The 51,035-nt window shown below is 41.2% G+C and overlaps 1 protein-coding gene across 2 annotated transcripts; it reads left to right on the top strand.

The window, feature by feature from the left end:
- The first annotated feature begins 732 nt into the window (after positions 1 to 732).
- On the top strand, positions 733 to 21,499 carry RPE65 (retinoid isomerohydrolase RPE65). 2 transcript variants are annotated; one of them, XM_020795284.3, is made up of 14 exons: positions 733 to 1,106; positions 2,042 to 2,124; positions 8,581 to 8,731; positions 11,468 to 11,575; positions 11,871 to 12,012; positions 14,217 to 14,364; positions 14,629 to 14,710; positions 16,023 to 16,155; positions 16,236 to 16,375; positions 17,153 to 17,282; positions 18,015 to 18,129; positions 18,226 to 18,320; positions 20,301 to 20,412; positions 21,172 to 21,499. In XM_020795284.3, exons 1-14 carry the CDS (start codon positions 1,096 to 1,098, stop codon positions 21,321 to 21,323), a joined length of 1,602 nt encoding a protein of 533 aa, XP_020650943.2. In that variant the 5' UTR covers positions 733 to 1,095; the 3' UTR covers positions 21,324 to 21,499. The 2 variants fall into 2 exon arrangements, with proteins under 2 accessions (XP_020650943.2, XP_078249099.1); XM_078392973.1 differs by having other exon boundaries at positions 1,052 to 1,106; positions 1,922 to 2,124.
- The last annotated feature ends 29,536 nt before the right edge of the window (positions 21,500 to 51,035 follow it).

Raw genomic sequence — 51,035 nt, 5'->3', positions numbered from 1 at the left:
TCTGACTCCTCCTCAGTGCCCAACTCCCTTTTATCCCTCCCCCAGGACGCTCCACCTTTCTTCTCCTGTCTCCTCCTCGGTCTTCCCTACACCCCCTCTTGTATCATCTCCAGAGGCCCCCAGTCCACAGCGGAGCTACTGGCGTCAAAGTCCAGAGGCCTAGGAGCTGAGGGTGGGGGCCTGCCGTCAATTGGACCAGCCTTAGGAGCGGGATCCTCTCTGGTCCTACAAACCTCTGCACGCATCTTTAATCCAAATGAAAAATACAGATTTATGTATCATACTCTAGATGAATTCCTACATACCAGTTGGGAAGCATGATGAGGAACCAGACCTTCTCATAGACTTTCAAAGATTATAACACCACAATAATTAGTCACAAAAAGCCATATTACTTGGAACAGAGTGTACACTATTGAAAGGAATTTGCAGTGTTTCCATTAAAACATTTTCTTTAGGGACCCTCTTTGTAAATATACATAATTTCGAGAGAGAGAGACTCCTGCAGCTGCCCTTCATACATGACTGAAATAGTGGAAGGAGATAAAAACTGTGATAAATTAGCGGTTAGTTTGGGTAGCTACTGGGATCTTCTGTTTGTTAGGTTTCTCAGAGTCTCTGTGTTGCTGAGAACAAGTTGTCTATTGAGTATATTTTGCACGGGGAGTAGGATATTATTCTCTTGACTCTTGGAGGCAGTAATATGGCTATGACCAATTCTTCTAAGCTGGGTGCTTGGATAACACAGCAAAAGGCTGGTGACAAGGCAAGAGCACGTTACAGACTGTGTGACCAGAGCCCCCACTTTCTTCCCTCTTGCTGTTTCTTTGTAATCTACTTCTGCATGGCGGATTTAGGTCTCTGGAAAACACTCAAAGACCTTTGAACAGTAGGACAAAATCTTATAAAGCTTCAGGAGGATTTGAGTGCTGAAAGATACTTCTGTTTCCTGGGGCTGCACTAATTGGCTCATATGTTTCCATAAAGCCATTGCTCCTGTCAGTAAAACCTAACATATAAATAGCCAGGGCACATTTCTGACTGCTGTACTCTGCATTTGACTCAGGAAAGTTCAAGTCCTTTCTGGGAGAGAAAATGTTCAGCCAGTAAGTATCCTCTAGGATTTTCTCTGCATGGAGATTAAATGTCAACCAAGGAAATGCAATCATGGCAATAGATTGTTACAGGTGGCAATTTTCTCAGAAGCATGGGCAGCATGCATCTTAGCATGCTGTCTTCTATGGAACTCATCAAATAATGTGAGAATGTTATGGGAAAAAGTGACCAACAGTTAACACTGAAGGTGGATGCTATTAGAAGTGATTAATCTTATGCTCTTGATTTGGGAAGCCTAAATCCATTACATTGAAGTATATTCGGTGGCACTTCCATTTAATAGGCAGAAAGATACTTCAGGCACTTTTAAAAGTGTAAGCGACTTCCGTGAGATTTGTTCTGCCCCAACTATAGCATGGCACAGTCCCATACTTGGAGGGCTGCTGTGTTGAACAAATATGCTGAACTGGACAAGCAGCGCTGGGAAACTGGCTCACTGGATTATTTATTATACTCGGAATCAAACTACGGTGGATATCTGTGTGAGGAAGGCTTAGGCTCGGATGAAAATCAACACTGCTACGTTTCTGGGATGTCATGACTGATAAGGAGAAATTTGTGCACATTTTGTCCACAGAAATAGGCTATACTGTACTAGAGAAAATTGTGTGAGGCCAATGGTTTTTGATATATATTCAGCTATCTTCCTTGAATGTAATCTGATGCTGTAGATGAAAAAGCAGGGCATGTCTCTTGAAACACAACTGATGGTATTTGTGCTCAAGGAAATTAGTAACGGTTTTCTTACAGTGGCTGCCAGATTTTATGTTCTCATTCTCTTCTACCGTGCCTTCTTTTCATTTAGGTCAAACATATCCAGATCCAGTTTAAAAGTCTTATTCTAACTTCTCTTTCTCATGTAAGTAAAGGAAACAGCCCAGGGCATACTGAGTTGCTCACCCTTAACTTTCCGAACATCTTTCAGAGTCGAGCACCCAGCTGGTGGGTACAAGAAGCTCTTTGAGACTGCAGAGGAACTGTCCTCACCCATAACTACTAATGTCACAGGTTAGTACCCTGCTAAAGTGCTTTCTTTTCTAACAGTGTTCGTGTTCTTTGCTTCATGCTGACCAAACAAGCCCTGTGTGCTTTTCACTGAAAGAAATGGCTGGAATTTGTCACAGAGATCCAGTGATGGTAGAAATTATCTGAGGGAAGGGAAGACAGAGGAACCTATGTCATTCTTTATTGTCATGCTAATTAATTCAGTTAGATGCAATCAGATTTCCACAGTGTAGCACTGAGGTTGTTTTTACCAAAATATTAAAATATCAAAGTCATATCTAGTTCTAATCAGAAATTTTCTGTTAACTCAAGTTGGGCAGAATTGGGCCAAGTAAACAAGATTAACATCAGCCAGTCCATTCTAAAGGCAGTACTGTTACAAAGCAAGAAATTATAAGAGAAACCATAGAGATTTTCTAAAAGACTACAGTGATGGAGCCTGGCACGAATGAGATGGCAAAATATTATATTTTGTCATTCATCAGACAGACAGACAGACAGACAGACAGACAGACAGACAGACAGACAGACAGACAGACATACTTCACTTGTGCTCATCAATATAATTCTCATTAATGGAGTCTGGTTGCTGATTTTAAAACGCTAAAGCACTGATGTGGAGAAAGACAGCCAAAGGACTTGGCATAAATTGATTCTCGAGTACTTAATGCTTTAAACATCAAAACCAGAACTTACATGCATTAGCATGTAGTGCAGTTGTATGGAGTGTCAAGTGTTATATGACTCAACTCTCTAGTCCTCATCAAGGCTGGCGTGTTCATATTCTTACACAAGCTGAGGTTTCCAAATATTTAAAGGAAGCCGCATGCACGGCATATGTCAGAAGAGGGTGGGGGCAGAATTCTTGCCTAAACTGTTCATCTCTAGAATGTTCCGTGCAGGTACAGAATCACATCTGTGTGAGTCAAAAAGATGACAAAGAAGAACTGAGGGAGTTATCAGGCCTCTTAGGATTACAGCGAGTGTACCATTCTAAGCTGATCAAAACATACAAAAGACACCATCCTCACCTGAACGTCCGGTGTGCCACAGGGCAGAACTCTCAAACCATGTGTTTCATTCCTTAAGGAGGAAAGCTGCATCCAAGTCCAGTTGTGCATTTTGCTCTATTCGCTATGCCAAAGAGACTAAAGACACACCTAATCTATGCTTATGGGAACCCCTCAAGCAGTACCCTCCTGTTCATGTTCCCTAGCAACTATTATGAAGACACATAATGTTTCTCATACTGGAAGTTATATATAGTCATCATCGGGACTATTAGCCTTTGACAGCCTTACCAACGCACAGCAGTTCTTTGCCTATATAATGGGCATGCATCATATGTTTTGAAAAATCTCTTACTCCATGCTCAATCTTCTCTCCCTAAATCCTTTTTCTTCCCAGTGCAGACATTGATTTGTTGGCTGTATAAATATTCTCTAGATGGAAAGTGAATACCCTCCCTTTCATTTATTTGACTTTTTGGGTTAATTTAGTGCAGTAACTAAGAAATAGAACCTAAAATTCCTATGGGAAGTTCTTTTCCACATCCATGGACAGACACATTTTGGTGGGAAAAGATTAGGGTGTTTTTTTCCCCCAAACTGTCCTCCACTCCATTGGGGAGGGGGGGAATTAACTAAATCATTTACTACACGTGCTGCCCTTGCACAGTATTAAAAGCAGCTGGTTGGAGTGAATAGAGTGCTCAGGTAGGCCTTATTCTTGCCTTATTTTTGCACAATATAAGAGACTGCATGGTGTGAGGCCAGCACAGGCTCACTTTCACCCTCCATCACTCATACAGATCAGAACAGCAGTATCTGGAGCAGAGGTTTTTAGGACAGAAGGATGAAAGGAAGAGGAACCACTTTCACATCTTTCACCTTTTCTGTTCTTTTTCTTATCTGCTGCTATTTCAGTGTGATTAACATGAGAGTATATCCAGCGACTCCAGATTCCCTATTAGCAGACCCCAGGTTTCTCTTGCCAAAGAGGGGTGTGGGGGACCAGAGGGATTTTTTAAAAAAAGATTTCCACTAGTCAGCCTATATTTCAGATACACATTGAGGAGTCTTCCTTAATCTGTTGCCTTCCAGATAGTATGTTAGATTACAATTTCTTGCATTCCAAACCAGCAAAACTAGGGAGGAGGGAGAGACGAGGGCACCAAACCTCATGCATAGACCAGAAATGAAATCAAAACTTCTGTCTAACTGACCTAATTATGCATTTTACCTGCCTGAGCAAAGTGCTGGGTTTCAGAGCTTGTGCAGAGTTCCTTACTGGAAAGATGATCACCTGGCTGGATGATTCCAAGAAGTAAAACACTGAGTTGATTGTGTTCTCAAAGGCTTTCACGGCTGAGATCTGATGGTTGTTGTGGTTTTTTCGGGCTCTTCGGCTGTGTTCTGAGTTGATTCTTTGCTTACTTATGAGAAAGGTAGCTCCTTGAGTTAGATAGCTAGCTGTAGAGCCAGAGGTTGGGAGTTTGATTCCTCATTGTGCCTCCGAGGAGACGAGCCAGCATGTGCAGAATCCTAGGGCACCCCAGAAGAAGGGAATGGAAAACCACTTCCGAGTACCCTCTTCCTAGAAAACCTTGAAAAGGATTGCCATCAGTCAGAATTTGCCTGATGGCACACAATTCTGATTTTTAAAAGCTCTCCATTTAATGAAGGTACCGTAAGCTGTTAGTCCACTGCTGAGGGAAAATACTTTTTGCCTTAGTGGGCTAGAGAGCCAATCAGGCATGTATTTAATTGATTCAGTCTCTTTAATGACTGTGGATTTATTTATTTTTTAAATACTGAGGAGTTCCATAAGGAATGTCTAAATGCAGGCACTCTAGGTGGCACTATTGGTCTACTTAGAAAATAAATAAGCATTTGTCACATCAAGCTAGATCCTGCCTTGCTTCTTACAAACATGGTAAGGGTAGTGGGGCTCTTAAGTAGATTGGAGTGGGTGGGAGATGGTGCCGCTTGCCCTAAGTGCCAAAAGGTCTAGTTACAACTCTGAGTGCTAGAGATAAAAAGCAGCAAGAGATATAAGCAAACATTCACCACTAATGCTTGGTGTGCCATCATGGTACACCTTGGTACACTTCCCACCTTAATAGATCATAAATAGATCATCTTTCAGATTCTGTAAGTGTTACTCTCAGGCAGTGGAAAGCATTACACCTCAGAGTCACAGTCAGTTTGCACTCTTGCTGCCTTCAGAAAGTGTTTGAAGATACACCTTTTCAAGCCAGCATTTTAAGCTGTTTTGCTTTTTTGAGGTCTGATTACTACAGTTGGTTTGATTACATTCATTGTAACTGAGGTATTTCTTGGGGTTTTTTTTAATCTCCTTTTAACCTTTTTTTAAAATTTGTGTATTTATGTTTGCTAGCTGAGCACTATTTTCTAGTTGTTGTTGTTTAGTCGTTAATTTGTGTCTGACTCTTCATGACCCCATGGACCAGAGCACGCCAGGCCCTCCTGTCTTCCTCTGCCTTCTGGAGTTGGGTAAAATTCATGTTGGTAGCTTTGGTGACTGTGACAGCCTTCCTCACTACTCACAAAGGGAGGTCATCACGTCACTTTAAAATCCTTCACTCTTCTTTACTGCCACCAACCATTCCTTAATGAATAAATCATGCAGCAGGCGAGTATAACTTTTAAAAATAAAAATTTGGTTTATTGAATACACAAAGAAAGGAATGGTAAATCACTGTTAAAGAAATAATCAATTACTGTTTCTCAGGCACTAGCTCTCACAGACTCTTTCACACTGACACTAAGATTACTTTAACTCGCAGCTCAGACACTCCTCTCTCATCTATCTGCTATCTCCTAACTCCTATCTCCTATCTGACCCACTCACACCTCACACACACCTTATATATCACAGCTCCTCCCGCCTCTGCACCACCCTCCGCACTCTCATTGGCTGAGATTTTCCCTCCCAGCTGTGACGGACAGGTTATGCTATGGCTGACCGTAACAGTGACACTGTCCAACCATCTTGTCCTCTTTCATCCCCTTCTCCTCTTGCCTTCACACTTTCCCAACATCAGAGTCTTTTCCAGGGAGTCTTCTCTTTTCATCAAATGGCCAAAGTATTGGAGCTTCAGCTTCAGGATCTGTCCTTCCAGTGAGCATTCAGGGTTGATTTCCTTCAGAATGGATAGGTTTGTTCTCCTTGCAGTCCAGGGGACTTTCAAGAGTTTCCTCCAGCATCACAATTCAAAAGCATCAATTTTTCGGCGGTCAGCCTTCTTTGTGGTCCAGCTCTCACTTCCATAAAACACTACTGGAAAAACCATAGCTTTGACTATGTGGACCTTTGTTGGCAAGGTAATGTCTCTGCCTTTAAAGATGCTGTCTAGGTTTGTCATCACTTTCCTCCCAAGAATCAGGCATATTTTAGTTTCATGGCTGCTGTCACCATCTGCAGTGATCATGGAGCCCAAGAAAGTAAAATCTGTCACTGCTTCCATTTCTTCCCCTTCTATTTGCCAGGAGGTGATGGGACTGGTCGCCATGATCTCAGTTTTTTTGCTGTTGAGCTTCAGACCATTTTTTGCTCTCTCCTCTTTCACCCTCATTAAGAGGTTCTTTAAGTTCTCCTCACTTTGTGCCATCAGAGTAGTATCATCTGCATATCGGAGGTTGTTGATTTTTATTCTGGCAAAGCTGTAAATGTAAGTAAATGTCTACAACAACTGAATATCCAAAATGCGGAAGCCAAATTGTTAACTGGGTTTGGTTACAAGGGTCACATATCCTCCCTGTTGCAACAGCTGCACTGGCTGCCAGTCTGTTTCCAGAGAAACAAAGTTCTGCTTTTTTACCTATAAAGCCCGAAATGGCTTGGGTCCAAGCTGTCTTAAAGGCCATATCTCCATTTATGAGCCTGTCTGAGGTTTAAGACCAGTAGATTAGGCCTTTTGCTTGGTATCACCACTCACACAGGTACATTCTTTAATATTGCAAGCTGGCTTCAATCCTTTTTAGAGAAAAGATGACATATAAATATTTTAAATAAATAAATAAAACCATCATAGGCATCCTTCAGTCTCGGGAGACTATGGTACTGTGCTCTGTATGGAGGTCTTGGAACAGCGTCTAGTGTTTTGACGCTGTACGCGAAGCTGGAGTGTCCTCTCCAGGGCATGAAGCCTGGGTAAAATAATATGGAGGATAGGCTGTTACCCAAGCAGCAAATCCCCCCTCTCCACATCGCTGAAATAGTCCAATGGAAAGGCAAGAGCCAATACAACTGGTTTCAGCGACGTCGCAGGAGTTGACAGAATGACACGAACTGCCTCTGGGACTCCAGCTCCGGATTTTGCCTCGAGGTTAACTCCTGAAGCCTTTTCCATCGGTGGATATAGCCACAAGGCAGAGAGGTTTGAAATCGGAGTTTTCCTTCTCCTAGATGGGCTGCCTTCCCAGGCTAATGAGTCCCACCTACCTGGCCTGCTCGCTCATGGCATGGAGGCCAATGGCAGCGCCTCAGTGGGGGTATGAAGTCAGAGTTTTCCTTCTCCTAGATGGGCTGCCTTCCAGGGCTGAACAGTCCCACCTACCCGGCCTGTTCCCTCATGGCATGGAGGTCGATGGCAGCACCTCAGTGGGGGTTTGAAGTCGGAGTTTTCCTTTCCTAAGCACAAGTTGCTGACAAAGTGCTGGATGAAGCTGCCTTTCATCTTCCATTTCTGATGGAAGATTTCATATCTTCTTCAGAGTCGTCGTAACTTGTCACTGGTGATCCTTCCCCGCTGCCTATTTCAGTCCCAAACTGTTAGAATACTTCACCTGATGTTTTGTTGGAGGAAAGCTCTTTTTCTTTTTGTCCTTTTTGGTTTTCAGAAGTTACCACTTCATTGCAGAAGTTTTTGGTACTTTTGCAATGAAATCAGGCTGTTAAAGCAGCCCTTTAGGATCCAAAAAACAATGGTATATTTTAGGATGCCCAATAAGATGTTTCAGGAAACCCACAAGCAGATTTTTAAAACACCTGGATTAAAAGGAGTACCTGGAAGAAAACTTTCCTTAGCCACCGCTAGGTCGCAAGCATCCTGCTCAGTCCAGTGAAATAGATTTGACTTCCTCACCCCAGTTGTTTTGTTGGAGGAAAGGTCTTCTGTCTTTTCCACTTTTTGGTTTTCAGGAGTTGTTGCCAAGCTGCTTTCCTCTGTTGAGGACATGATGACTCTACCTAAAGTCTCTGCTGGAGACTTTATAAAGTTGACAAAAAGTGACATCACAAAGTGTGGTCAAAGTATTGTTACCCGGTGTGGGAGTGCCATTCCCAAGGCTGCTAAGCCCACATGGGTGTTGTAGAGTACCTGCACAAACATCAGTCCTGTTCATGGGAGGCAATAGGGCCACCACCATAAATAAAACCACCACCATTCTACTGGATTGTTTCGTTTCTTAAACTTGATTGCTGTCTTTGTAACAGGTAGGATTCCAGTCTGGCTCAGAGGCAGTCTACTTAGATGTGGGCCTGGCTTATTTGAAGTTGGTTCTGAACCATTCTATCATTTGTTTGATGGCCAAGCTCTTCTACACAAGTTTGAGATTAAAGAAGGGCATGTGACTTATTATAGGAGGTAAGTGACACTTCTATTCCCCACAACTCATGCATATTCCTTTCTGTTGCCAGTGAAGGCCAGGGCAAGATTTTACTACTCTTGCCTCTTTAAATCAAATTTATAATTAAATATAATTCTGTTCCAGAACTACTATGTGTTTTGGCTGCTCCTTCCTTATAAAGCAGGAGTAAATGATCCATATCATAGATTTTCCTGGACAAAGAGATAAGGATTCTAAAACATGTTAAAATGGGTGTGTATGTAATAAATAATCAATCAGATCTTGAACACCTGGGTTGCAGCTTGCATTCTTTACACATTATATGGTGTTGTCTCCTTTCTCTTCATTTCCCCCTTTCACTATGGCCTGCCTTTTCTAGACCTTCTTTGCCACTGTAAAGCCTCTTCCATTTTTGGGCTGCTCAGGAACAGCCTTTACAGTTAGATAGAGTGAAGCAGTCACTGGAGGTGGCAGATGCTGGATGGTATGGAGCGAACGGTTCCAGTAGCCTTCCATCTATTCTTGCCTGTGAGAGAACATAGTCTTTGTTCAAAGCACTGCGCCTTGCACCCCCTAAGTTAACTAGCCATTCATAGGTGGCCAAGTAGATGGGTTCCTTCACCCTCAGTCTGTAAGCCACCCTGGATTCTCTTCAGTCACCGACCTCAAAGTAAGGTTCAGCTACCAGGCTGGATAATTTCCATGTATAGAATTAGATGGGAGGAACCATCTTATCTTTAGTCCCAAGAAGCGAACTGTTGGGTGACAATCCACAGACCGCTCCATGTGTTGATGGCATAGCTACTGCTCTCTTTAACCAGATCTAGTACTGCTTCTGCTAATGTATATAATTTACATTATGTTAGGATAAGGTTAATTAGGTAATTAAGTGGTTCTGTGCACATGTGACGTACAACTGAGGATCCATTCAGCAGAGGAACTGACTCCGCATATCACTTTTCCATACTTCTTCAGTAATACCTGAAGTCAAAGATGTTACGGGAATAATTCTTTCCCATGCCAGTATTCTTCCTAAAGATATGGAGTAATGCCAGCATGGAAAAGAGTTTTTTCAACATACAAGAGTATCATCAACTGAAGGTGTGATGCTGTGTCTCCTACATCTCTGAGGTAATCCTAGGTGTTTTTATTTAGAATGTTTTCATACAACTTTTCAAGGCAAAATCCACAAAGCAGTTTGCAAGGTGAAATTTGAAAAAACAGCAGTCACAATCCCATTGAGATTTCCACTTGAATAAGGGAAACTGCATTAGTCTTCTTGACAAATTCCTGCTCATTAATAAGGTGCTGGTTGCATTAATGCACACAAGCAGAATCAGGCACACACCCCAGCTAAAACAAAGACCTAATTAATGAGCAGTAATGTGACTCCAAGACTTCAAGAGAACTATTTTTCTCTCTGCAAATGCAAACAATCTATAAAATTCTGGCCAATAAAATAGAGAATACAATTAACTGAAACAGCAGCATGAGACACTTCTTGAAATAATATCTTAACAGCTCAGCCAAGCTTTCCTCTAACTCTGGTGACCACATCTTCTTTTTCAAGGTCCCTATGTCTCTTACATAATCCCTGCTTCAAAGCCATCACCAGGGCTACTCAATAAAATAAAGGAGTTGTTTGGTGTTTCCCAGGTTTTGGTAGCAGCATGACAAGAATTCATAGATCCCAAACTGAAAATACTTAGACACTCATTAACATACCAGGAGAATATTTTATTTACAGACCTGGACCAAGATAATCAACTATACTGAGTTTGATATTGCTGGTACTGTAAATGCTGGTTACATCTGTATGTATTTGTTTTAAATCTGCTCTGAAATCTTTCACAGCTTCCTTCACCTTCATCATACACTCAAAATCCTTCAAATATTATTTTCTAACTACATCAGCAAACTCTCTCAAACATGTTTAGACCTCATTAGCATTAAGTTTTCACTTTGCCTCTCCACTCTTCAACACCACCACCCCCTTCCATAGCCTGTGATGGGCCAAATCAAAGATCCAGAAAGAGGGCAGGCCTTGGAGTTGTCCATCATAAATAGCAACTGTTAAAAAAAAGCTGATGATCCTTGTAGTAACTGATGCCACATGGGCCTGCATAGGTAGCACCTAATCCAGGAGAAGGTTATTGGGAGTGCAACCCAACCCCAGCCTTATACCTACATCCACATCAGCAGGCCTCCACCACGCCCACCTTTCCATATCCATACTGTCTATTTGGATTGAGTATGGTTGTTTGTCCCCACCCATTCTAAGACTACCCCCAGACACCTGTAGACAGTTTTCTCTACAACTCTCTGATCGCTCTGCCACTTTTTTCTAATGGAGCTATAGCACAGAGGCAGGGCACATGGCTTGGCTGCAGAAGGTCCTCGGTTCCGTCATCAGAATCTATAGATAAGGACAGGAAAGCTGTGTGGAATCCTGGAGAGCCACTACCAGTTGGCATTGACAGTACTGGGGTAGATGGACCTGTGGTCTGCCTAGTAAATGGCAACTTCCCATGTAAATTGGCAGATTTGATCAGCTAAGGATTATCTGCACATTAGCTGTGATATGTCACAAGCATCACTTTTAGCTTAACTTCATGGATGAATGTTTTATAGTTAATAGAAGTGGTGCAATCTTGACACAGAAAAACCCACACTGCTGCTGTATTATATAAGTTATATAAGTTATCTATTACTTTATCTATTATTATCTATTATTTTCCTTGACTTTTCCATAGATTTATCCGAACTGATGCCTATGTAAGAGCAATGACTGAGAAGAGAGTAGTCATAACAGAATTTGGCACATACGCTTACCCAGATCCATGCAAGAATATATTTTCCAGGTAAATATGAAAGTATATTATTGTAGGTTATATTAAAATATCTATCTATCTATCTATCTATCTATCTATCTATCTATCTATCTATCTATCTATCTATCTATCTATCTATCTATCTATCTATCTATCTATCTATCTATCTATCTATCTATCTATCTATCTATCTATCTATCTATCCTGTCTGTCTGTCTGTCTGTCTGTCTGTCTGTCTGTCTGTCTGTCTGTCTGTCTGTCTGTCTGTCTCATTACATAATTTGCTGGAAGAAGTAATCTAGTTTCTCTGTATTCTGTCTGGCAGATTTTTTTCCTACTTCCAAGGTGTGGAAGTCACAGACAATGCCCTGGTTAATGTGTACCCCGTGGGTGAAGATTTTTATGCCTGTACTGAGACAAACTTCATAACAAAAATCAATCCAGAAAATTTGGAAACACTTAAAAAGGTAACATTTTGACGAATAAGGACTTGGATTAATAACAGACTGAATATTCAGCTGGTAGGGTGATGTGACACAGTTTGAATGGCAAGTGTTGCTGCAGTTGAGGTTTATAGCAGAGTGGCTACACCCCAGATTTAGAATCTTGTACAGTACTTCCAGTGATGCACTGCTGCAACGAATACTCTCCAAACCCTGTCACCAGAATCTAAAAGTAGTAAATATGTAACAAATGGCACCTCTGAGGCTGAAGGTAAGAGTCAGATGTCAAAGAGCATGAACTGAACTAGCACAAAAGAGAGGTTGTTGCTAACTGCCTTTATGGAATTTCAAATTTGCTATGTTAGTTTTATAAGTGAGCTTCAGCAGTAGCTTCAGAGGAGAGATGGGTATTTTTTTTTAAATTTATATCCCGCCTATCTAGTCAACTCAGGACCACTCTAGGCGGTAGACCAGTTCCATTTTTGGGTCCTGCTACCTCCTGAAACTAAAAGTTGGCAGAAGTGACCTTTTCATTTCCTACATTTTTATGAAAACAAGACACAGAGGGCGGTTGTTTAAAGAGTTGTGTTGGGGGGAAACTAGGAACATGTAACCGTCGTTCCTTCAATGTATGAATTAGATGAGGTAACATCTGGATGAATTGCTCTTTATGACTGGAGGTTAATCAGGCTTAATGAGTACTGCCAGACTTAAAATCTGAAGGCAAATTACTCCACTGAACTCAATGGAAATATTATTTCTCCCTACAAATCTAAACAAATGCACCCATAGTGGTTAAAAATCAAGTTCCATCTGCTATTCCTTGGGTCCTGTTTCGGCAAATGTTTTAAATAACTTTTCCAGAAGAGTAGTTCTTCATGTGGCATCTTAAACACTATCATTTTTTTTCTGGCATAACCTTTTGTGGACTGCAATCTGCCTTGTTAGATGGATGGAAAATGTTAGTAGGCAGCGTAGTTAAAGTGCTTCTGGAACAACTAGTACTATTGAAATGTGAGAAGCAATACAATTGTATTTACTGCTCTAAGTTCTTTTAATATGTGTTTTAACAAGAGGTCTCCTTCAACTCAAAGCAGTTTGTGAAGCTGGCTTCCTAAAGACTCAAAGAAGGATCTTGAACAAATTAGTTTTCACTTGAGCTTCTACAAATGTAATCTGAAGTTCATGCATCTCATGAAGTGAGTTGTACTCCATGAAAGCTTCTGTCGAATGAAGACTGAGAATGTGTTAGTCCTTAAGGTTCCACAAGAGTCTTTGTTTTTTCTATACAGTATATGGTTTTATGCAGAACAAGAAGTTTAGGAACCCGCTGTGCCTTTTTTCAGGATACTCCATTCCATCCATTTTCTCCCTTCTGTTTTCTCCCACCCACCAACCCTGAATAGTTAGCATTCCATACCCACTACAGTGGGGTCTTGACTTAAGAACGGCTCGAGTTAAGAACATTTTGACTTAAGAACCACTCTCATAGGAAAATATTGACTTGACTTACATACTTAGATTTGAGTTAAGAACTGAAAAAAAAACACGTGGGAGGCAGGGAAAGTGCAAAATTTGAACTTTCAGTTAACTGTTGGTCAGTGAAAAGGGTGCCTGTCTGCTTCCTCACTCCTCCCAGCGTTTAGAGAGTGGGTTGGGAGACAGTCTTCAGACTGCCTGGTACTGTCCTGCCTGGACTGTATTTTCCCTGCCTTCCCTGAACCTTTCTTGACCTAAGAAAAAAAGAAACAAAATATCCCCCTCTAGTGGTCGAAGGCAAAATAGCAGTTTCCCATTAGTTTCTATGGACGGAAAAGAGCAGATACGGATCAAATGGTTTTCAATGCATCCCTATGGGAAATGCAGATTTGACCTGAGAACTTTTTGACTTGAGAACCACCTTCCAATACGGATTAAGTTCTCAAGTCAAGCCCCCACTGTATTCCTTCAGCCTTCCTTGAGCAGTCATCTGCCTGCTAGTTTATTTTTCTTTCTCTTCTTCCCCGCAAACCTTGGTGGCCCCCAACCTCGTTGATCCGGTGACGTATCTTTTCTGCCACATAAGAATAACATTTTAAAGGTGACTTCACTATTAGCATACAGGATATACAGTATGTCAAATTGGCAGATAAATCACCCAGGCATCTGTTACATGTACATTACACTGTTGCCCCAAATAAATCTATGGCTCTACCCCATTAAAGTTAACTCTCTGTTGTATCACCCAGGTGGATGTCAGCAAGTATGTTTCCGTCAATGGAGTAACAGCACACCCTCACATTGAAAATGATGGGACAGTTTACAATATTGGCAACTGCTTTGGAAAGAATTTTTCACTTGCCTACAATATTGTACGGATACCTCCCCTGCAATCAGGTCTGTTCTCTTCCAAGCAACCTTATGTTATTACAGCATGGTTACCCCTCTGTATAATGGTTATATTTCCCAAATTCACATTGTGCTATGTACACAAACACATACCAATATTTAGAGAAATCTTGAAGATAGTTTGTTTCATTATCTGTATAATTGATTTTATTTATTTATTTATTTATTGTTCTTGTATCTCATTCTCACTAATTGGCTTGTACACGTGAAAATAAAGAGAAAAATCCTGTTCTCAGATACTTTTTTTTCCAGACAAGAAAGATCCAATAACCAAATGTGAGGTAGTGGTTCAGTTTCCCTGCAGTGACAGATTTAAGCCATCCTATGTGCACAGGTAAATCCCAACCTCTTAATACTAATCAATCATATAAATATATGGTTTTATAATAGACAATTGATACACCCAATCCATATTACCCTGTTTCCCTGAAAATAAGACCTAACCTGAAAATAAGCCCTAGTATGACTTTTCAGGATGCTCGTAATATAAGACCTACCCCCAAAATAAGCCCAATTAAGTGAAACCCCGCCCTCCGCCATTGTGCAGCAACCAGAAGAAGATGACATGACTGTATTTGAATAAATGTAGATTGTTGTACATGGAAAAAAAATAAAACATGCCCTGAAAATAAACCTTAATGTGTTTTTAGAGCAAAAATTAAAATAAGATCCTGTCTTATTTTCGGGCAAACATGGTAGAGAACAATAAATTATACCAATGATCCTCTCAGGCAGAACTATGGGACAGATGTCCAGAACTACACACAGCAAAATGAGCAGAAGGGCCTCCAAATGCAGCATGGACAGATTTGGGTGAAAAGAAAGTAGTACATGTTGTTGTGTAACATATAAATCCTTGTAAGAGTATTAAATCCAGTGTCCTACCAAACAACACCATTAATTTCTGGCAGAATGTTCCTTTTCCCATATGTAAAATATAGGACAGGGGTGTTGTTTGATAGGTACAAGTAAGCACAAATTACTGTAAAATGGGGCCAAGGGGGATTTTTCAGTTTTGCTGGCCTGTCCTAGGACAGCAATCCCAAAGTAATATGCATATTTACAATGTGAATTATTTGTGATGTTTCAGTGCAGTAATTATACACTGTAAAACATTGCCACAGTGGGTCTTTGAAAGCTAAAAATTAGGTTGAACAATAAAAAGGCTTTTTAAAAAAAATTGAAAAAGCCTTCTAGTGGCCAAAATACCTTTGAGACCAGGGGATCCAGTAGTTCTTGGGATCCTGTGAAACATGGCAAAACTGCCTCCCCCATATCCCAGAGGGTAATAGGGGGGAAGGTTTATATAAAAGTTTAAAGCATTTTATAAGTGTAAGGTTACATGGCTTCAGAGGTGGGACAAAAATGTCCTTGGGGGACCACATACAGCCCACAGTCCACATGTTGCCCACTCCTGAATTTAAAAGGTAACTGAAACAGAACAAAAATGGTTAGTAACCCAAATACTTACAGCTTAACTTTGTATTTATTTATTTATTTATTTATTTATTTATTTATTTATTTGATTTTTACCCCGCCCCTCTAGACCATGTCTACTCGGGGCGGCTATATATATGCAAAATGCTGTATATATGCAAAATGCTGTGTCACGTGACATACAACACTTGACTGTTATTTCTGAACAGTTTTGGCATGACTGCAAATTACATTGTGTTTGTGGAAACTCCAGTGAAAATCAACTTGCTCAAGTTTCTTTCTTCCTGGAGTCTTTGGGGAGCTAACTACATGGATTGCTTTGAGTCAAATGAAAGCATGGGGGTAAGTAATACTGTTTTACAATAAACAATCGCAAGTGCCACCCCACACACAGATTTCCAACAGTGCTATTTGCCATTTAGGTTTGGATGCATGTAGGTGACAAGAAAAAAGGAAAGTATCTTAACATCAAATACAGGACTTCACCTTTTAATCTCTTTCATCATATTAATACCTATGAAGACAATGGATTTCTGGTTGTGGATCTGTGCACATGGAAAGGGTGAGTGCTAACACAAATCAGTTTGGGAGGCTCGGAAAAACGATCCTTTGTTCATGCTGTATCATCTCTTTCCTTCATTTTCATCTCCATATGGTTTATTAGCTTCCTAGTTTCAGCAATCCAGTTTGCTTTTCTATTCAAAGGCAGTACCCCATAATTTAAGCAAACCGGAGGCAGTTGAGTTAACTGCTCACAGGAAGGAAGAGGTGCACTGGGCACATAAGCATGTTGCTTCGTTTTAAGTCTCCATATCACGGTTTAGAGAAAATTAGTACTGCATACAAATGTATATGTTGAATACTCTGAAGAAGTATAAAGAACACCTGTCAAAGTTTGTGTCAGTTTTGTTTCTTTTTTTGAGAATGGAAAACAGTGGATTATGCCAGTAATCCTGCATAGAAAAACAAATCAGATGAGTAAACAATACATGTCCAGGCCAAGCCCACATCTTTGGGAAATCTTGCTGGATTTTTCTAAAATTCTGTAACTCTTTTCTAGATATTTAGAATTAGACTAAGAAATGCAGTCCAGTTTCACTATACCATTTCATGTCTAATCCCTAGACCATGTTTTGGAAGGCTTGTGTGGTTTGCTAGATTATTATATTATCAAACGCAGCAATGTCTGCATAATGTTGTTCATCCAAGTTTCAATTTGCCAAGAAAATCTGATCCATCTCTATTACTGCTTCCTAAAGTGCCAAACTAAGAACCAAGTTAGAGCCTATTAACTGCTTGTTTTCAACTTTTAAATGCACATTTACTTGCCATTGCACAGGTACGAGTTTGTTTACAATTACTTATATCTAGCCAATTTACGGGAGAATTGGGAAGAAGTAAAGAAAAATGCACAAAAGGCTCCTCAGCCTGAAGTTCGACGATATGTCCTTCCTCTAAACATAGAGAAGGTAACGCTTAGCCTACCCATCAATTTTCTATTTAAATGAAGCTATTTTTAAACTGGAGTCTGATTTCCACACACTGTAATTAACATCAGCTGACAAGACTAGTTGGAAAAAAATTATTCGGGTAGAATAATGCATAATGAACAGTAAGCTGTAACATCACTTCAGGGGGAAAAATATAAATACTAGTGACATTGTATAATCATTTTGACTGGTATTTTATGATTTTGTCATTCCGTGCTTTGAGAATCACGGAACTGAAAGACTGATTATAAATGTTCATAGCATTAATGCCCTTATTACCATACCTTGAATTGCAAGATGGATTTATTGCAAACACCTGGTGTGTCTGTGTACTTGGTGCAGTGTGCATGGTGCATGCCACACAAGGTTTCTTGTGGTGATGACTAGGACACTCAGGGTTTAAAAGAGCAATCATATTTTGCTGCAATGTTGTCCTCATTCTCATAGGAATCAGTGGCAGTGATTCATTTACACCAAAAAAAAGCAAAGGGATTATTGTGGACATTATTCAATTATTCATTTATGACTCTAATCAAGATTGCTGCTGTGTGCATAATTGACCCTGGATTCTCTTTCTTGGTTACGCCACTGGAAGACTAGATGAAATGCCTGGAAATGCCCCCCCCCCCACACGCACAGACATTTACATAAGAAAATACAAAGATGATCCATCCTCTTGCTTTTATATTAACTGCCCTTTCTATATCCTAGGCTGACACAGGCAAAAACCTAATCACGTTGCCCAATACAACAGCTACCGCCACTCTGAACAGTGATGAAACCATCTGGCTGGAGCCAGAAGTTCTTTTCTCAGGACCCCGGCAAGGTGAGACTAATCTCAGCCAAAATCAAGAGAACCAGTCTAATTAGTAGATGCGAATGATGTGCTAATATCTGTTAACATCTCTGTTTTGTGTTACAGCTTTTGAGTTTCCTCAAATAAACTACACAAAATATTCTGGGAAACCCTACACATTTGCATATGGCCTCGGACTAAATCATTTTGTCCCAGACAGGGTAAGTCTTAAGTGCAAATGGATTATATTAGACTGGACTAACACTTGCTAAAAAGCAAACATAGGTGTAAATCAAGTTTTGTTCACATGTCTAGGGCTGATACTGATCTGTGCATGTAAAATGGGATACTGTAGATACATTCAGTGTTAACCTATGCTTTGATTGTATTCCTGCATTGAGCAGGGGGTTCGACTTTATGATCTGTTTTTGCTATTCCAGTGTCAATGGATGAAATTAGTATCAATTAAAGAGTAATCAAAATTCATTCTGCATCTGGTTATCAGAAATAAGAAATACATTTTAATTTCCCTACCAAAGAAAATTGTAGCCTAAATCCAACTGCTAATCTCAAATAGATTTTTGCACACCAGGCAAAATCCTCTTGCATAAATATATGCTGTGGAAGCCAGATGATGGCATTACTCTGCACTGGTAGAATTTAATTTAATTTCATTGCAAATTTCTTAAACTCTGCCCTCTTTTGCAGGTTCCAAGACTCCTTAGGATTCTCTTTTGCCTTGGGGAAGACTTTGAGAGTTTGGGATGGTGTGTGTGTGGCCTTTTAATAATAAAAAATCAGAACCAGTTACAGTGGGACCGTGACCATTACAGTGATCCAGCAGTGATTTTTTGCTTTTAAAGACTCCCATAACAATGTTCCCAAAGTCTTCCCTGGGGCAAATAAGAACCTCTAGGGAGCCTTGGAACCTGAAGGGATGTGTGTGAGGGATGGGGGTGGGATAGGACACTTCCAATTTGTTTGAATTACATTTTACCAGCCCATATGATGGCATCAGCTGGCTTCCACACCACAAATTTATGCCAATAACATTTTTGGCCATTGAATCAACTTCTGAATAAGTCAACACACACATAAATATCAATGATTCAAGAGGTCTACTATAACTGGAACAAGCAACTGTAGTTCTCCAAACTAGCAAATGTGAATATTTCAGTCTTTTACAAAAGGAATGTCATAGGTCATGTATTATGAATGTATTTGTATGAACCACAGAATGATGGAGTTGGAAGGGCCTTATAAGGACATCATGTCCAACCCTCTGGTCAGCACAAAAATTCAAGTTAATGTGTATCTAATTTTCTCTTGAATGTCTCCAGTGTTCAAGAGCTCACCACCTCCTGAGATAACTGGTTCCACTGTTGTACCTCTCTAAACAGTGAGGAAGTTTTTTTCCTGATATTAAACAGAATTCTTTAACTTGAGCCCATTATTACATTTCCTGCTCCCTGGAATGACTGAGAACAGATCCTGCCCTTCCTGTGTATGATAACCTTTCAAATATTTGAAGAGTGCTATCGCATCTCCCCACAGTCTTCTTTTCTCAAGGCTAAACATACCAGATATTTCAGTTTTTCCTCATAAGGCTTGGTTTCCATTCCACAACCATCCTTGTTTCACTCCTCTGAGGTTGTTCAAATTGGTCTCCATCCTTCTTAGGATGTTCAAAACTGAATTCATTTTATAAGCATGCAATGCAGCAGGCACTGGTAAATTGTTTCTGAGCAATGTATTCTCGAAGCCTGAGCACTTTATGGATAGAAACCTCTGAGAAGGGCTACTGTAAGTCAGAATGAGCTTGAAGACATTCAAGTATCATCATCATTGTTGCAAAAAAGAGCAGATGTTATCACTAAATCCATCTGTTTCTGTGCACTGGGAAAGTTCATACTCTTCCCTACACACCAGGATGATACAAATTCCTTTAAGAGAAATCAGATGCGTTCTGAAGTCCAATTGTCACTTTCAATATAGTAACATTAAAAATCTAGTCCCATTACATTTTCGTACCCTTGTGTTAACACTCTAGAAGTGAACACACTGTGAATATAAATGTTCATTTTTGTATGAAGAGAAACAAATGTTAATTTTCACAATACCATTATGCAGTATTGACATTTTGTCTGGTCATATTTCCAAACAAAAACTTAACTAATGTTTTAACTTTAATCTGTTTCCAGCTTTGCAAGATCAATGTTAAAACTAGAGAAACCTGGGTATGGCAAGAGACAGATGCATACCCTTCTGAACCAATCTTTGTCTCTCACCCAGATGCTCTGGAAGAAGATGATGGTAACATTATGAGAGTATTATTCAAATCTGTGCGAACCTTCTCTCCAGGGGGATAGGAAGCTTTCTTTGATTGCCAGTCATAGTCTATAGCAGTAGTTCTTAACCTTTTTGAAAGAAACACCCCCTTGAGCCATTGAGGAAGTTATCATTACCCCCTCCCCGTGGCAGTGCAGTGGCGGCAGAGTGGTGCCGCCGCAGGGAGGGGGGCAATGATAACTTCCTCAGTGGCGGTGTCACCACATCCGCTGCCAGCACCAGCTGCTCTGGATCTGGCAGTGTGGCAGTGCCACACCACCAACGCAGGGAGGGGGCCGATGATAACTTCCTCAATGGCAGCGGTGGCAGCAGTGGCGGCATCACATCCACTGCCAGCACCAGCTGCTCTGGATCCGCCACCGTGGGAAGAAAGGTGATGATAAGTTCCTCAATGGCGAAGATGGCACAGCAGCTCCATGTCCCCCTATTGACCCCCTTCTGTTCCTTTGCCCCCGCATTGCCCCTTTTCGTTCCATTGCCCCCCTGAAAAATGAAGGTTAAGAACCACTGGTCTGTAGAACCACAGAACTGCAAAAACAACAACAGAAACAAAAAAACACAACCTATTTGTACTAGCTAAATATTTGCCAACTGAAAAATAGAAAACTAATTCTAAGTTGAGTTGACCAATTGTGTTTCCAAATTCCATAGATGAAGGGTTGACTTGTTCTAAGTACTTGTTGCAGTTTTATTTAGGTTAACACGAATTTATTTCTGGTTCAGGTGTCGTCCTAAGCATCGTCATTAGCCCCGGCAGTGGACCAAAGCCTGCCTACCTTTTGATCTTGAGTGCAAAGGACATGAGTGAAGTTGCCCGGGCAGAAGTGGACATCACCATCCCAGTTACTTTCCATGGCATTTTCAAAAGAGCATGATGTTTGCCTTCATTACACCTTGTATTAATATCTGAACTAAAGAACTATACTCCTAACCAGTTTCCAAGTGATTTCTAAAATTAGTTTACATTTTAATGTATATTTATAGAATTTAAGGATATTTTTTTCTGAACTCGGCGCATTATACAGAAAATAAACAGATTTGAAAATTGTCAGTATTTCTAATTCGCCAACTGGAGATTTAAGCAAAACAGAACATCACCACCACACTGTGAAATTGCTTTCAGATAATTACATTTTGACCAGAGATGCTGGCTCACTAATGAGATACAGGCCTGACTCAGTTTTTAAAGGCAAGAGAGCATGGCAGGGAATAGTGACAGCCTCTCATTTTAAACCGACTGACAGATCATTAAGCAGTTACAAATAATCATTAATCAAATAATTTGTCCAGGTGTGAACAGAGAATTCCACTTTTGCCTGCATGATGAGTTCTTACATTTTAAAACAATATAGGATACTGTTATTCATAAACTTCTAAATTATAACTTCTAAATTTTCTCCAACTCTGAAGAAAAATGACATTTTATATTCTTAAATGCAGTAAGAGTTAATCTCTTTCTGGAACAAAAAGTGAAGTTTCTCCTTTGGAGAGATAGAAAATGAACAGAAATTCCCAAAGTGTGTGGGAGTTATTTCATAATTGTGACTCCATGTGTTTTAGACTAAGGATACCTCCTTTCGTCCACAGCTTCAACTGTCCAATCTAGCCAGGCATTCTGTACCAACCTTGAGGCAAATAAAAGCTAGAAATATGGCTCTCGAGTCAGATGATCAAAGGTTGTGGGTTCCTCATAGTAAGTACAGAGCCTCCTCCTTTCTGGTCCTCTCAGAAAGGATGGCAAAATGCATCGTTCCCTCTTGTTTATAACTTTGCTGATTCATTGATTTTGGTTTTTTAAATCTGTCTTCTGTTCCTGTGTCTTAATATTTCTATGTTTTAAACTATTGGTGTAAGCTACTTGGGAATGCAGACATATTTTTTATTAACACTTTCCAGGTCATATTCAGTACAAAAGGCAAATCTTGCCAAAGTTGTCTGACAGGAACAGAAACATGATTATGGACTGACATATAAACATTTCTCAAAATCCAATATATATGTCATATTGGGACCTTAGAATATAAATTTATTAGCACTTTCATGATAAATGGCTGGCATCAGTATACTCAGATGTACAGAATGTGTTTGCCATAATCAGTTGTCCTTGGTTACTTCCCTGTGAGTGGTACAAGTGATTCTTCCAGGGAGATAAATTGATATTTCTTTTGTTTCATAATTCTTAAATATTGTTTTCTTCCAAAAGGAAAAAAAAAACATCATCATCATCAGTAAGGGGAGGATTTATATGGTATTTCTCCCCCCCCCCCCCCGCAACCTATGTTTGAGCTTATGGGTGGGTTTTAGCATTTTAATGAGTAATCTGGTGAGAAAGGCCAGATATTCATAAATATGTTTGAACTTGCTTATGAGTTCAAATGTAGGTTGCAGAGAAAATGTGAAATGTCACAGAAATCCTCCCCCTGATTCATCAGTAATCATAACCATAATAAGAGGCTTATACACACGTGATGTGAACACAATGCTTTCAACAAATTACTCAGATCTTATTCTTCAGATCCACTGTAATAACTTCTGATGGACATAAATGTCTGGCAGTCTCCTCAAGTTATCATGATCCCATGATAACTTAATTTGTAAGCTGAACAAATGGTGTATTTGTGGAAAGAGAGGTCCCTGAAGTACTGTCTGACATGATCTCTATTTATAATAAAAATACAATATCCAGTTTCATTAAGGCCTCTCTTTTTTTTAAAATCTTTTCTTATATTTTTAATTTTTTCTTATCTTAAGAACTACTGGATAGTTTAATGATTTTTGGGACTATTGTAGCTAGAACAGGACACACTGTATAAGAGGCTGAGCCTTCAGAATTCTCACAGTATAATATTCTGACAGGCATGACTAGTTCTATTCCATATGCTTAGCAAAAGCTGTACTGGTATATATTACTGTGCTGCACTTTTAGGCAGTCCTCCCTGCAGCTATTGAGAGTGACCATACAAAGGGCTACTTGTGGCCCACCCACCTCTTATTCTGTTAGTGTCACCAGGAAAAGGGGCAAGGGTCTGGACATAAGAGCAGAATCAACTCTTGATCTTCACTAATACCACTTGTCCCCAAGACTAAACACTAGTGGAGAACTGATCTTAAAAGATTAATCTTTACTCACTAGATTTATCCTAAATTAGTGATTTCACACAAGATGCCTTTAAAAATCGTTGTAATTCCTCACTTTTCTGACACAAATTCATAGCTTCAGTGCAAAGCTTACGTTACAAGTATCATCTAAGGAGGTTGCAAGTGCAAGTATGAGCATAATCAACAACAGTACGTGGGTTATGTCTGGATTCTGTGCTACTTACCAATGCAAAAAATGTAATGGGCAAAATCCTGTTGGAGTAACTTTTTAAGCATAACCTAGATCAGGCTCAGGCAGCATTTAATTTAAAGTAATTAAAACCTGCCTGTCCTGAGGAAGCCTTTGGGAGCCTCGGGAAGGGAGAGGAGTCTTTGATGGTTGAAAATCACTGCCACATCACTGCCAGGACTAGGACTGCCAGTAACAATCCGGCAGTGATTCTTGACTACTGAATGTTCTCCCCCTAAGCCTCAGGCTCTCCAAGGCTTTCCTAGGGCAAAGGGAAGCCTTGGGGAACCTTGGAATATAAGAGAAGGGGATAGGAAGCTTTTAATTGCTTTAAATTAAATGTTTCCGGTACTTGATCCAAGTTCGTCGTTGTTTAGTCGTTTAGTCGTGTCCGACTCTTCGTGACCCCATGGACCAGAGCACGCCAGGCCCTCCTGTCTTCCACTGCCTCCCGGAGTTGTGTCAAATTCATGTTGGTTGCTTCGATGACACTGTCCAACCATCTCGTCCTCTGTCATCCCCTTCTCCTCTTGCCTTCACACTTTCCCAACATCAGGGTCTTTTCCAGGGAGTCTTCTCTTCTCATGAGATGGCCAAAGTATTGAAACCTCAGCTTCAGGATCTGTCCTTCCAGTGATCTAGGTTACACTAGTGCAAAGTTATGAAACAGGATTTTGCTCAATGGTACATCTTGCTTATTACTTAAGAAAAGTATCAAAGGCTAGTGGGAGAGTTATATCTGCAAGTATGTATAAAGGAAGATATAGCAGATAAAAACTCATGAGATGACCTGCTGACCATCATGCTGGTCTTGCCATAGCATAAATTTCACTTCCATAATAGCCACCAGTCAAAAGGGTTATCTTGGGGACAACAGCACAGGCAACTGCAGCCATCATGGAAGCTTGTGATTTTAACCTATTGGTGTGCTTCTCTGCCTAAAATAAAGTGAAAAGGTACTGACATTTTTTTCTGACTATTCTTTCTTCTTTGGATAACAAAGTCCTGAGAATTTCAATGATGAGTTCATTTTCTTGCCAGCACAAGAAGAAAAAGGAAATATAAGTGATGCCATTTAAGTGTGAGATTTAGAGTGTCCTTGTAAGGATTCATTCTTCTTCAAATCAGAGAATAATGCTCCATCTGTTTGTGAATGGGGAAGGTGGAGTGGGAAGGCTATACAAACATGACTTTTTCAAAACTGCCAGATCACCCTCTCCAGAAATATCACCAAACCACGCTACTGAAAAATGCTGAACTTCTTCCATGAAGGATCGTTGACCAACCGGGGGGGGGGAGAAATCACTCGGGGACCACAGCCGAAAGTGGACAGTCTACTACCTATCAAGATGAGTGAAGAAATGGAACAAAGATTGTATGTGAATTAGCTCACACATAAAAAAGAGAAAAGCGTTCTGACTGTTCCTATTTAGGCTGGGAAGAACACAGGTTAAAGAGCCATTTTCCTGCTTTTGGGGGGGGGAAGGGTGATATGCACCTCCAAAATAAAAGGCTGCTATGATAGTTCAGCACAACTAGCAAGATCTCCTACATGTAAACCATTTTTGTTATGGAAAAAATAACAAAAGATTTTAAAAATTATGTGGGCCTCTCACTATGCAGACAACACCCACATACTACAGAGGATTTGGAAACAGGGGACTTCAGCAATGGAGCAAGCTACCTTTTGAGAGAGATTTCCCACTACTTATCTTTCAGTTGAAGGAATCTTGATCACCTTTTCCCATAACATACTTATAAGATGGTTGTCCTAAATTACCACTATGTTTATTCCTTGTACAGTAGGCACGACTCTTTATCGTTGAAATGGACCGTGGAAGTCCAGAATGCATTAGGAGGCTGCCTATATGTATTGAGCAAACCAGTTTTGAAAAAGTCTAGATCTGATTCACTAACTCGGGGCCCTTTGAAGGTACTCTGTACAAACTGTTTTACCTGTGCAATACTTTTCAGCTCTGCTGTACATCGGACTATATCCAGGACAACCAGGACTGGGATATTTTGTTGACTATAAAGCTATAGGAAGCAGCAACCGTTTAGAGAAGCATCATGAATCAACTCACCAATGTTGGCCAAAATTCTAAATAGTTGTCTAGCAAAAACATAAAGCATTTTCTGTAGTTCCAAAGTAGTAGAAACAGGTCATTTAGCATTGCAGTTTCACATGATTGTCTTAAATAGATGTTCACAGAAATGCTTCAGATTTCTTTCATTTCAAAGTGCTTTAGAGTACATATAATTGTTTAGTTTATATCAGCCTCTTGTGATTTTTTTAGTTTTTAAAATTAAAACTAAAATATAAATTCAATAGTGACTACACACAATACACATTGAACTTTTCCCATGAGTACCTTTGGGACTAGGTGACCAGTAATATCAATTTATATCCCTTTTCACCCCATACCTCCCCAAAAATACATTGATTCTTTTACTGGCATATAGCCTTTTCCCTTTGAAAAGACATACCATATTTCAAGTATAAATTCCATTTTGTTGTTGTTTAGTCTTTTAGTCATGTCCAACTCTTCGTGACCCCATGGACCAGAGCACGCCGGGCCCTCCTATCTTCCACTGCCTCCCTCACTGCGTTCCATACATCTTTGAAATCATTAGATTTTGCTATTCTTCTTATTTTCATTTCACATTTTAACTTATCATTAATTGCTAAGCTCCACATTTCTTTATACCAATCTTCAAGAGTAATTTGTCACTTTTCTAATTCTTTGCAAATATCTTTCTGACCTTTTTTCAGATGGTCATTCTTAATTATATTCAGGAGGGCAATAATTGGTGATGTCTGAATATCATATCTAATATATTTTTTTGTTTAAAAAAACAGTGCCCGTTCTTTTTTTCTTATTTCACAAGTTAATGCAAGGAATCCAAGGAGCCCTTTATGCAAGTGGAAGATACATTCATTTACTTTGCTAATTTTCTTCAGTTCTCCTAATTTGTCTCATGTTCCATCGTTTTCTCAAATTCCTCAGCCCACAGAAGCAGTTTTTCTGGAGATACAAGGGGAATCCATAGGCATGCAAGCCCTGTTGAATAGCGAGAATCCCACCTCTGCTTCTCTGGAACCAAGACAATGTATCCTGCTCAGTTATTAAGGTTTTTTTTCTCTTCAGAATATTTAATCTTGCTTTACAGAAAAAAGAAAAACTGGCACAGTGTCATACAAAACATGTTAAGACATCAGAGTGAAGACAAGCGGAAGTCATGTCCAATGTAAAAATAGTATTTCAGCAAGGATAAGGTAAAAGTCCCTCTGAAGTGATGCTGTCTTTCCTTTCTCACCCAGCAAGGGGCATCCTGGGCCTCTCATAAGATTAAGGAGAAGGACTTACCCTGCAGCTAACATTGTTCCTATCAAGTATCCATCCTCTACAGATCTTTTTCTGAAGAAACCAAACAAGATCGGTCTTCTTTTTCCCCTCTTCCTGCTGGCATATAAATGTAGAGAAATTAGCTGCAAACAGAGCTAGTATAGAAATACAGGGATGTAAAACAGGGATTTGAAATTGCTGTTTGACTTCTACTCACTCAGTTTAAAAAAAAAACTGCTCTTCAGAAATCTACCTGCAGTTAGAATGAGTAAGTTGTAAGGATGTGTAGTAGCACCAAAATTCAGATTTGGACTGCGGAATTACAGCCCTTTGGATTTGGAATTCAGAGTTTTAAACATTTAAAATTTCCAGATATCTGGAACTCCGTTACAGTCAATCTGAATACAGTATAGTCATTATTTCCCCCCTTTTAAAAAACACAAGCAGGCAAAACATTTTAAGGGATTTCCCTGTGTCCTCCGACACCTTCCTAGTGATTGTGCCAAACAAAAAGAGTGCACACCAACAGTCAGCAGTGCCTAGGTATGGTAGGTTGACCTTGTTACATACAGCACTGATGTTACCTGTCTGTCATGGGTTTGGAGGGAAAGTTCCATCCTATGGGGAGTGGAAGGCGGGACATCAGGAGGAGGGGCTGTACTGTATATATATGTGATGCGTGTGTGGAGACGCTGGGATGTGACGAAGCAGCAGCTGGGAAGAAGAAGCTGGTGTGGGAGTCTGTGTGTCAGACAGGGTACTACTGTGTGTCAGAGTACCAACCTGATAGGTTCAGGTGTCTGTATGGTTAGCCAGAACTGATAGGTTCAGGGTCTGTGCTTCAAGTTAAGGGTTCTGTGTGAACCAAACTGTATGCATGTATGAATGAGAATAAGCCACGTTACTTTATCTTATTCACCTGATCATTTTATTTTTCCCTGTGTGTGATTTAAATAAACCTTATTCTTTATTTGTTTAAAAATCCATCCCTGGTCTGTGTGACTTCTTATAGGGAATGGTTGGTGGCAGCTTAGTTAACGTGTGGCAGATCCCAGTAGGTCTGGGTTTGTCACATTGATTGGTGTCCAGCGTGTGGGATACGACTGGTCCAGTTGTCCAGCGGTCCAGCAAAGCCTTGGCAAGTGTGCCCAGAGCAAGGGGGGTCTAGTCAGGGACAATCTGAGAGCACGTAGGTAATCTTCTAGGTGTACCTCACGGGGGGGTGCACTAGTAGAAGAACGTGTAACCTCAGATTGGGGACTAGATTAGAGAGCTCTGAGGCAACTTGTTTTGGCGGGAAAAAAGCTGAGGCAAAACTGTATAGTAACAGTGATCTAGCCTGCCTGCTGAGAGGCCCAGCAGAGGGGGGTAGGCTCTGACTCGCTACTGTTGCAAGTTAGTGCTGAAGGAACAGCAGCAAGCTCTAGAAGGCTGGTTCTGAGGCAAGAAGAAAAAAAAGTGGTCGTTTTATTTTGAGGCTTGACTTTTTGAAGCAGCCTGTTCTGAGGGGGGATTATGCCCTTGACTCGAAGCCAGATGGCAGAAATGGGTGAAGTGAAAGACCCCCAGATTGACCAAGGTTCTGAGGATGAATTTGGCTCAGTGCAAGGTGACAGCACAGGAGAGCAGAACCCAGAACTCAGAAAATTGCTCCTAGCCCAACAGCATGAACTGAGGATGAGGCAATTTGAAGTGGAGGAAAAGGAAAGGGAAAGGCAATTTGAAAGGGAGGAAAGGGAGAGAGAGAAACAAAGGCAATTTGAATTAGAGAGTATTAGGAATACTTGGCCATCAGTATCGGGGGCTGCGGGACACTTGTTCCCAGGTGACTCTGTGCCATCCAGATATTATTCCTAGGGAATATGTAATCCCAAATGAGAGCATGAAGGTGGCAGGGATTGAGGGGCAGATAATCTCACTGCCAGTCGCGGAGGTACCTGTCAACTTTCAAGGCTGGAGGGGAGTTTGGCGGCTAGCGATTTCATCGACTCTGCCAGCAGCCGTGCTCATGGGAAATGACCTGGCTGAACATGTGAAACGGGTGCTAGTGATTACACGCTCACAAGCCACCACGGGGACAGTTCAGGGGGGTAATGATGAGCCAGAGACGGAAGCAGGTGGGGGGAGTTCAGAAGCTGTGGTGGAAACCTTAACCACAGACAGCAGATTTGGACAAGAGCAAAAGGCAGACGCCACTCTCCAAAAGTGTTTTGAACAGGTGACTGACGCCCAGCTAACACCTGAAACCCCAGTGAGATTTCTGGAGAAAAGGGGGGTTTTATATAGAGAGACCCTGAGGAATATCTCAAAAGGGGGAGATGGGATCAGAAGTCAGCTAGTGGTACCTGAAAAGTATCGCCCCATGATCTTACAAAGGGGGCACTCTGACATGTTTGCTGCACACTTAGGGGTGAACAAAACCCAGCAGAGAATCACACAGAATTTTTACTGGCCTGACATAGGGAAGCAGATCAGGGAGTTCTGTAAACAATGTGATGTGTGTCAAAGGCAGGGGAATAGCCGCGACAGGACCAAAGCAAAGTTGTGCCCTTTGCCTGTGATTGACACTCCGTTCAAATGCATAGGGGTGGATATTGTGGGACCTTTGCCCAAGGCCACAAAGAGGGGGAACAGGTTCATTCTCACAATTGTGGACCATGCCACAAGGTACCCTGAAGCCATACCCTTGACTAACATTGAAACTAACACAGTGGCAGATGCCTTGGTGGGGTATATGTCCAGGATGGGATTTGCCTCAGAAATAATCACAGATTTGGGCGCATCGTTCACATCAAAGCTCATGAAACGCTTATGGCAAATCTGTGGAATTAAGCACAAGGAAACCACTGCCTATCATCCTGAAAGTAATGGGTTAACTGAGAAGTTCAATGGGACTCTAATGCGCATGATTAGGGCTTACTTGGCAGAGAATCCAAACAATTGGGACCAGAAGCTGCAATCCCTTTTGTTTGCTTATCGATCAGTGCCACAAGCCAGTACCGGGTTCAGTCCATTTGAACTTTTATTTGGGAGAAGGGTGAAAGGGCCCCTTGATTTGATCAAACAAAATTGGGAGCAGATCACCCAGGATGACCCACAAGACGTTGTGACATATATAGACTCTTTAAGGAAGGACCTAAAGAGAAACCTAGAGCTAGCAACAGAGACCCTGCAAGCTCAAAAGGTCAGAAAGAAAGCCTGGTGTGTCCAGAAAGCCGGGGAGAGGCACTTAAACCCAGGGGAGGAAGTGCTTTGGCCTAGGCCTTGCAGAGGGAACAAACTGCAGCTGGGTAGCCCAGAAGTAAAGTGCTTGGGTCACATGGTAGGGGGAGGAGTGATAAAACCCCTGGAGGCCAAAATAGAAGCTGTTCGTGATTGGCCCAGACCCAGCACCAAGAAAAAGGTCAAATCATTTCTTGGGTTGGTGGGCTACTACAGAAAGTTCATCCCGAGGTTTAGCGAGATTGCGGCTCCGCTGACCGATCTGACGAGGAAGAAGAGTGATGACTGCATCCCGTGGACCAGCGACTGTGAGGAGGCGTTCCAGAGGTTGAAGCAGGCGCTCATCAACTATCCAGTGCTGCGGGCTCCAGACTTCGACCGGGAGTTCATCATCTACACCGATGCGTCTAACAGCGGGGTAGGAGCAGTTCTGTGCCAGGAGGATGAGAATGGTGACCAGCATCCAGTGTCCTACCTGAGTAGGAAACTTCAAAAAGGTGAGAGACATTTGGCAACCGTGGAGAAGGAGTGTTTGGCCATAGTCTACGCGATCCAGAAGGCCAAGCCTTACATCTGGGGAAGACATTTTGTTCTGTGCACTGACCATTCACCACTGCAATGGTTAAAGACAATGAAAACCCACAATAGCAGACTTATGAGGTGGGCTTTAAACCTACAGGACTATGACTTTGAAGTGAAGGTGGTCAGAGGGTCAGTGAACTGTGTTGCGGACGCCTTGTCAAGAAGACCTAAAGAATGAAGACGGCGAAAGAAACATGGACTATATATATATATTGATGACAAAAAGTTAAATGTACCTGTTTTTTGAACTTGGTTTGTATGAATAAAGGTAAATTGATGTAATGTATATGGTAAATGTTTAAATGCCTAATTGCTATGGTTAACTTAGAATGTAAGTTTAAGTAAGTATGATATGGTATGTATAACTGTTGTTGTGTGTTTTATTCAGGTTGTTTTTTTGGGAAAAAGCACCTTAGCTTTCCCCCTACAAAACAACTTATAAAGAGGGGAGGTGTTACATACAGCACTGATGTTACCTGTCTGTCATGGGTTTGGAGGGAAAGTTCCATCCTATGGGGAGTGGAAGGCGGGACATCAGGAGGAGGGGCTGTACTGTATATATATGTGATGCGTGTGTGGAGACGCTGGGATGTGACGAAGCAGCAGCTGGGAAGAAGAAGCTGGTGTGGGAGTCTGTGTGTCAGACAGGGTACTACTGTGTGTCAGAGTACCAACCTGATAGGTTCAGGTGTCTGTATGGTTAGCCAGAACTGATAGGTTCAGGGTCTGTGCTTCAAGTTAAGGGTTCTGTGTGAACCAAACTGTATGCATGTATGAATGAGAATAAGCCACGTTACTTTATCTTATTCACCTGATCATTTTATTTTTCCCTGTGTGTGATTTAAATAAACCTTATTCTTTATTTGTTTAAAAATCCATCCCTGGTCTGTGTGACTTCTTATAGGGAATGGTTGGTGGCAGCTTAGTTAACGTGTGGCAGATCCCAGTAGGTCTGGGTTTGTCACAGACCTTACTGAAAATAAGTTTTTGTTCCAGTTTCCAGGCATGAGTGGTGTGGACTGACAATGGCCCCTGCCTGAGAGAACACTTTTTCAATGGACACCCTGTTGAGAATTTCGATTATAACGTGTATTCTCATAACATCAGCAGAGTAAGGAGATATTGGTTAGCAGAGATACTTATAACACTATGACACTGAGAGAGTAAAACCAACAACTTAGTCTATTTACATATATACATAGAGAATAAACATTCCTCTGGCAGCATGACATGACATGAAGCAACACACAGCATAGGAAACAGTGATCTGACATCACGGCAGATAAAGACATTCATTTTACTCGTCACTTATGTACAGTTCTGTGACCAATCAGAAAATACATTACTTCATTTTCTGTTACACAAAGTTCCATCACGTGCCACGGCTGTACAACATTAAACCTTAAACCTTGGTACCCACACCTGAATATAATCAGTACAGTGACTCAGGTAAAATCAGCCATTTTACATTTAACTATACAACATTAGTATTTAATACATTTTCATATCAAAATCTCAACACACACTAGTTGGTGGGCAAGACAGCAGTCCCACACTGCCATCTTGGCCAGACTTCCCTAGACTCCTTCTCAGCCCATTATGACTAAAGGATAAGTCTCTTTTGGCTTGCAGCGCTCTTGCATGTACACCTCTACCTCTGCCATGTTCTTCCTGTGGGGTGGTGTCTCTGGAGGACAGGCCCCTACCATGCTTGTCAAGACAGTGTCCACAAAAGCTTGCCCTCTTGTTGCAGGGGTGAGGGACCTGGACTCTAGAATACAGCTGCTGGTAGTGCTGTCTGGAGTGCTATGAACACTGCTAGTTTCTTCTTGCTCTGTGACTCTCTCAGTGCCAACTGGACCTTCTTCACTAGCTGTTGCTGCATGTGATGGGACAGTGGCTGGCATTGCCCTCGACTCTTGCTGTTGCTTAATATCCATTGCTTGCTATTTAATTCAGGGGTCCGAGAGCATTCTAGAACAAACTCCTTCTTCAACAAGAAGGCAAACCTCAGTAGTAAAGCAGGTTCTGTAGCTTGCTCAGCAGGGCTGCCACTTCAGGTCAGAAAAAAAATGCTGTTTTTTCCCAATGGTATCTTCCATCCACATAGACTGTCTTCTCATGCCTCTTTTCATTCCAACCAAGTCCTGGAACATTGGAATCATCCGACTAAGAATGGCTGGCTCCCCACTAAGGACCTCTGTTGCACTCTCAAAGCTTCGGAGAACATAGACCACTTGACCCATAATGCCACTACTCTTTTCTGCCGAGCCGCACCAATGGAGGATTCCAGTACCAAATGCTCTTTGCTGCTCTAGCATTCTCCCAAGCAGGTAGAACATGGAGTTCCATCAAGTTGCCACATTCTGGAATAGGTAGTGTAGTGGCAATCCCAAATTTTCTTGCCTCTGCTATAACTGCACAAGACACTGTAGTGAAAATGTCCTGCCACCTTTCTGGCCCACTCAATTATATGAGGTATGCAAGTGTCTTCCATATCCTGCAAAACACTCCAAACTATTAGAATGAGATTGTGGGCAATACATTGCACCCCTTCTTATCTTCCCAGCCTGCAATGCTGCCGCCATGTTTGCCCCATTGTCTGTGTCAAATAGACCTTATCTTTCTGTAGTAAACAATATACAAGGAGATATTGAGAATGTAAGGGTAATTTCAGGATTAAGGGGAGAAACAACACAGAGAAAAATGCTGTAGTGCAAGCTTGCACCAGGGCATATCCTAAAAGCAAATGCTTAGGCAATTTGTAAGCAACTATGCCCGCCTTTCAATTGGAAAGAACCATTGTGGTGACTGGGGCTTCTTTTAGATTTCATTGATGCAGACAGACATCATTTATAGGTTTTGCTTTCACCCCCAGTCTCTCTCCGTTGGAAAAACCATGTCAACCCCAATCAGAAGACACTGATCTCTCTGCCCTCACTACCTTTGGTGCCAACATATCTTTAAGTTTCATTTCTCAAAAAAGCATCCTAGGATGCCGGTGAAATACAGTGGATCCTCTACTTAAGGAATTAATCCGTATTGGAATGGTGGCTGCAAGTCGAAAAGTCTGTAAGTCGAATCTCCATCGACCTACAATGCACTGAAAACCGATTAATCCCATAACCAGTGGTTTTTATTCTATTTTTATTCCATTTTGGGTTTTTTCTGGTCTGTAAGTCGATTCTCTGGCTGCAAGTCTAATCTAAATTTTGCAGCCAGAGAAGTCTGTAACTTGAAAAGTCTGTAAGTCGAGCCGTCTGTAAGTCGAGGGTCCACTGTAAGTTTCACTATCTCCTCTTCCTCTAGCAAGCAGAAACCTAGCCTTTTGCTTTCTAATCTATAGAAGTAAATGGGACTCCAAATATTAGGAATTATTATAGCAAATATTCAGAACTATCTGAATATGGCATTATTCAGTGAATTCAAAATATTTCCAAATTCTTGCTATTTAGAGTGGGCATCCCTAATAGGTAGTATAGAAGCCTGTTGACTGGGAGGCACCTGGAAGGACTGTATGTTCACAAGGAACATGTAAGGCTGGGGTTAGCATTTACTGAGCTTCAGTACAATGCCAAGGGAAGGCCCAAAAGGGACTGTTTTGAGGGAAACAAGTTTTGCACACAGAGGATAGAAAAGTGGCCAGCACAGAATAAAAACGGCATATACTTAAGCAATTTTGGCAACCCTTCACCCAGTTTACTGTACTGTATTTCCAAATAAGCAGGAAAGGGAAGAAAGGGTTGAACCTTCTCAAGTGCCTTTCAGAAATGGAAAACTCATTCTAAAATCTACTCAAGATTTTTCTTGCAGCCAAATTTAGCTGTTATTGATGCAATCTCCCTCTAGTCTAGTCTTGCTTGCCAGGATCAAAGACTTTGGGCCTGACATTCATGAGTGGCTTTGTTGAAGAGGGCTGTAAAACCAAGTTTGTACCTGCTCTGTCTATGAACAGACAATAAAAAGAGACAGAATATACAAACACTAGAAGCAAACTGAAAGAGCACTGTGAGGCAGAACATCAAACATATACCGGGTTCCTTTGTGCCTACCAGAATCTTCGCCATACTGATTTTTTTTTATTTTTGAAAGAGGGATTGGTATCTTAAGAGCTGGCATTCATTTACATTTAGAATGTATGAACAAACATGGTTCACATACTGAAATATAAAAAATTTTCAGTATTAAAATAAAGCTGTGGTCTAGCATAATGTCTCTGTATTGGTGACATGAGGCACTAGGGTGCCCACACAAGGCTACAAAAGCTCAAACTAAACTCACAAATTTATTTAATCAATGAGGAAATAAATCCCAAGCAACTAGCAAATATGCCACTGTATTAATGTACTGTTTTCTTAAGCTACTTCCAATAGCTAGCAAATATTTCATTTCATATTCTTACTGGCATAATTTGTCTTTTTGTCATGAGGAAAAAAGCATCTCAACACATTTTCATCTGAGAGAAAAATCAAGGAGCTGGAGGCTGTAGCATGCTTTATTAATCCCAGCAAATGATTCCCTCTCTAACGCTGCTTAGAGGCAAGCTTAACATTAAGGAAAAGGTTAGGCCACTGGAGGCTTCTCTTTCACATACAAAATGGACTTTAAATATTTATTTGAGCTTTTTAAAGTTCCAAGCACTAGAAAGCAGCCTTATTAACAACCCTAGAGAATAAAGTTGGCTGTTCATGCAGTCAGCTGACAGAAGCCAGATGGTGGCAATTTTTCATCTATATCACAAGTACATACTAGGCTGTTGGTGGTAGACGTGGCTTAGAAGCTATGTGTAAAAGAAACTATCTGCAGAAATACGATATTCTGTGCAACAACGTAAGAATCTAATCTGGACTAAGCTGCTAAAGTCACATTTTTCCCCAAATAAGTCAGCACGTCATTGGGTCTTCAAGGGAGGAATTGTGATAGGTATGAGACAGCCAGCTGCAGGAAGGAATTGTTGTGCATTAGGGGGAAACAGCCTGCTCATGATATTGGGATTTTTGTTTTGTTTTGAAGAGGCTATACATGAAAGATAAGATGTAAACTGCCTAGAACAAGTATCAAGAATGGCACTGAAGTGTCACTTGAAAGGTTTTTACATTACCTAGTAGTTTGATGGCTTGATAAGTATTTCCACTGGAGTTTGGCTCAGTGGATAATACTCAGCCAGTACGTGGACCATTCATAAAAGGAACGAGTAACTGTTTTAAGAGACAATGACCAGAATCTTATTGGTTTATGTGAATATAAGTTAAATCATGTAACTTCTTGAAGTGAACTGCCATTAACTAACAATGCATCTTACTCATAATGCTACCGGTGCAGCAGTTGTTAACAGCAATTCACAATATAATGGCTAAGGAAGAGGTTTGTTGCTAGACATTAGCTAACAGGCACCCAGCACATATAAACACACATATAGCACTCACCATTGTTGTGAAAGCCTTACTGGTAGCAGCTGTAGAGAAATAAAAATTCCCTAGCAACAGCACAGTGCTATTTGATTGCATGAAAAATATAGTTCCCCAAAACTAACAAACTACATGGGAAAAGAATGCTTAGATCCTCTGCAATATCTAACTGGATATTCCTCAGGACAGGAAAGATCCTAGAACAAAACCATCAAACTGGAATATATTAAATTCCAAACCAGATCTTTTACATGCAATCATCAAGGTTTTTAATCTGCACAAGAGAGCTGTACCTGGTCTATGTGATAAAAAAAATGGGGATAGGCAGAGAGCACTGGAATAAAAGTCTGAGTCACATAGACTGGTCCTTTTTAGAAATTGTTATATAAATATCTTGGTCAAACTAAGACGGCTATCTTACTGCCATCATCAAATACATTTCTAATTAGTGAAGTGAAGTACAAGTTATTTGGCTAAAGTTAGTTGTTTGGGCAGTATGATAACTTTTTGGACTCCTGAGATGTTAGAATGAGATTTGGAACATAAGTAAAGGCATGAAAATATTCATTGCCATTAGAACCATGAAATAAAATACTAGCAGTGACATGCTACACAAATCAATTCATGTGAAATGTATTACAAGAGAACTTTATTGATAACTTAGACAAACAGAAAGAGAAATAAATAGGTCCTAGATCAAATTAAGCCAGAAATTTATTTTTTGTTTATTGTATTTATACCCCGCCTATCTAGTCGAACGACCACTCTAGGTTGCTAGAGTTCTCATTATAAACTAAAAGGACTAAACCAATGCTATTATACTTTAGAATCATAGAACCACTGAGTTGGAAGGGGACTCTAAGGCCATCATCCAACATCCCACTCAAGGCACAAATCCAAATCAAAGCAGATTTGACATATGGTTGTTCAATTTTCTTTCAAATACCTCTAGCATTGGAGCACTCTCCACCTCTTCAGGACATTGATTCCATTGTCATACTGCTCTAACAAGTTAAGAATGTTTTCCTGATATTCAGCCAAAATCTGGCTTCCTGTAACTTGAGCCCATTATTTCATATCCCACACTCTGGGATGATCAAGAACAGATCCTGCCCTTCCTCAGGAGGACAATCTTTCAAGGATTTGAAAAGTCCTATCCTATTTTCTCCTCAGTCTTCTTTCCTCAAGGCTAAACATGCCCAGCTCTTTTAGGCTTTTCCCCCTAGGGCTTTGTTTCCAGTCCCCTGATCATCCTTTTTGCCCTCCTCTGAACTTGTACCGGTTTGTCAGCATCCTTCTTTAGCTTTAGGAAGACAAGGCTTGGCTCACAGGAAGGGATAATAACCTCGGAAAAGCTGAAGGCAATGGGAAAAGAGAGAGACTTGACATGAAATCGACTGACTCAAGAGTTGTTAGTGAAAGGACCTATTGAATGCCATTAATTCATAGGGTTGCCTAAGTTGGAAACTACTTGACTGCACATAACAATAGGGATCCCTATTTGTCTATCCAAGGAATGAACAGGCTTTTCAGACTTCAGGACTTCAGTTGATACTGCGACAAACATAAACCGCAACAAACCCGAATGTGGGGAAGACTGCTTCAGTGTTGAGTGGCGGCTATATTCTCTCTCTGATTTCCTGCATTCCTGCTTTTCAGCTACTAGCAGCGTTGAAGCAATGATGGGCACCCCTTAAGGAAGAGACGTCCGTTTCCTCTGCCTTCTAGCAAACCAAGTGAGCACTGCTGCATCTACACTGACATTAGAACCATGGAAGCAGAAACTAGCTGGTGGTCTGGAGGGGATTCCAAAGATAAGGGAACTTGTGGGCTGCACAAGAAATTTTTGGGAGTTTGGAAAATCCAGCAAAAATAAAATCTGCCCAACACTCTGGCTTGTAAAAATCAGCTATGATAAATCAAATGTATGTAAGTGGCCTGAACAAGCCAGAAGCCATAAAGACTATTGTTTGCCTTCACCTCTAGCACTACCACGAATCTGAATTCAATACTTCAAGTTGAACCGAACAAAAGAAATTGATTGCCATTCTTTTTAGTTTTGTCCCATTTTAAACACAACTGCTTCTTTAAAAGAACTGCTAAAGCATTTGGGTGCATTTGTTTTAAACTTTACTCTTACCCTTTTATGTAAATCTTGTTGCTAAAGTTGTTACATAATTATTTTTTAATTCTTAGAACCTGCTGCTATCTATCATACAGCTTAGAATCTATAAAAATTTTAAAGGGAATTTTAAAAAAAGCAAGACGGGTGGTTTTCTTTTTTAAAAAAAAACACGTATTTTTTTTTAATCAGAAATTGTGACTAGAGATAGGCACAAACTGTTGCATTCAGCCTTGAAGAATTTTTTGGAATTTGCTACCGCCACATATAGAGAAGCACTTCTAAAATGGAAATGCCAATTGAACTTCAAGAAGAATGTTAACCACTTACAGCAAAACAACAACAACAACAACAACAACAACAACAACAACAACAACAACAACAACAACAACAACAACAACAACAACAACAACAACAACAACAACAAATAGGCAGGTTCAGGGCTCAGTCACACTGGCAATAAGATCCACTGTTTAATTAATATATACCATCCTATTAGTGCAATGTGCTATTCTGGGTGATTTACAGCAATAAATAAAATATACTAATAAACCACAAATTAAATATAAGAAATTGAGACAACAGAATAAAACATATGGCTCGAGAGGCAATTATCTATATAATAGCAGGACAAGGGGCATAAAATGAGACAGGGTCAGTGTCAAAGGCCTCCCTGAAAAGTAGCATGTTAAGTTGCCTTCTAAACATTAACAAGGAGGGGACCAGGTGTAGCTCCGTCATGAGCTGCTTCCACAAATTTGGTGCCATCATAAAGAAGACCTGACTTCTTGTGGGTGACTTTCAGGCTTCCCTTGGGTTAGCTACCCAGAACAGCATTGCCTGGAAGGATCTGGTAGATGAGGCAGATGACATGGGTGAGAAACGCTTGGACAAGTAACATGGTCCCAAGCTGTGAAAGGCTTTATACATAAGCATCAGAACCTTGAACCTGATCTGGGATACAACAGGTAGGCAGTGGAGATGGGCCAAAACTAGAGTGATACGATCAAATTTGCTCACACCTACCACCAGTCTGGCCTCCATGTTCTGGACCTGCTCAAGGGAAGATTCATGTAGAGAGCATTGCAGTAGTCAATCCGGGAGATGATTAGTGTCTGCACCAATGTCCTGAGGGAATCCTTATCAAGGTAAGGGCAGAGTTGAGCGATGAGCGTCAGCTGGTTTCAGGCTGATCTGGACATGGCTGCGATGCGATCTGAGAATCCCAGTGTCATCTCAGTGCTCCGCTGCAACTTGAATCCAGATTGGACTGAACCAATGCAATTCTCCTCCAAGTATGTCTGGAGCCAATTAGCCACTACCTGCTTCATCATTTTGCTCATAAAGGGTATGTTGGCAATCACACGTAAATTATTAAGATTATCCATCACCAACTGAGAGTACGTATTTAATAATAGGTTGGATTATAGTTTCTTTTACACATGAGGGAAGAAATCTCTCCCTCAGAGAAAAATTCACAATATCCACAGCCCTGGCTTTTGTCTAGGAAATGGCAATGAACAATTTTCAGTTTTCATGGCACTGCACATGCATGCATGAGGACAATCTGACCTCCATTACTGGTCAAAGGAACAATAGTGCTAAAGAAGTTGAATGTATTTTGTAGCGGAACACAAAAAGATGACGTCATTCCTGCATGTCAATCAAGGGATGGAGCAGGAGGGGTGAAGTCAGGGTGGCAGTTAGACAGCTGGAAGAGACAGTTAGAAGGGAGTTGGAATAAGATAGGGATAGAGAGAAGTAGGGACAAGAAGGGATGATCCCCTTGTGCCATTTATATCTTTCGGCTCCACAATGGTAAATACGTCCTTTTCGCTGCCACCAGGTATTCTCTTAATACCAATTCAAATCCTGCACACATATAGGAGCTGATCATATAACTTAGGAATCAGGGGTTTTCAATTAAACATTCTTTTATTAATGAACAAATCATCAGGAGAATCAAATATATAACTGTTTCAGGACTTCATGTATAACAAATCATATATTCAATCACTGGTATTTCTTATATTATGCTTATGTGTTCATTCCTGCTTGCTCAATATGTTTTTTTCTTTCAATTTCCTTTCTTAACCCCTTTTTATCTACTCCTAAACCCTAGCACTCTCTCTACATCTTCTTGTCCCTACTTCTCTCTATCCCTATCTTATTCCAACTCTTATGCTTTCTCCTTTCACTATAAACTCTGAAGGGATTATTTCTAGATGGCATAATGTCACTTGAGAGCATGAGTCTTTTAGAGCTTGATATTTAGTCTCATTTATATAAATTTTATCCCCAGAATATTTAATAAGTTCTTGATTATTCTCAATCAAGTAACAGTGGAGAATTTGAGCTACTGGAAGTTGTTCTTGTTGTTCTAAGCTCTCTGCTCTGCCACTAACTGCGGTTGCCATAGCGACTGCTTCAACTGCCCCTGTAGGTGCCTCTTTCTGCTGTACACAATATACCTTCTTTGGCACATTTACATTCCCTTTTTGTTGGCCAAAATCTGTTTTTAACACATTGCATTTTAAAGTGTCCTTGTTCTCCACAAGCAAAACATCTAACAGCTTTTTGTTCAAAACTAGGGGAATTTTCTCCTTTCCCTTCCCACTTTTTAAATTTCTGCTGGCTCTGATTGCCCTTAAAATGGCTTCCAACTGTCGGTTGATCTCTGAGGTACATTCTAGATTCTCTCTTTCTGTCCTCCCATTCAAATTTTACCTCAGAATAATTTGAGTTCTTTACTTCTTTTATATATACAACTGGTTTTGATAAGTTCCCCTCAGGGTGGGATTTCTTATTATTATAATTTTGGATTTTCAATTATATTTGTCTCATTTTGAACTCGTGTTCCATCTGCTTTTCCCTCATGGCCATTTCTCTTTCTTCAGCTCTTTATTTTGCTTCTGCCTCTACCCTCCTGGCCTCAGCTCTTTCCTTTGCTTCTAGCTCAGGCCTCATCTTTTCTTGCTCCATGGCTAATTGTCTGGCTTCAGCCCTTTCTCTGGCCTCTGCCTCTGCCCTCATCTTTTCTTGCTCCATGGCTAATTGTCTGGCTTCAGCTTCATTTTTGAGCTGTAATTCTTTTAAGTGAAACTCTTTCTCCAACTTCCACTTTTGAAATTCTTGGGGGGTTAAAGTAGTTTCTCCTCCCCTTGAGGCATCCTCCTCCTCCTCCTGAGAAGCATCCTCCTGCTCAGCTACCTCAAGAGTACTTTCCTTTTTGAGAGGTAACTCCTGTCCTTCAGGGACCTCTATTGTTAACTTCTTCCCTGTTTTAGGAGGCATGGCTTATCTGTGTTCTCAGATTCAAAACACAAGCCTTGTTTTAAAAGGGACCTAATTTTTTCCCCTCTGTGATAGGGAGAGATACTTAGTAGCTTAGACAACCTGCTCTAGGCTTGCTTCGCTACTTTGTTATTCCAGGCACCCTGCCTTAGCTCCTTGTGGGATACACTGTTTCTTTTTATTTTTGGCTTTCAGCCACACACTTATTTTTTTCTGATTTCCAAGCTTCTCTGCTTGTTCTGTTCCTCTGAGATCTGTGTTTTGACCCTGGCTTCCACTTCTTGTCCTCTCAGCACTCTCCTTTCAGAGCCCAGGACCCCAAAGCTAGCCCCTCTGGTCTTTCACAATCTTGAGGTAAACCTTAAACTGTTGAATTTTCCTCAGAGCATCCCCTTTCTGCAGTCTTTCTCTGGTCTGCCTCAGGAGTCCCTTTTTAAGCTTTTTACCAAGCTACTTTCAAGGGTCCCACTCTGGCCCTTGCAGCACCAGACTACTAGGTTCCCTAAGCTCAGAAAATTCAAGTTTTCTTTGGTTTACTGAAATCTTTTGGCTCACTGGATTATCTTTCAAATCCCACTTTCGCTGCCACCACTTGTGGCGATTCCCCTTGTGCCCTTTATATCTTTGGGCTCCACAAACGTAAATACGCCCTTTTCGCTGCCACCAGGTATTCTCTTAATACCAATTCAAATCCCGCACACATATAGGAGCTGATCATATAACTTAGGAATCAGGGGTTTTCAATTAAACATTCTTTTATTAATGAACAAATCATCAGGAGAATCAAATATATAACTGTTTCAGAAGTTCATGTATAACAAATCATGTATTCAATCATTGGTATTTCTTATATTATGCTTATGAGTTCATTCCTGCTTGCTCAATATGTTTTACTCTTTCAACTTCCTTTCTTAACCCCTTTTTAGCTATTCCTAAAACCTAGCACTCTCTCCACATCTTCTTGTCCCTACTTCTCTCTATCCCTATCTTATTCCAACTCCCTTCTAACTGTCTCTTCCAGCTGTCTAACTGCCACCCTGACTCCACCCCTCCTGCTCCATCCCTTGATTGACATGCAGGAATGACGTCATCTTTTTGGGTTCCACTACATATATGTATTTTTAAAAATTATAATAAGCCTTCTTGGAGATAAATTTATTGAAAAACAGCTTAAATCTTCAAAAGACTATAAAATAAAATACCATAACATTGTTAGCAGTTGCTTGTTAATACAGCATAAAAGTTGTTTCCCTCACAGAAATGGGATAAATGGTCCCATGTGTCATTGTTGCATCATTTGTCATGAAGAACCACCAGACTATTGCAAAAAGATCTTCCAGTAAGAAAGAAAAAAGTTTTATGAACATATTTAAATTATCTACATGGAAGTATTCTATAACAGGACCATAAGTTGAGATAAATACTGTTTCCCCAAAAATAAGACAGTATCTTATATTAATTTTTGCTCCAAAAATGCATTAGGGCTTATTTTCAGTGAATGTTTTATTTTTTTTCCTGTACAACAAATTACATTTATTCAAATACAGTCATGTCATCTTCTGGTTGCTGCACAATGGTGGAGGGCGGGGTTTCACTTAACTCGGGCTTTATTTTTGGGGTAGGGCTTATATTACCAGCATCCTGAAAAATCATACTAAGGCTTATTTTCAGGTTAGGTCTTATTTTCGGAGAAACAGGGTAGCAAAATGTCACAAATGTTTTTACAACTAACTGAAATGTCACTTCCAGCAATGCTACAATTCAAAGAAGTGTAATAAATTATAACTGTTTGAGAACTATGAAAAAGCAATGCTGATTAATCCTATGTTGTCATTTTTCAAATTCTGGAAATAAATGTATTAGAAACTAGGTTATCAACGTATCTCTTAAGCCCAATTAGAAACCTCATTTCATTTTGATTTGCTTTGGTTATCATTACAGTGGTGATGATTTTTGCTCTCAGCGAACTCATTCTGTCAACAAATAATTTGCTTAATTATATACCTTCGAACTGATCAGTCCATAAGTTTAATTACGAGTACCACACAGGTATGTTAAAAGACTCTTCAGTTTGTCTAGTTTGAGATCTTTAATCTAATTAAAGATCTTTGAGATCTTTAATTAGAATTATCTTTAATCATTTCTTTTTCACTCTCAAAAAGCAAAAAGAGGCATCTTGAGGCACTTTTAAAAACAAATAGTATTATTTTATGATGAGATATCATGGAATACAAAACAACTTCTGCAGATGCATGACTACAATATTCAAGGAAAGACCCTCCTACAAACCCAGATGCCATCTCTGTTCCTACATCTACTCTGGCAGTACAATAATAAGCCCTAATAATAGCCCTGTTCAATGAAGTCCAATATTTCCATGTTCTGGTTCACATAGCCTACACCTGCATAACAGTCCCTTGCTCTGCAGACTGTCATTTTTAGTCTTGAGAAAAGAAGACTGAGGAGAAAATAGGATAGGACTTTTCAAATCCTTGAAAGTTTGTCCTACTGAGGAAGGGCAGGATCTGTTCTTGATCATCCCAAAGTGTGGGATATGTAATACTGTAATGCGCTCAAGTTACAGGAAGCCAGATTTTGGCAGAATGGGTTGGGAGTAAGATGCTCCTCTCATTGCATGTGCTCTTCATAGACTTTCACAATGATAGGACTTCTACCACCTTTGATTACCAAGCTCACGTTGATTCAATGGTCAAAGTTCTCTTGCTTAGAGCAGTAAATGACATTAAAGAATGCCCACTGAATCAATGGAGACTTAGGGAGTCTATTCCTCTATAAGTTCTATTGATTCAAATGGGCATATTCTAACTGTAATGTACTGTGTGGTTGAAGTAGGCCCATTTGAATGAATAGAACTTACAAAGGACTTAATTCAGTGGGCCAACTCTAGTGCAATTTACTACACTAAGCAACAGGATTTGGACCAATGGATCTGCTCTAAATTGAACTAATAACTATACCTAGCCTAAAGAGTTGAGTGAGAAAACATTCTAAATGTTTCTGGAGGTTGTAGAAATGACACCTAATAGATTTCAAATTCATCAAATATTAAGTTTGAGGATTTCAAGTTTCACCTGAAGCTTACAGAAAGAATTTAGCTTCTTGCTTAGGATAAAGCTAGCTTGCAGGATTACCTAAAATTGCTGGATACACAAGAAGGAGACTTAAACTATGGTGGATATACATGATAAACTACTAGCTAAAACTTATCTTTCTACCAGTCAGATTCACACCACTGACACTGATAGATATCTTTCAATTTAAATGGAAAAAGCATCTATTAAAACAATTATTATCTCTGCATATTCTCCCAGCACCTTAATAGTTACTCAAAAGCCAAATCAGTTGTTAGGCAAAGAATCTGGGACACAGAATTAATTACAAGAACATTTAAGCTTTCGCAGAGGCTTTCACGGCCAGATCTAATGGTTGTTGTGGGTTTTTCGGGCTCTTTGGCCGTGTTCTGAAGGTTGTTCTTCCTAACGTTTCTCCAGTCTCTGTGGCCGGCATCTTCAGAGGACAGCACTCTGTGCTCCAGAACATGGCCAAAGAGCCCGAAAAACCCACAACAACCTTTAAGCTTGTTGACAAAATGCAGTGCTCTGGGCAATAAGATCTTTGTGCTCTCTACCTAGTTGGCTAATGTAACTTTTCCCAAATTCAGGAAAGCCTTTATGCTAAATCAATTTAATGTTTTACCTTCTGTGCCCCTGGAGAGGACATATCATGGAGCACCTTATCAAGATTATTTATATCCTTGTGATAGTGGGGAAGTGGAAACTGTGGGGCATGTTCTTGTATAGTCGTTCTTAACCTAGGCGATATCGTCCCCCAGGGAGCAATTTCATTTTTCAGGGAGGCGATGGAACCAAAAGGGGCGACATGGGGGCAAAGGAACAGAAGGGGGAAATAGGGGGGCAATGGAGCACTGCCGCCGCACCACCATGGGGGCATGGCACACGTGGGGGACTACGTGACACACGTGTCTGTCCTGGACCCGGATGAGGAGGGGATGGAGGGAAAGGCCAGAGGTGTGGCACTGAGCCTCCAGGGCAGTGAGGACACCTTCTCACTGTGGCGATGGAGGCGTCTTTCCTGTGTGTCAAGGGGCCGCTGGACCGGGAGCACCACAGGGCCTACGAGCTCTGATTAGTGGCTGTCAACTCGGGTGAGCCACCCCTTTCCTCGCAGCGCAGTTGTGTATCGGGCAGGAATCAGAAAGGGTACTTTTTGGGGGCCCAGGCACCCATCCCCAGCATCTGGCAGATCACATAGCAATCTCCCCACAAAGAGATCAAGGGGAACTCAGCCCCACCATCCCGCCCCACCGCCTCTTCTGAACATCCGGCCCCACAAAGGGCTGACTTCAACAAGGCCTCCCTCTTTGGGGAGAGTCGGGATCCGTCACCATCCATCCCCACACCGAGGGCATGGCCTTGCCCTCCTCATGGGTGCGTTGGTGTGGGGTGATCCAGAGGCTGGGGGGGTGTCACATTCCTGGGGGTTTCAACAGCAAAGTCCAATAAGCCAGTCCAATATCAGAAGTTCAGAGAATGCAGAGCCGATACCAAAAAGTCAAAGCCAAATCACAAACCATAATCCGAGGTCAGGGTCCAGAGCCAAATCACACAACATAGTCCAGGGTCAGAGTCCAAAGCCTGGGCTGCAGACAGGGATCACCGCCCCCCACCCGCCCATGCAGGGGTGTTACGCTTGCTGGTGGGCGTGTCGAGCTTGTGCGCATGTGCATAAGTATGACACATAAGTGTGTTACCTCAATCTCTGTGTTACCTCAATCTCTGCACCCCATCCACCTTGATCAAAGAGATCTGGCGGCAGCAATCACAAACCTGGACTCCTCGCCTTCCCTGCAACAAGCGGCTGGCTCAGCTCTGCGCAGCTGGGAGCCAGGCAGTGTGTCAGGGACCAGCGGCTGCAGCCTGGTGCACTCGGGGTGGGGGGGCCTGAACAAGGTGGAAGGGGCAGCTAGTGGTCTTCCTACTGGTCCTGGCGAAGCCCAGGGCAGGAGCCTTCGCCAGCGGCCAGGAGCAGGCCGGAGCTGGAGCGGAGGGTGATGACCTCAAGGGGGAGGGAGAGTCTGACTGGGTGAAATACAGTTCCTGCAGGCCGCAGCAAGGCACACAGACTCCATCTCCCAGCAGGCCTGGTGGCGTGCCCTCCCTTGTTGCTGGGCAATGGGCCATACACAAGATGGTGCCGGCTGGGGGACAGCTTTTCCCCTGAGGGCGCAAGCGAGTCACTTCTGGGCGGGAAGGAAGCCCCCGGGAGGGGAGGCGGTGCGGGGACCCTCAGCGGGCTCTTTCCCAGTGCTCCTCGTCATGCACTCCCCAAAGAGTGCGGCCTGGGGTGGCCCTGGCAAGGCGAGGCTGGAGCTGGTGCGCTCCTGGGCCACCTTGCCCTCTGTCACCTCGCTACGATGACCGGGCCCCGCGGGAACCAGACAGGGAAGGCCTAGGTGAGCTCAGCTTCAGCCCAGACAAAGAGTTCGAGCAGGAGGAAGAGGAGTCCTCCAAGCCCATGGAGGTTGGTGCCTGAGCCCCCGCCCACTTCCCTATTTCCCAACACACACACATCGGCTTCACCTCCCTCGCCCACCCCGTTGTCACTCCGGCGGAGCCCTGTGTTTGAAGCGGAGAATGGAGAAGGGTTTCCCACCACCCTGCTATAGATGCCCCTACACATGGCTGGGGGCCAGGCAGTGTGGCAGGGACCTGCGGCTGCCGCTGGGCAGCCACAAGGAACTGAGACATCGCTGGTTGCAGGGAAGGCATGGAGTCCAGGCTCGTGACCACCACCGCCAGATCTCTTTGATCAAGGTGGAAGGGGGTGCAGAGATGGAGGTAGCAGCGGCGGAGGCCAGCCTGGCTGGTCTGCAGTACCCGCTGATGCTCCAGGGCCGGCACCTCGGTGGCGTACTTGGCCAAGAGGGCACGGAAGCTCTCATCCCGGAAGGCCTGGGTCAGGCGCTCCACCCATCAGCTTGAGGTCCTCCAGGCTTGAGCAGGCCGCCATGGTGAAGCCGGCTCCCCTCCGCTCATGGCCGGGCTCACCCAAGAGGTGGGTGTGTCACACACAAGTGCAAGGGATGTGTCGCACATGCGCACAAGCTCAACACTCCCCTCCGCAAGTGCGACATGCCCACCCATGAGTGCAGGGGTGCCCCCACCCCCCCAACCAGTCCACACAGGGAGCCAGCACCCCCCCAACCGGGCCGCAGTCTGAAAACAGATGGGGAACACTGCTATAGTCTTCACATACACTTTCTCATAAATTACTCTCTGTTATTCAAATCAATTGTTCTACAGACTTCATGCTACACACTGTCTCAAAGACTGTTTCTCCTGATCATCCCAAGACAGATCTAGCTCTTACTAAATCCCTCTACCTAATTGCCACTTCATCAGGTTGCAAACACTCTAACCAATCAGCATTCAGCCCTGCGCCCAGCATTCTATTACTCATCCACCTATCATTTTATCACTCAGCCTTACACATGCTTAAAATTATGCACCAGATATATACAGTACAACATGCAAGCCTGTTATTCTTATTTATATGGAAATATGTACATATCTAGGCAAACATGGCAGGATTGCCATAATAAGTAGAGTTAAAGTGCAACAGTGCATATAGCTAATGGGATATAACTGAAATCTAGTTGGCTTATTATGAGAGTGTAATGAAATGACTGCATTCCCAGTGTGATGTATTGGATACAGTGATGGACTAGGACTCTGGAGAAAAGGGTTCAAATCATATTCAGCCACAGAAACTCACTGGGGGAGTGGAATTGGTAAAACCATTCCTTAAATATCTCACTTGCCTTGAAAACCCTCCTAGGATCACTATACGTCAGTTCTGACTTGGCAGCACAGCACACACATACGTACACTGAAATGACTGAATATTTTGCTTTATGTTGCCATACCTTATAATTCTCAAGATTACCCCCAGAATCAGCTATACTGATATTACATCTGTTTTCAATTAGATAATAAATTTTTAAATGTGAGTTATGAGCATCTTATGTAAATATCTCTAGTCTGTTTCATAGTCATCAAGATAGGGAAAATCTTCCTATCTTACCCAGTGAATATTTTGATTTAATTGAATACGCTAATTTAGTCACTCTTTGGTTTTGAAATCAAATGCATTCAGAAGCCTGACATTGAAAATAGAAAAAAAAACCTTGTAACGGCTTTATCTCCTTCTAATTAAATCTGTTAATGTGCTGTTCTAGTTGGGAGACAGTAGTGAATCAAATATGCTATATCGGGAAAAAAAAACACCAGGTTAAAAAAAACTTCTGTTATCTAACTTCAGCTAAAGCAACATGCTAATTAAGCAAGATTTAATAAGCACTGGTTAAAAAAGAAATTGACTCTAAGAAGAGGCACAAGAATGTTGGTCCTCTAAGGTCTATGTGTGAATTCCCATTTGAAAAAAATACCATCAACAAGAACTGTACCTTCTAGACAAAAATATTTTAGTTTTATTTTATGACAAACATTCTGAGGTTAATCCTATGGATAGATATATACACACACTATACATAAAGCCTGGGTAGATGAAATAGGCTAGTGCTTTTGCAGTGCAAGTTATTAAGGAGGTGGAAATAACCCTTAAGTAACTTTCTGATGGGATAAGCTAAGGTATCTGCATCAGAGATGAAGCTATATTTGCCATTAGACAACAAGCACCATGTTGGGATTTAGTTGTTCAACATAGTAAGGTGACAGAGTTTACTGGTTGTAAATTCATATAAATAGGTAGATAAAAATCAAGAATATGCCATGCAATCCATGAGCAGACATTACAGGCAAAAACAAAATAAAGGTGAAAATAAAAGAACAAATCAAAAAAAGGGGGAAATAGGCACTTTTAAAACTGTTATATTTTTAATGTGAGCTTTCATGGATAAAACCTACTTCCTCAGACAATGTAATTCATGGTGTTGTATTTTAGTGATCCTCTGCTCCCTACAGATCGCTAAAAGGTCACAAACACAGTGAGCATTTGAGTTTTTTAGAACTCTTCACTACACTAGAGAATATAAAATTTATGGAATTGGGAGAAGAAACAGGAAATGCAAAAATGATGTCAGATGTAATGACCGTGGTCTCTGTAGTCTGCCTGACCGACAAAGAGACAATTTATGTCTATATTTTAATGTTCTTATAGTAGCTATTTTATTTAAAGACTGCAATTTTCAAAAAGTTGTAACTATATAAAATTTATAGAAATTAATTCTTATTCCGCCTAAATAGTACTAATAATTGTGTGCTGTGTCAGGTTAATTCTAATTTATGGCAATCCAGGGTTTTCTAGATGGAGACTATACAGAAGTGGTTTACTGTTCCTCTGTTCTGGGTGTATCCTGGGACTTTTCTGTTTCTTCTCAATAAAATCACAATGAAACCCCACACCACGAAATAGCTTAATTCACTAATTTAGAATAGGCACATGCATTTAGTTAAAAGAATTGTTTTTTTTACTGAAAAAATATCTTGTGCCCAATAATGTCCAAAACATATGTTTCCAAAAAAATGCTAAATATTTTTGGATGCTGTGAGTGCTCAAAACATGACAGAATTGCCTCCTATGCCCCCTAGAAGGCAAAAGGGGAGTTTTAGGGGGGAATTTATTTCAAAAAATGTTGAGCAGATCAGGAACTCTGCAGAATGTGTGTACACATGTCCTGGAGAACTGTCTGTTTCTTGGTTGAAATACATAGGCTCCTGGAGTGGACTGTAGTAGAAGCACAGAGCAATGGGCATCTTCTAAATACCACCAAAGCTTTAAATTAGGTTTAGTTGTTGCATTAGGTGAAAAATGCTAATTGAAACCATACTCTTTATATTTTACCTCTTGAGAAATATCCAAGTGTGTTTTCATGCTATCTCAGAACCTTTCTTGCAAGGAACTCTGTACATCTTCTGAAACACAAAACAGCTCACACATGAAAGATAACTACTTATTGATCTATTGTACTGACTTTGTTACACGTTTCTGTGTGACTTTCCATTCTTCTTAGTTTCCCTTTTCCTATATCAATCTTTCTTCGTATTCTGACATACAGTATGACTTCTATGTTTATAGTACTTTCTTTGGCATTTTTCACTAGGTTTTCCCCATTGCTAAGTCCGCACAGCCGTTGAACTGCCCTTTCTACTCCAAGAATAATTCACATAGTTTGGTGCAGTTTCGTGCTCTGTGTTATTTCAGAAGGTAAACTGAAAGTGGCT

This window comes from Pogona vitticeps, chromosome 4, assembly GCF_051106095.1.
Source record: "Pogona vitticeps strain Pit_001003342236 chromosome 4, PviZW2.1, whole genome shotgun sequence".
Classification (NCBI taxonomy): Eukaryota; Metazoa; Chordata; class Lepidosauria; order Squamata; family Agamidae; genus Pogona; species Pogona vitticeps.
The sequence above is the reverse complement of the archived record's forward strand: the minus strand, read 5'-3'. Positions and strand labels throughout refer to the sequence as shown.

Coding starts and splice junctions, on each gene's coding strand:
- RPE65 (XM_020795284.3), top strand. Junction 11,576..11,870: donor TGCAAGAATATATTTTCCAG/GTAAATATGAAA, acceptor TCTGTCTGGCAG/ATTTTTTTCCTACTTCCAAG. Junction 18,321..20,300: donor ATCATTTTGTCCCAGACAGG/GTAAGTCTTAAG, acceptor ATCTGTTTCCAG/CTTTGCAAGATCAATGTTAA.